We start from the raw sequence: 64,205 nt of genomic DNA, 5'->3' as shown, positions 1-64,205 counted from the left end.
GATTTCTCTCAATATCAGCTTTTTGCTGTGATTATGTTGTGTTTATTTTTATTATGCCCAAAAGTATTCCTGTATTGTTCCTATCTCTAAAGAAGCTAAAAACATACCGTACCTCTGCTCCATCTGACATGATTTCTATTCCCTGCTCTCCAGAGACAGAGATTTTGCCTTTGGGATAGTATTTTGATGTCTGTGTTCATACCTATTTGCTGTTATGTGTACAGCTGAATTCTCTGTGTTTTTTGGGGAGGGGGTTTTGTGTGAAACTGGTTTGTGTTTGCTGATTGTAATGGAGGATCATTGGCATCACCGTATTTGTCTGAGATTCACGATTGATGTCAACTCATGGGCAGCGAATCATAGCCAGAAGGTGCAATAAGCTCTGTAATTAGTGGTCGTGATTTGTCTCTGTGAGAATCTTAACCTAAATTAAAGCAATCAAAATATATTTGATGTCAAATTCAATAGAGTTCTTCATCAGTGGATGCCACGATCTGGTTATGTGTTGTGTATGACTTCGTTTTGCAGGATCCATTTCTTGAAAATATGGAATCTCTTTCTTAGGCTTGAGTAGTTTTCCTTCCTACTATCATGGTTGAAGTTACTATATGTTTTTAGTGTGTAAGTAATATTGATTTTTCCATTGATTTTTTGATGAATGTATTTGTTTTCTCTCTGTAAAACACTTTTTATTTTACTTGAACTTCTTTACATGTGTATTTTGTGAATAATACATGAGAGACTATTGAATAGGAGTCAGTATACATATTTCAGAATTAGATTTACAGATCCATGAGTTGATGATAGTGACTTATTTGTTTGAAATTTAAGTTCCATTCCCTCTTGTATCCGTCTGGTACCTTGTGTTCATCTTGTAATTTTAGCAAATTATAGAGCTAGTACCCTAAAGATGCAGATGTATCTTAAAGGGGGAGGTAGTGAGATTAGGTTTTCAGCGATCTGAATTTCAGACTTTACTCAAATTGCAGGGGTTCCCTGATCCGTCAGCTGTTGAGGAAAGGCCCCAATCGGATAGGAAAAGGAGGGAAATCATGCTGAATTTCTTAGGAACTTAAATGATGGGGAAAATAGGAAGAGAAACCTTGTATGAACCCTTCTCCCTCTAAGCCAGAAGCACGCGTTGCGTGTCTGTTATCCCACTGAATACAGGAGACACAGATTTCCAGCATTATCCCACTGAGTATTTCTCCATAGATCGAAGCCAACAGATGGGGCAGCTGGATAGAATTTGAGGTTGGAATGTGCATAAACCGTCAAATGCCTTGATATCTTCAATTACCATATGTATCTGATCAGTAATTTAAAGCCACGTCTAGTGTTTAGAGTTACGGAGCAGACACAAGAGACATTCAATTATGCAAAAATCTGGGTTTTTTCAGCTCTTGACATCCGCGCACGCTCAGTCATTAGACTAATGGCGATGTACTAATGCTACCAAGAAAACATATTTTTCTTGTGCTCTGACAATAAAAAGGAAAAAGGAAGAGTGTTATACTTTGCAGTTAATGGAAGAGACAGATCCCTGTCAAGAATATGATGACTACATTTCTATAATGAACATAATGATTGAAACTGTGAAGAAAACAATGTTCTTCCTATGAAGCAGGTTTTCTGCCCCCTCCCTGCCTTTAAGAAGCTGCCTTCCTCATGGTAGAAAATAAGTTTTACACAGTGACACAAGAAGAGTTACTTGTCCAAATGTTTTGCTCTTAGCTGCAAGCCCTAGGGCTTTCTTTTAACAGCTACGGATAAAAATCATGTTTTCTATGTCTTCCTCTTTTCTGCTTGTAAATATTAGAGCCTGCAAAATGGGCAGAAGAGGAGCAGCTCTTTTTTCTCCTTTTATTTCTGTCTTTACTCCCTGTGCCCCATTTTTGACAGGGACAGATTGATGAAGAAGCTACAGCAGATAAATATACATCCAGGTAAGGATCCTTCTTCTATGTAGTGGTACTAGCTGGTCCAGCATTATAAATGATGCTGCTTTTGACCGTAGCAGATATAGTGCCATTATAGAATGATGCTTTGCTGGTCTTTCAAATTCTTCTCTCTTAATTGAACTTGTCTCAAGTACGTGCTATTGCTTTCTGGAAAAATAACTTACACTGAAACTTAAAATGGCTTTTTGCTGTTTGCCTGACAGAACACTTAGTGTCTTTCTTTCTTTAAAACCATCTTTAGTTATTTCCTTTGCTGATGATACCTATAAAGTTAAGTGTTTGCTCACCATTGTTTTTCTGTTTGCATGCATTAGGGCTGCCTGGCTTTTAAGGACAGCGTAGTTCCTTCGGTAGAATTCTTCCAGCAAAACCCATAGTAATTGTCTTATCGTCAGGAAAGATAACAGGAAAGATTTAGAATCTACCCAACAAAGAGTAAAATAATTTTTGCACAATAACGCATTCTGTTGATGTAACTCAAAGAGAAATAATTCACTTAGCAGTAGGACTTACCAATAGTTTTTATCTGTTCCTGTCTGTTACCTGTTTCTAGCAAGCTTTATACATTACTTTTAATAAATATAACTGATTTCAGAGGTGAGGATTAATGTTGTTTTTATTTTGCTCAAACAAGGTTCGTATGTTTAAACAGAAGTTATGGCATAATGTGATATTGAATGTACTTTGGGCTCTGATCCTGCATATATGAGACAGAATATTTGACTGTGAGGTTTTGTCTTTATAAGGTACAATGAACATATGTCATAGCCTGGAATTAATAAAAAATAGAAATTAAGGAATGAGAAACAGTAATATGTAAGTCAAATTTCTAACCAAAAACTTTTAATGAGGGGTAAAAATTGTGCCAATATTTAATGCATGCTGGAAAGTTCATCTGGTTGAAACCTCAGAATAAAATATGAAGCAGGGCAGCTTTTGCTTTCATAGGTTTTTACATATATATTTCTGATTGAACAAAAAAAAACCTGTTTCCTTTTAATAAATGTAACTGATTTCAACAGAAAGAAAATAATTGATCAATACTTAGGTGTTTATTCTTTAGAAGTATCACCCTACACTTTTTCCTTTTTTTACAGTGTTTCACAATGAGATCACAAAATTCCCTTTATTACCATCAGAAGAGCAACAAAGCTCCTCCCTCCGTCCCTCCCCCAGCATCCCAGTACAAAAGAAAACTTACCGCATGGGCAGTAAGTTTAAACAGAATGGTGAAGGTGAGAAAAGGAAGACGTTTTGTCTCTGAAGATACAAGCCAGCCAAAATTAGCTTAAGAAATCCATGTGAAGTGTTTTTATTTTGAAGGGGATGTTGTAAGTATTTTGGTTTTGCTGAATATTTGTGTACTATGAAAAATCTCAATTGCTAATTCTATTAATTTAAATCTATGCATGTTTGATCAAACTAGTCAGTGATGTATGTGTACATTTGAGCATATATATAAAAATATGTGCACACATGTTTTTAAGCCTTAGATGTGGTTTTGGTTTAGGTACAGGTAGCATGTACATAAGAAATTGTGCCCTTAATGTAGAACTGCTATATTGCTGTGAACATGCAGCCCTTCCTTTAGTTTCCATGGGGCAATATAACATTTTACTAAATATTAATACATTTCTCATATTAATTGCTGACTACTTTTTGTCTTGTTGGTTTATTATATTGGCTTATGCCCAGTAGTCTTCAAATTGCCTTTAGTACTATCTAACCTGAGCTGTACTTTTCTTGAGATAGTGGAATTTCTTTACCTACACAAATCTGGAATGTTTTTCTCACAAAAATGCTGGTGAGTGGTTTTTTTTCAAGGTGTTTAAGCAGTACACAATCTAGCCTGTTGCATTCTTTTCTGGAGGTAATGAGGGAATAGATTTAATTGTATTATATTGCTATTGTGAATAGCTTTTTGTATTATACCTATTAAAACCTAACAAACAAACAAACAAACCCCATACTGGTTGATATTTATCCGAACACAAAGTTTTGGTTGGAGTGGGGTTGAGAGGTGAGTGGAAATTGGAGAGTGGACCAAGTGCTGGGTGGAAGAAATGTCCATGTAATTAGGAACAGCAGTAGTCCAATAAAATACCCAAGTTTGATTTTACAAGGGACTAAAATCTGTTAAATCACAGAATTGTTTAGGTTGGAAAAGAGCTTTAAAATCATCAGGTCCAACAGTTAACCCAGCACTGTCAAGTCCACCTCTAAACCATGTCCCTAAGTGCCACATCTACACATCTTTTAAATACCTCCAGGGATGGTGATTCCACCACTGCCCTGGGCAGTTAAATAGAATAAAAAGGTTATGAAACAGCAGAAGTATCTTCTCTTTATTCAAACTGATTAGGTGATTTTTCAAGATAATGTACAACACAGAAAAGAGAATTCCTAGGTTTTTTTATAAGGTGTTGCTGTGAGCTGCTTTCTCATTTTTTCTTATTCCAGATGAATAGTTGGAACAGTGCTTCATCAGCTACATATAAAATAGTCATTGGATTCCTTTCTAATAATCTTTTTTGTGGAATGTAAGTTATTACTTTTAATAATGGGCATTCACTACAGTATGCATGTTTAGTGCATCCATAGTGGTGATGAACTTGGCGGTGCTTATAATAATCAGATTTTTCAGATCAGTGTTTCCTGTTGTATATGGTGAACTGATTGAATGTAAAGTTTGACATCTGAAATAGCTAATGCAGACCATTGGTTTTGCTGACATCTGGTTCCGCTCTTTTGGGTCATCTTGGAAAGTGGCTCCAGAGTTTTAGAAGTCTCTGCTTAACAGCAAGGAAAATTTTTGGCAGCTATGGAATGATTCAACACAAAATTGATACATATATTTTAATGTCTAAATTCAGCTGTCTGTCTGTGATCTCTGTGTTTAAACTCCCAGTACAGTCAGTGGTGATTTAGTTCATCTTGTCCCTGGAGTTTTAGATGATTTTAAGGTGTCTGTCTCCCTTGGGTCATTTGAATATCTCTACAGCCTTGATTGTCTGTATTCACCACTAGATATATACTGATTGTAATGGGTGTTAGGATGTCTTGTTCACCTGCTGGACCGCGACGAAGATGTTTTATCTACAGACTGTATCCATCCATATCATCTTCATCTTTCTGTATAGCTGACTTATGTGTTAATACAAATTTGTATATATTTAAAATACTAAAAAGGCTACTGATTTTGCTGATACAGCTGAAAAGGCAACCTTGTTCCATTAACCAAATTGAATGTGATGTATGCCCTTAAGTGCGGTTAAGTACTTCTTCATGAACCACTTGGAAATATCTGGGTTTGGATGTTTTGTTATTATCATTGTCTGAACTCCGTATAAGATTTATTAACATTTGATTTTGCATTTAAAATGAGTTTTGACAAATACACAGTTTGGTCAAAACAAGCTTTTTGTAAATACTGTGGATAGGTACTGGAAAAGGAACAGGGCTCTGATTAGAGCATAATTTTATTAATCCCAGTCCTATGGTGGTGAATCTCCTGGTAAACATTGCTACGTTTTATCATTTTTGTATTTATTAATTTTAAGATACTTCTTGACCTATATTAAACAGATAGTTATTTGATTTTGTGCTTTCAAACAAGATCCTACCACAGGGACACATTTTTGTTCCTTGTTCCCATTTGAAGGAATCTACTAAACGCATACTAAAAACAGTGTATGAGAACAGTGTAGGGGAAAGGGACCTGGGGGTCCTGGGGACAGCAGGATGACCATGAGCCAGCACTGGGCCCTTGTGGCCAGGAAGGCCAATGGTACCTGGGGTGGATTAGAAGGGGGGTGGTTAGTAGATCAAAAGAGGTTCTCCTGCCCCCCTACTCTGCCTTGGTGAGATCACAGCTGGAATATTGTGTCCAGTTCTGGGCCCCTCAGTTCCAGAAGGACAGGGAACTGCTGGAGAGAGTCCAGTGCAGGGCAATGAAGATGCTGAAGGGAGTGGAGCATCTCCCATGTGAGGAAAGGCTGAGGGAGCTGGGGCTCTTGAGCTTGGAAAAGGGGAGACTGAGGGGTCACCTCATTAATGGTTGTAAATATGTAAAGGGTGATTGTCAGGAGGATGGAGCCAGGCTCTTCTCGGTGACAACCAATGATAGGACAAGGGGTAATGGGTTCAAACTGGAACACAGGAGGTTCCACTTATATATGAGAAGAAACTTCTTCGTAGTGAGGGTGGCAGAGCCTGGCCCAGGCTGCCCAGGGAGGTTGTGGAGTCTCCTTCTCTGCAGACATTCAAACCCGCCTGGACCCCTTCCTGTGGAACCTCAGCTGGGTGTTCCTGCTCCATGGGGGGATTGCACTGGATGAGCTTTCCAGGTCCCTTCCAACCCCTGACATTCTGTGATTCTGTGAAATAGTTTGCCCTTTATTTTTTCAGTTCCAGGTGTTCAAAAGAAGTATTTAGTGGGTGGCTCTTGACAAGGGAGCAGACAGAAATAATTTGAAACTCAGAATTGTTTCCAATACGTGCCAGAACTACATTGAAACACAAACAAGAACATTTTTCTGTTTATGTTCCGGTAGTTTTCCTGTCTTATACTTCGGAAACTCCTCCTCAAGAAAGCCCCTTACTGATTTTGATAGTATTTTACTGAGCAGTTTTGTTAGTTTAAAATCCCCTTATGGACCATAGAATATCTTGTGGTCAGTAGTTTGATTGCTGTTACCTTCCTGCAGATACAATAAAAGGAACTTCAGGGAGCTGAAATGAGTTTTGAAATTCACATAAATGGCACCAAGTCAAGGAGTTGCACAGAAGGATTGAATTTTTATTTTAATTGTGTAAATCTGTTAGCATCTTTAGTGATTAGTCATTACCCCAGCGAGCATTTTGTAATTTATATCTCTGAAATACTGTATAATTGGCAGTACTTTGTGCTTCTGGAGAAAATTGTCCTAAATGGTAGCTTTTATCTTAAGAAATTTTTATAGATAATTGTTCTAGAGTAGTCCCCATGTGTCCATTTCATTTAATGGCTTGATGTTCATCCTCTTCTAATACTTTGGAGATAATTTGTTCAGTAAATTTCATCAGTATATCTGGAATTCCTTGGGTTTTGACATAAAAATATGATGTCATTTTCACAGTACCTGAAGTCAGGCTTAAGTTACACTAACCTAAAACTGTAGCTGAATACACTGAACTCAGTTCATCTCAATATGAGAAATAGAAGAAATTTCCATTTCAATTTTTTAAAAATATATGAATTTGAAGGCATACTTTTGTATTTCTGATGCTGTAGAGAGTGATCTTTTAGTAACTGAAGGTCCCGCCGGTGGAATTTTATCTGTTACTGCTGGACCACTTTTTGCTATAGGACCAGAGGTATCAAAACCTATTGTAGGTTTTGCAAATCTCGATTTAATTTAAATTGAAATTTCTTACATATCATGTACTAGAAATTAAGAGTCTGGGATTCTAGCCTTGTATTTGCCTTCAGCATCATGCTTTAGGTTGTATTCAGTTAGGATTTCCCCACACTAACTCGTATTTACACACCCAAGGTTGTTCTCCCAGGTTCTAGAAGACGCCCCATTCAGTAGCGCTTAAGCTGACTTCTGAGAACACTTTTCCTGTAGCTTCCCCACCAGAATCCTTTAATAGGGAGACTTTTCCATCCAATGCAAAGACTGAAATTATTTCTAAGGGTAACACTTTACCTCGCTGTCTTGACCTAAAACTTCAGCTAGTTCAGCAGCATATGATGGGGTGGCTGAGTTCAGCTGAGCTTCAAGAATCTCAAGTAGTTGCTCTGTCTTTTCAAAAGTTTTTAGTCCTCTGTATTGCAAAGATTTTTCTGTAGTCACATCTTCTTAGCTTCTTATTTCCCAAACTAAGTCACAATCTGGTAATGCCTGGCAGCTAATGAAAGGCTAGAAAGTCTGTAGTTCCACATGAGCCCAAGTATATTTCTGGTACAGGTCTTCAGAAAAAATCCCCTCACGTTGTCTGTGAATGTTTGTCCAATTATGACTTCTAGTCACTGCTGTTGAAGGGGATGTGTAGGGTTTTTTTTGCTCTTGATCATTACCTTTGACAGATTCAACTTTATTTTTATTTTCAAATTCAGCTCCCAAATCCTTAATACTAAAACAATGTTTATATTTACTAAAACAATTTTCTTTGCGTCATTTATTGCAGTCAATGTAGTTGCCTAAAATCTTAGTCTCTGCTGTCCTTAAAAACACTTTGAAGATAGAATTAATCTTCTTAGAATTATTACAAATTAAAAAAAAAAAAAAAACCAAAAAAAAAAAACAACAAAAGAAAAAGAGTACGTTGATTTTCACTTTATCTTTTTGACTTTTCAATTGGAAACGGGTCTGTGTGGTTTTTCAAAGTAACAGTTCTTCAGTTATATACTTCCAATTTGTTGTCATGGTAAATTGTGACCTCTGAGTTGTGATCCCTGAGCACGTCTGAACTTGTAAAGTCCCAGAAAAGGAAAAAAAGAACAAAAAGAAATCCCCTAAACCAATATAAAATCATTGCACAATCATTCTGGCTCCAGGCAGTTGCATATTTTTTTTTTAAAGAAATATATCTATGCAGTTAAAGAAGAGAGCTGTAATTATTAGAGAGTATTGATCTCTAACATGGTCCACATGTGAGCTCACAAAACTAAAGTAGCATGGCTGGACTTTGAGCAATCAAAAATGTAGAGTATTTTATAGACTCGTTGGTGACCAAAGGTGTTTGTTACATAGGAGCAATTGGTTTTGACATGAGTCTCACATGGCAAGTCATCCTGGAATGGGTCAAAATCTTATTCATCTTTTGTGGATGAGAACTGCAGTCCTATAAATTGCTGTCATCTACAATTAATGTCGTAAATTCAAGCCAGACATCATCAGTAACCGAACACTTAAGAGTGATTTGCCTTACGCCACTTCAGTGCTTCTCATTACCTTGCCACCCTTCCCCTTTGTCAATGATTTAAAGTCAAGCAGAATAATTGAAAACAAATTATTGAAGGTACTCTGTTAATCTCCAGAAGAGTTGTGCTGTTGGTGAATATGTGAGAAGGCGAAGTTTCTTTGTGATATTAACCTTTTTCCAGGCTGGCACAGGAGGCAGAATTGACCCACATCTGTCGGTATGAATAAACAAGTTGATGACTTGGATCAAAATCCCAGTAGTTAATAGTGATTAAATTGGTTTCCTCTGATGTGTGGGAAAGAGTGGTTATTAAACAAACAGACATAACCAAGATCTCCAGGAATAGCAGACACTTTACTGCAGAGCCACAAAGCATTAATGAACCTGCAACATTCTAGGAGAGCCTCATCTTCCTATTGACATGCAGTTATGAGGAGGGTGATAACCAGATTGACTTGATTATTTAGTTTGTAGTTGTCCTTTATGGTGTCTTTAGGTTGTTTAAATTCTGCAAAACAGTGGGTATGGAGCATCGTGAGGGTTGATCAGTATAGAAATTGTTTATCTAATGGGTATTAGTTTTAAGTTGTATATTATTTCTGTTATTTTCTAATTGTCAATAGCTTTCTCTCTTGAGTTACTTCTAGCACTGGAAGCAAACATAAAGAAAGAGAAATGGATTCCTTTATTTGGCCATCAGAAACTCACAGCTTTCGACGTTTTACCCCTGAGTCCTTGGCAGCGATCAAGGAAAGAATTGCTGAGAAAAAAGAGCAGCAAGCCAAAGTTAACCAGGAGAATAAAGACAAAGGAGTTGAAGAAGGCAAACTTACTCCTCAGCTTGATCTGAAAACCTGCAAAAAACTGCCATCTCTGTATGGGGATGTTCCTGTGGAGCTCATTGGGGAACCCCTGGAAGATTTTGATCCATACTACAGTGATCACCAGGTTAAAACTTTCAAAAGCAATTTTTAAAAATTTAATTTTGTCCACTGAACTCTTAAGAGAGAGTAAAAGCTCTCTTCAGGGGATGCTGGGGTTTGATTGTTCTGTAGACAGATATTCAAACATTACTGATGTATTTTGGGGCAGGAGTGCTAAGGTGTGCTCCACAATATGTAATGTGAAGGTATTTTAAGTTCCAGTCAGCAATCAGAATTAATTATGAAAAAAGGATACATTTGATGCACTTCGATAGGAAAGATATTGCAGGATAACTGATGCCTTGTTTTCCAGAGCAGTTTCGATGATGTCTGAGGGACTGAACTCACTCTAGTTTAAACAGTACCTGTCAAAGAGTAGATGAGTGTACTGGAATTGCTCACTTACTACAGATGCTTTTGCTGAATTACAAATATTATCCAAATTAGGGGAGATATAGTTGAGATATTTCCAGTACTCCGTGTACCAAAACCATATACTTTCATTATAGCAATTCATTTTCTGTTATGTCTGATGGTTTTGTTCATGGTACCATATTTCTATTGCATATTTTCTGTGCTATTGCGAGGTGTTTTGTGTTGTTGCCTATAGGAGTGTGTAAAGTAGATGCTCTGGGAATCCATTCAAAATGAAACATCTATTATGTGATTGGAGACTTGACCCGAAGAGCAGAAGGTTCCATGCATGTTGCTGACTTTTCTGTATACCAGCAAGTCACTGGAATATAATAATTTAATTAGAGAACATGTTAAAAGCTTTGTTCTTCCAGAGATTTTTTATTTTTATTTTTTTCTCAAAGTATTTAAGTGTTATTCTTGATGAAGAGAAACTAAGGCTGATATATTTGAACAAATGTGGTTTAACTCGGCTGGCCGCTAAACAACACACGCAGCCATTTGCTTACCTTCCCCCCACAGTGTGAAAGGGCAGAGAATTGGAAAAAGTAGAACATATGGATTGAGATAAAGACAGCTTAATAAGTAAAGCAAAAGTGTCACACACAAGCAAACAAGGAATTCAGCCACCGCTTCCCATGGGCAGGCAGGTGCTCAGATGTCTCCAGAACAATCGGGCTCCATCACATATAACTGACTTGAGAAGACAAACGTCATCACTCCGAGCATCCCCCTCCTTCCTTCTTCTTCCTCCAGCTTTTTATATGCTGATCATGATGTCATATGGTGTGGAATATCCCCTTGGTCACTGGAGTCAGCTGTCCTAGCTCTGTCCCCTCCCAGCCTTTTGAGCACTCCCTGCCTTCTCATGGGCAGTGTGAGAAGCTGAAAAGTCTCTGACTGCTCAGCAACAACCAAAACATCAGTGTGTTATCAACATTATTTTCATACTAATTCCAAAATGGAACACTATACCAGCTACTATACCAGACCAATGGCATCCTGGGGTGGATTAGAAGAGGGCTGGTTAGTAGGTCAAAAGACGTTCTCCTGCCCCTCTACTCTGCCCTGGGGAGACCATACCTGGAATATTGTGTCCAGTTGTGGCCCCTCAGTTCCAGAAGGACAGGGAACTGCTGGAGAGAGTCCAGCGCAGCCACCGAGATGCTGAAGGGAGTGGAGCATCTCCCATGTGAGGAAAGGCTGAGGGAGCTGGGGCTCTGGAGCTGGAGAAGAGGAGACTGAGGGGTGACCTCATTAATGGTTGTAAATATGTAAAGCGTGAGTGTTACGAGGATGGAGCCAGGCTCTTCTCGGTGACAACCAATGATAGGACAAGGGGCAATGGGTACAAACTGGAACACAAGAGGTTCCACTTAAATCTGAGAAGAAACTTCTTCTCAGTGAGGGTGCCAGAGCCTGGCCCAGGCTGCCCAGGGAGGTTGTGGAGTCTCCTTCTCTGCAGACATTCAAACCCGCCTGGACACCTTCCTGTGGAACCTCAGCTGGGTGTTCCTGCTCCATGGGGGGATTGCACTGGATGAGCTTTTGAGGTCCCTTCCAATCCCTGACATTCTGGGATTCTGTGATACTAGGAAGAAAATTAACTCTGTCCCAGTCAAATCTAGGACATTTACATAAAAGATAGAGAACCGTGGTTTTGATTTAAGAGATTTCATTTTTACTTCATGTGGCAAAAGTCCTGAGCTGCATGGACCTTAAGGTGGCTTAGAGGGAATTTACAGTTTTACTTGATAATTTAGAGATATTTCAAAATCAACATTTTCACTTTGACTGGACAGGATTCTGGCAATCCTACACAATGTATATTTTGTAAAGAATATTTTGTAGCCTATAACACTACCCAAGAGTCAGATACTTTTGAGTGTGATTAACACCATTGTTGCAGTCCTAGAACAATATCCCTTAATTACTTTGACCAAGTGAACATGGTCACTTGCTTTTCAAATTCATTCCCATTACTACTTCTTCCTCACAAGCAATAATGAACTGGTGTCTTTCAAATCATAATATCATAAAATCACAGCTCCAATTAAGAATACAGGAAAGCTTTACTCTTGATTGCAGTTATATATAGTTCTAGATGCAGATATGAAAAGCTAAACTTTTAATTTTTGGGGGGAAATTTTCTTTCATTAAAATATTTCACATGCTATGATTATTTTATTTTTTTTATAGACTTTTATGGTGATAAATAAAAGGAGGACTATTTTCCGCTTTACTGCCACACCTGCCTTGTGTATATTTGGTCCTTTTAATCCAGTCAGAAAAGCAGCAATTAAAATTATCATCCATTCATATCCTTTTCTTGGCTTATCTTGCTTCAATTTTAAAAGGTACTGTGCCATTTTCTGTGGTTCAGTTCCTCTGTTCATATTAATGTAAATGTAAACTCACGTGGCCATGATAGAGATTTTTAGAACAGTTATATTGAATCTTGTTTCACAATAGCTGAGATATTTACATGGTGTTGGTACAAGTAAAAATGTCAAAAAGCTCGTATTTTAAGTCAGATTTGCAGATAGTTTTATGAAACAACTTTTAGAGGATACTGTTTGTTATTTTAGCCCTTTTCTGGAGGTTTTTCTGAATATCTACTGTGGTGACAAGCTTGAAAAAACAAGCAAACAAACCAAACAAAGCCACCACCAAGCAAACAAAACCACCACGAATCAATGACTCTCTAGCTATTAAAATATGAAGGATGTGATTTATGGCAATGCTTTGATGAAGGTGTCTGATGTTATCCTAAGAAAAGTATTTCATGCTCCCGTTTATAAAGTTCTGAAGAGCACCCGTTTTTCGTATTTTTGCAATGAGGTTTGAAGAATGGAAAAATGTGGAGGATTGCAGGTGCAAAACCACAGGCTGAGTAGTTTGTGCTCCTTCTGCAAAACATCTGTCTTCATTTGGAATGTATTGATTTGTAGAAATAGATCCTTTTATGAGAACTTATGGCTGATTTTGAATGTGTATTCCTGCTATTAGAAATCACTAAATTTGCTGTTCACTTTCAAATAAACCCTAAATGTAAGGACAATGTTTATTGTAAAGAAAACCTCCCTTTCATCAGGGGGCAATTGAGCTTTCATGAAAGGGTATTTTTTCTTATGTAGGTTTTCATCACCTGCCATATTAAATGGGAAGGTTTTTGGAACTCATGGCAGAGGAAAGGTGTCTCTTGTAAGAATGTATATATGGATTCCCAGTTTCAAATCACACTTGTTATTGATAATTAAGCTTTTTAATCTGGTTTTCCTAGATGTAAAACCCCTGATTATTACAGGGTTGTTGCCCATTTCTCTTTATTCCATGCTCCTGCTGGGAAGAAATTGAGGTTTCTGAAGTTTCAAATAACAGTAGACAGCGGAGGACTCAGATTTTTTCCAGTTGTTTATGTTCCTCATCTCTTCTGTTAAACAGATTATGTCCCACTAGTGTCCTCACTTCCAAATCTCTCTCCACATGCAGATAATTATTGTTATTTTGAAATTAGGATGTTTACCCAGCTGAGCAGAAGTTTGATCTGACATCAGTTTCTTCAGAAAACGCATGAGAAGTCCTGAGCATATTGAAAACCAAAGTAATTATTTGAATAGCTGTATGTGGTTTTGTGTGTAAATCAGAAACTTTTGTGAACATTGTTGTTTTATAATATAGCACTTTTTCCTTAACTTATTATTCACATTATTTGTTGGCTTCATTACATGTACTGTGGTGCTCAATTGTGTTTCCATGGCTGTAAATAAGCTTCCAGATGCACTCAACTGGGCTGAGTAAGTATCTCAGTTGCCATTTGTTCACTCTTTTTCTAAGGATAGTATCATGCCAGACCGAAAAATTTAAATAATGTGGTAATCTAATTATGGGGCTTGAAAATTCGCAGACAGACCTCTAAGGAAGACTCAGGATTATTATTATTATATCACACAGTCTTCTATAGAGCTTCAGTGCCTTTTCTTAGAGGCTTACACCATATGCCCTTTTCTCAACGTTGGCTAATTTTGCCATCTGATGTAACACAGAAAGCTGCCCCATTTTTCCTTTTGAAGATTAAGCGTTTTAGAGAGACTGTGCAGCAGGATTCTAACTGAATATCTCTCATTCTAAGGCAATAACCTGAATGTCTGTTATGGCCAACTCATGCAAAAAGGATAGATGGGTGAATATTCATTCAATTTTTTCTTGCTGTTTTCTGGGAACACCCGAGTTCAGTTGTTCACATTAGGGAACCGTCTATTTATAATGTCATGTTACCTTTTGTAATCTGTATCCAGCGTAACTTTAGTCGATGTTCTGAAATTAAATCTTGAAAATGTGTCTGGGGCCTCAGAGGTCCTATAATTTTAATTCCACTTATATTGGGGTAAGCATGGTGGTAATGATAGCTTAATTTTATGTAGCATTTCTTTTAGTGATAAAGTTTTTTTAGGATAAACATACAAAATGTGCAAACTTTACTGGTTAAAATAAATGTTTGCTGCTATTGTCCTCCAAAAATGTTGAGGCTTTGAAGTTTTCCAGCCTGCCTTAGATCATAAACACAGTCTTAAAGTCTTTTCGTAAGGGAATGTGAGCTATTCATGCAGAAATAGCATAATATGCTTAGGTGAACACTGGCGAATACAGATCCACAAGGAAATCTTACTGAAATTCAGGAAGGCATCACCTTATACCCATAACGTTTCTGAAAGTAATATAACCTGTCCTATTTTCCTTCACATTTTCTACCTTCATCTCCGTCCAGTGACTGAATCACAGAGAAGGTAGAAACATGCCTGAATCTCATTTATATTTTTATTTCTATAAATTTAATATACACTTTCCATCTCAGATATCTTTTTACTGCCATATACACTGGAGAAATATTGATAAAATTATTAGCAAGAGGACTTTTTTGGAATGAATTTACCTTTCTTCGAGATCCGTGGAACTGCCTGGATCTTTTCGTTATTGTCGTAACGTAAGTAAAACTCAGTTATTCTTTTACACTCAAGAGACAAACATGCAGATGAAATGCTCTTTGATATTGAAGTTCTTTAGAATGGTGGGCATCCTACCTGCTGAAGAGCAACTGTGGTTCAATCACCCTTTGCATATCTGCAAAGTGAAAAATAGTCCTAGACCTTAAAGCAAGACCTAAATGCAAAGCTCATCTTAAAACTGTTTGGTTATTCTCAATTTAGTACGTATTTAAATTTTGTTAAGAGGCGATTGCTTAGCCAACCAAAAGCAAGAATGTATTTTCTTAGTCGTACTCTGGATCAGATGAAACTCATTTGAGAAGGATCTGAAGTGAGTCATCAGGTGTTGAATGACATGGTGATAAATAGCAGATGAAATCCCAAGACTGAAAAGTGATGCTCAAGGAAAAACAGACCTAGCTTGACATAGGCAGTTATGGGCTCTGAAATAGCTTGCACTTGTTGGGAAGGTGATGCTGGAGTTAAAATAGACAATCATGTGAAAACAGCACTTCAGTTTGTAATCATGGTCAGAAAATGAGTTAGAAAATGAGGGCACTATGGATAAGAAATAAAGAAGCAGAACACGGATTTATTTCACTGTGCTACCTGTATTTTTCTTCAGGACTATATGTAGTTTCGCTCTTGACATCTCAAAAGATGACAGAATTAAAAACGATACAGACAAGATGTATATCTTTTATTCCACATAATAAAGAATCTAAACAAAGTAGAACTCTCATAAAAAATACAGAGCAGGAACACAGTTGAAGTCTGTGGCAGGGAGCCAAAAAATAATAAATGATTTATTTTTTTCTCCTACAATGAGAGCTAAGGGCACCAAATGAAGTGTCAGATGGCAGAATAAAAAAGAAGGGAGTAGTTTTTCATACTACATGTAGGCATATTCCCATAGGAGGCTGTGGATGCCAACATCTCACTTGCATTCAGAAGACATCTGGACAAAATCCTGGGTGAAAACACATTAAGGTTATTTTAAATACAAAGATACTGTATCTTGTTCAGAAAGGCCCTGAGCTATAAACTTGCTGGAAGAATTAAATCTCAGAAGCATCACTGCCTTGATTCTAAAATCCCCTGAAAGTGTCTGTCTTGGGTCATTCCTGAAGTCCAGATGAATCACTGCTGTGGTCAATATTAAATTCGTGTCAAAACCAACTTGCCAGGTGGACAAGAAATAAGGAAGTAAACAAGTCAGAATTTGCATCTTAAATATAGAATGTTAATCTGGAAAGCAAAATAGTCTTGCTTGCAGCTGTGAACAGATTCTCTCATGCCCAGACTCTGAGCTTTCAAACCAAATGTCTGTCATTTAGTATTTCTGAATAGTTTTCCTTAAGCTGCTTTTCTGCCACATCCACCTTTCTACAGAGTAGAGCGTATCATGCCTGTGATTTGAAGAAAATCCCCTTGAAGATCAACCAGCTGTTCTGGGGGCCACGTTTTCCTTTGGGGCAGTTTTACATCGCTGAACATGCTGAAATCTGCCGTCCTAAAGTCTAAGAGCTTTTGTACTCTTCATCTTGCTACATCTCTTTGGGTCTTAAACTCCACCGTCTTATGGGCTCTGTACCAAAGGCTACATCAGCTGTCATATCTCTGACTGTTTTGGCCTTGTTTGTAAATAATAGATTATGAATTCAGATGTCTTCGCACACCCGTATATGTATATGAACAAAGTATTCTTATGGCTAATCTATAAACCACTAAGGAGCTTACGTATTGTTAATCATCAGCAGCTATTAGTCCAACAGCTGTATGAACAATTGTATTTTATGGTCCTGCTTCCCTACCCATACTCTTAATTTGTGTTCAAGCAGATATAAGCACTTTGCAATTTAGTACCTTCTGGGTTTTTTGGGTCCTATCATGCAACAAATAAAAGTTTTTGGAAATAAACTCAATGGTTAAGTTATTACTTAAAGTATTTGAGAATTAGTTAATCTTACAGGTTAGATAAACCCCTAGCGTTCTGATGTATTGCTGAGAAAGTTATGCTTGAGTGGGAGGTTGCCCAGATCACCTCCAGAGATTCTTTTCCAACTGATGTTTCTCAGATTCTGTTATTGAGACTTTATTTTAAGCAATTCTGTTACTAGTTATGACCTTGTCATAAGATGAATCACAATTCATGTCCATTCTGACAGTCTTATAAAATCTGGGGTAACCTGTTAAATATAAAATGCCATGTAGAACATGCAACTCTTAAAATCCTAATTTTCTGAAATTTTCAGATTGTTGAAATGACTAAATCGAAACTAGTTTCAATACTCAAGTTCTCAGCTGACTGTTAAATAACAGATAGAAAGACAGCCATGTGGTACAGAATTAACATACTATAAACCGAGTTTTGCTCAGCTCCCTTCTCCTAAAGTATATATTGCATAGTTCTGAGATAGCTGCATCATGTACTTTCATGTGGTCTAAATCAGATTAGTCTCAGTGTGAGAAGGCATGGTTGTGACATTGAAGGTTTTATATTTATTTGACATTTTGATGAATAAGCACTTCAAAAGTTAAGCATCCAAATCCACACTAAGTAAAAACTTGCTATGTTTCTTTTCAAAGGTAGTATTCAAAGTCTCATTATTTTATATAGATATCTAGTATGGACTTGGATTCCTAACTTTAGACAAGTACCTTAGTACATATTTGACCTATCTGTTTTCTGTAAGTTACTCATTACTGTGTGCTCAATATACGCACGCTCTGAAAAGCTAGATCTTTGTCATTCAGGTATATGGTGGTTTAATTTTATAGGTATGTTACTATTTATGAAGGTCCGGGCAAGGTTGCAGCTCTTCGAACTTTCAGAGTACTGAGGACTTTGAAAGCTATTTCAGTAATACCAGGTAAGGAGCAACATATCTTCCCGATTTTCTCCCTGCTTCAGCAGTGTGCTATTTCTAATTTCTCTCCTGTTCTTGTCTTCAGTTTTCTGGTCACTTTTTGTGACGGTTAATGAGATCCCAAGGTGTGACTGTTTTGCAGTTTGTAGTAACTCTCTGCAGTATCCTAACATAATTTTTTTTTTAATCGTCTTTCCTCAAAATTATTTTGACACAGGCAAATTTGTATATTTTCTTCTTTTTCTATCCCATCACTAATGTTCAGTTTTACTTTGCCCCATGCCTTTTCCTTTTTACTTTTGTCTTTCCTGAGCAGCACAGCCTATTCAATATGTTGTCTTAACATGATGATGGCTATACCACAGTATTTCTGGTTTCAGATTGTACTTCATTAGCTTAATCTTCTATGGTTTATTTCCCAGAATGCAGACTTCACAATATTTCAGGGTTTCATTGATTTCTTTACTGACCACAGCTGCAGTATGGACTGAGCATAATACTATCATCAATAGTATTTTGTGTATGCTGTTTAGATATTGGATATTTTTGTAAGCTGCGCTGCTAATTAGGATACCAAAGTAAGAAATTCATACTCTAACTGCAAAAACTCATTTGAAAATCTATAAATGACTATATATCCCACTTTCATAATATATAGTAAATTTACAATTTCTATGTAATTACAAACATATCTTTGATTTTGCTATGGAATTTTAACAGCAATCAAACATAGCACATGTTTAATTTTTAATGTCAAAACCACTTGTCCATGCTTTCCCTGTCATATTCACCTTGGAGAACAGATGTTAAATGTAACTTTACCTTTTTCTTATGAAAGACGTCTGGAAAAATCCTGGGTATCACTCTCTGCCAATGTCATATTTCAAATTCATTTATTCTGCCAGAATATTGGTCTTCAGTTTATATATAACCCATTTTCACAGAATTGCAGAATGGTCGAGGTTGGAAAGGACCTCTGGAGATCATCTGGTCCAACCCCCTTCTCAAGCAGGGACACCTGGAGCTGGTTGCCCAGGACCATGTCCAGATGGCTTTTGAATATCTCTAAGGAGGGAGACTCCACAACCTCCCTGGGCAACCAGTGCCGGTGCTCAGTCACCCTCACAGTGAAATAGTGTTTCCTGATGTTCAGAGGGAACATCTTGTGTTTCAGTTTGTGCCCATGGCCTCTGGCTCCATCCTCTTTGCACCCTCCCTTCAGGTTTTTATATTTGTTCCTGAGGTCTCTCCTGAGCCTTTTGATGAACAGTTCCAGTTGTCTCAGCCTTTTCTCATTATAGAGGTGCTCCAGTCCCTTCATCATCTTTGTGGTCCTTTGCTGAACTCTCTCCACTATGTCCATGTCTCTGTTGTACTGGAGAACCCAAAACTGGACCCAGTACTCCATGTGTGGCCCCACCAGTGCTGAGTAGAGGGGAAGGATCACCTCCCTTGACCTGCTGGCTGTGGTCTATCTAATGCAGCCCAGGACACCATTCACCTTCTTTGTGGCAAGGGCACAGTGGTGGCTCATGTTCATCTTGGTGTCCACCAGAACCCCCAGGTCCTTTTCTGCCCAGCTGCTTTCCAGCTGGGTGGTCCCTAACACATATTTATTCCCTCCTCATTGTCATAAATATTTTGTTGCTTTTAAACTGCTGACATCTGTAAGGCATTATGTTCTAAGAGAGAATTCCCCGAGGTCAGCAGAAGCTATCCTTTATGGTAATATGTATTTGACACAATGTGAAGTGCTTGATTGATGTTAATCAAGCACAGAAATCTGTTAATATTCATTAGAGCTCCTAAGAGTTTGCTTAGATGCCACCTTAATTGAGAATTTTCACATTATAAAACTTGGTGTCAGAATGAAGTCAAAGCCAAGTAATTTATGACTCGGAAATCTAAGTAAAAATACTTTACTCATTCATATGCTTTATTTTACCTCATTTAATACTCTGAAGTCAAAAAAACATTTACACTGATTGTTTTTAAAATACTTGCAACTGTTGTATATTTCCTATGGGAAAGCTACTGCATTCCTCTTCTCATTTTGCATATTATTGAATCTTATTTTTCTAGGACTGAAAGTCATCGTAAATTCACTTATCGAATCCGTTAAGAAACTTACTGATGTATTGATTTTGACTGTTTTTTGCTTGAGTATATTTGCCCTAATAGGCCTCCAGCTTTTTATGGGCAATTTAACAGCCAAATGTGTCCTCAATAATACAACATACAATGAAACATTGTGTAAGGATGCCAAGATATATTTACCAAATGAGGAAGGTAAATTTTATTCTTTTCTCCCTTTACATGATCTGTGTATCTGCCTATGTACGTCTTGTTTTTTCACAGAGATGTTAAAATATAGTTGCATGTATTTTGCACACAAAAATAGGTCCTTCCATTTGCACACACAGCAATATGAACTCTCTGGGACAACAGAATCTGAGATTAGTGAATGTGGGATTTGGAACACGATCAGCAGTCTGTGGAACAGAAGAGACCGAGTTTTCTATAAGCATTTGCTTCTTTTCCAATGTACATTGCATGGGGATACGAATTTTAAGGGTACTTCACAGAGAGTGATTTTTTCCACTGCTTAAGCTATATTATCCAGAGGTTTTGCCTATTTGTTGCAGAGATTCTTTTACTGTTTGTTAAATACAATCTTACATTATAAGTTATGCAGGTTAGTTTGGTTTGTGTTTTATTGGTTTTATTGGTTTTTTTTGTTGTTTTTTGATTGTTGTTTGTTTAATTTGGCATGGGGACAGATCTGCCCCAAGTGCTCTTTGTTGGGACATGAGTCTTTCACAGAGATTTGGCCCACCAGACTGTTTTTTAAAGTGCAGTAACATATGGTTTAATGTCAAGAGTGCTGACATCTTCTGATTCAATGATTCCTTGTTCATTTTTTATTAGATATCTGCTACAGAATTAATAACTCTTCTGAAATATTGCTCTGTGGATTCAGTTCAAATCCTGAGTAAGTGAACCAAACAGTTTTAGTACTCTCTTTTTTTTTTTTTTCCTCCAGATGTACTGTAATTTTATTTTTGCCCTAAAGGAATGGTGGTGATTTTTCAGAAGGGTGCAATTTGTGTGTGTGGGTTGTTAAATTAAAACCCAGGTGTTTCTAGAGAACAAGTCTGATGAGGAGCAGCTGAGGGACCTGGGGGTTCAGCTGGAGAACAGGAGCTGAGGGGAGACCTTCTGATCTCTGAACTGCCTGAAAGGAGCTTGGAGCATGGAGGGGCTTGGTCTCTTCTCCCAGGTAACAAGTGATAGGACAATAGGAAATGGCCTCAAGTTGTACCAGGGGAGGTTCAGATTGGATATTAGGAAAAAATCCTTCCCAGAAAGGGTTTTCAGGCATTGGAACAGGCTGCCCAGGGCAGTAGTGGAGTCACCATCCCTGGAGAGGTTTAAAAGACATGTAGATGAGGTTCTTGAGACATGGTTTAGTGAAAGTATTTGGTTAATGGCTGGACTCAATGATCTTGAGGATCTCTTCCAACCAAAATGATTCTATGAGTCAAGGAATTATTTATTAATGAATTTATTAAATTATTTATTAATATGCATTTTTTTCCTGACCACTGGTAATGTAATAACCAATGGTAATGTAGAATGATATAAAGGAGGAGGGGAACAGGTTAGTAAAGAGTTTTGAGATATTAATGGACTTTCCTCTTCTTATCTTGGTGAATTATTTAAAAACAAACATATTTCCATTTTTTTTCCCCTCTATATGTATTTGTTTGCATGGATCCTACATTAGTGAAGCGTTTCTGTTTAGCCAGAAACTAGACACAACTAGAGTTTCTGTCTTGTTTCTTTGACCAGACAAATAGCTTTCTAGGATTGTCTGATATGACTCAGACCTTCTGGCAGAATTACATTGGTGAATAATAGAGCAGACTTTCAGATAAACTGAACAAATCTGGTTTTGGTGTTGGGTACTGGATGCTTCCAGGTACATTCTAATACTGCAAGTATGTATTGTTTAACGTTTCTGTTGTGGTTAGCACTGAGTGCCCAACAAACTACATATGCCAGAAGATTGGGAAGAATCCTGACTTTGGTTATACAAGTTTTGACCATTTTGGCTGGGCCTTCCTTTCTTTGTTCCGTCTGATGACACAGGATTGCTGGGAGCGTCTCTACAGACAAGTAGGTACTTTTATTACCTGCTAAGATGACATTAGACATGCATTTTAGACCTTTATGTCTGCTAGAAAAATCTACACCTGTTTTAACATCCCTGAGACCAAATTTCTTTTAAACTCAATGTAAATGTTAAGAAAGGAGCTTGAAGTGACTAAGCTGTAACAACTGCAAGTGATGGTGGATGGGAGCAATCCTGCTGTGAATGCCCAGAGTTTTGTTGGAGAAGACTCTTGTGTCAGTGATTAATAGTTAAATGATAATATGTAAATAATAATAGCAAAGGAACGAGTATATAGAAGATCCGGCTGGTAAGCTCAGTGCTGCCACAGGGGATGTGGGAACTTGTTCCGCACTTTGTTTCTCATCCATTTATGTCCTCACTCCCCAGCAAACCTTTTGTCTGAACATATACACGTACATTTCAGGCCATTTTTATTAACTAGCACTAAAAAAAATCGAAACCTTTATGTTTTGATTCCAAGAGTTGAGTTTAACTTTGAAATTCTGTTTTTTGACAAAAATGGTAGAAAAATTGCATGTAGAGAACTGTGGATCTGTTACATCTATGCAGTGCCTTTGCTAGAAGACAATTATTCTATGACTTGTTCTATAGCTTCCATATGGCCCATTTTAACTTTTTTCCAGCAAGCTTTATTGACTGATATATATATATATATATATATATATGTATTTTTTTAATGGATATGTGTTCCTGCCTTTTGGAGGTCATGTGTTTTTTAGTTTTGAATGTCTCAGAGCTTAATTCTGAGCCATCTCCTCTGCTGCCATTTGAAAACAAAACGTAAAAATAAGCAAACATTCTAAATATTTCCTCTGATTCACCAAATATAGCATCTTTCCTGATTGTTTAGATACCTGAGCTTTCATCATTGTTACTGAGTTTTATGAATTTATTTTGTAGTCACCTGTGTATCTCTTTACAACTGAAATTGTCTTCTTATAACTTAAACTATGATGATCGATCACTTCCCCGATTTGCTGGGGTATGTTTAATTTTAGGAATGGATTTTGTTAATTCTTCACTGAATTTTGATCACAGAGAAGTTTTTGAGAGCTGAAGTTCACGTACTTGTAGGCCAAGGAAACTCCTGACTAGAAGGATTTCTAGACCTTCTATACCGTTTAGACCAGAGGCAGATCCTACTGTTGTTGAAAGAAAACAATGCAATATGTTGACCTTTTTTATTATATAGGAAAATAAATTGTTTAAAGTTGGTTTGAAATTCTATTGTAAATGTTAGTTTGTTAAGAATTTATTGCAATCATTACCTTTTCCTCACAGACTATCCGGACATCTGGAAAGAACTACATTTTATTTTTTCTGGGAGTCATCTTTTTATGCTCATTTTATCTCTTCAATCTGATCTTGGCTGTAGTAACTATGGCATATGAAGAGCAAAACAGATCTACTCTTGCCGAAACAGAGGCAAAGGAAAAATTACTTCAGGATGCTCAACGAATTCTAGAGAATGAACAGGTTAGTATATTTAATACATAATATGTGGTTCTCTTTGTTTTCTTCTGTTTGTGAATTAGAGAAATAAGTTTTTACATTAATCATGCGCTTACAATGCCTTTTCATGCTTAATTTATCTTCGTAAAAACACATCTATGTATACATGTCTTTCAATATATATAAACATTTCTGTGATACAAACAGCATGAATCCAAGTTAAAACATTTCAAGTTTTAGAATTTGCACACCTGATGTTGTATAGGAGCAGCTTGCTGGCAACTATAAAGTTTTTATGGTATTGCATAAATGCCTGCACTCTGTTGTTTGCCCCGTTCTCGTACACTACCCCTCTTGCCACGTACAGAAATTCCTTTCTCTGGATATTCCATCTTGTTATTACTGCACACTCTGATGAAGGAAGTGTGAGTGGATACGTTTGCGAAGTTGTCATTTCTACAGCTTCCTGAAACTGAATGTTTTGATGCTGATAGGTTTCAGGACCAATTTAAAACACAAACTTTCCGAGAGCCATTGTGCTCAGCTATTTGGGGGATTTCATGCCTCTTTTGATGAATTGCGTCCAAAAGGTCTATGAGTTGACAAGAGCAGTAGTCGTCTTTGGCCAGGCTAATGCCATTAGTTCCATATTAATGCAGAAGAGACTGCAGGAGTTTCTTTGCTGTTGGAGAGCTGATACACACACATCACATTCCCACAGTGTTCCCTCTTGGCACAGCGTTGCCTTCATTCACTCGTTCCTTGGCCTGTAGGAGACCAGGAATCACCTGGTTGTTTTTACTTTATTCCTGAGAAGTAAAGCTCTGAGCTGAGGCAGCAAGATAGACTGAAAGTTATTGAAAGATGTATATTATCTTCTAACTTCTTATAAAAGATACCTCTGAGCAACCAGAAAAGTCAGATTTATAAGAGGATATACAAATATTCTCTGACAAGTATCCAATTTCAGCATTAAATGAAAGGCATCACCCGTTTACCAAATTCCTCCTCTACAGCTGTCAACAGGCCTGTAGTGTTTCTCTGTCTGAAATTCCAGCTTGCCAAGCTTTACTTAGGCTTTTCTTCTGTTTTTCTTTCAACAGGATTAGTAGTTAAGAAAAGTTTAACATTTTAGGACTGAGTTTGAGCCCTTAGTCTTCTGTTGTCTCTGGGTTCAAGGTCCTTCCCAAAGTAAGAAAGGAAAAGCAAAAGGATATGCTTTAGTATTCTGTAATTCAGATACAAGATACAATATCTAAAGTGCCAAGGACAAACTTTAATTGGAATAGCTGATAAATAAGCCTGCTTTATCTTTCAGTATCGTGAATAGGATTTTGTACTCCCATCTTTTAACAGTAGTTTAATATTTGAAAGGTAAGAATTATTAGTACAAAGCATTCAGATAGCATAATAATTAAGTTGTGTATGATCCTAGTCCATGTGCCATGTATTAACAGAGTGACTTTTTGCTGTTTCTTTTACAGATATTGGCTGCTAGAGAGAGTAATAAGGCCTTAAATGTCATATCTGAAATGTCAGTTACTGACTTGAAAAATTTAAAAGGAAAAGACATGAAGGAACAACCGATTTTACAACAAAGCTTAATTTTAGGTGATCGTGGCAAAGACGAGACTATATTTAATTCACAGCCTGATCGCAGCCACAAGAAGCTTGTAAGTATTCGATAATAATTCAGTGTGCCCCATAAAGATACATGTGTTGACCTGTCCATTCTTCAGTGCACTTCAGGAACTCTGAGTTTAGCTTTCTTTGACTTCTAATAAAAACATAGTAGCTCCATTTCTAGTTTTAGGTAGTTCAATATTAGTATAAATCTTGATAGGCTTGATAGGGCTGGGAAAACGGATAATTTCGATAAACCAAATAACTATTCTTAATATTAGTAAATATTTATTATTTATTAATAATCAATAATTATTAGTTAAACAGCCAATAGTTTATTCAAACTGATTATCAATGTTTTTTTGTATGTTCTTTTTATCAGTCACTGGTAAGACAACTATTTATTTTCCTTTGCTCCCCTGTTAATGATTCTATGCTTCTTATATAATGACATTATCATTATTATTCTTGTTAAATGTTTTCAGGAGGAAAAACTTATTGAAAAATATTACTGCTTTTGATTAAATGTCCTTCGCCTTCAAAGGCAAACACAAGATATTGTTTTATTGTTTTGTTTTACATTCCTTCAGTCTTCATTGCAATGTGTATTTAAAAAGGCATATTTATCTTATACTGGACATAATTTTTATATTGCCATTTCTTCATATTCTCTTGTTATATTATCTTCTGTTGTCTTTCTAACCAAAGAGGCAGATACTGCTCTCCTATGAGTTGTCAATGAATGCTATTGAAGATCCTTTTCGAAGACAAAGGTTAATGAGTGCAGCCACTGTTATTACAGATAATTTGCGTAAGTCATACTTTAGTGTTTCATCCTATGGTGATTTTGTAACTTGACCTAAGAGATCAAAATGTCACAAACAGTCAGCATTATTTTAAAAGTCACTAGGGGAAATTATGCTGCAATAAAATGTACATTTCAGTAATATAAATTTTCTCGCATCTCACATAACTTCAACTGTAAATGACAATTAGCAAGGGTAAATCACGCCTGACCAACTTGATTGCCTTGCACAATAAAATAATTGGGGTCTCTGGATGAGGGGAAAGCAATGTTTTCATTTACCTTGATTTAGCAAGGCTCTCAGCATAGCCTCCCGCAGTATTTTTCCATCCAAGTTAAGGTGTTAGGGTCTGCATGGCAGGACAAAAAAAATGGTTGGATGTTTGGACTTCAAGTATCTGGTTGAACAGGTTATGTTCTACCTGGAGGCAGGTATTAATAACAAGCAGAGCACCACAGGGTGTATCTTAGGACACATCTTGTTCTAAGTGACCTGGGGGAGGTGAGGGCTTGCTCCCAGCTTTTGCAGATGACACCAAATTGGAGGGGGAACCACTTGATGCACTGGAGGTAAAGGCTGCCATCTAGAGGGACTTAGGCTGGAGGAATGGGCTGACAGGAACGTTACGGAAGTTCTACCAGGATGAATGTAAATTTCTCTGTATTTGCGTGATACTCTTGCAACAATACAGGCTGAGAGCTGGCTGGGAAGCAGCTCTGCAGGAAAGGTCCTGTGGGTCCTTGTGGGGAGGTTGCTGAGAAAGGCCCAGCAACATGCCCTTGTGGCAGCAATGGCTAACAGTATCCTGGACTATATTAAAGGGCTCATAGCCAGGAGAAAAGTGATTATCACCCTTTATTAAGCACATGCTAGGCCATATAAAATGCTCAGTTTGCCCCCCAGCCTTCCCAGTATGTGAAATACATTGAGTTCAGTAGAGGGCCACCAAGTCAGGGGGTGGAACACTCGCCCAGTGCTGCCCTGGTTCAACCTGGAGAGAAGGTTTTAAGGAGAAGGTAGTATCGGCCTTCCAGTGTGTAGGAAGGCATTATCAAGAAGATGGAGCCAGACTCTTCATGATGGTGGGCAATGGGAAGATGAGACAACAGACATCAATTGAAAGAAGAGAGCTTCAAACTGAGCATAAGGAGAAGCTCTCACCAGGAGGACAGTCAGAGAGAGGAACAGGTCATTCAGTCTCTGAACTAATGGCCACCCTGCTTTGGAAAGGGGGTTGCACTAGACATCTCTTGGGGTCCCTTCCAACTTGACTTGTAACCCTGTCCTTAACTATGGACCCCAAGATATGAAAGACGCCCTTCTTCATTTTATCCTGGACTGTCTTTTCAACCCTTGCTGCAACTGTGAGTGCACAGATGCAGCTCCCAGAAAACACGTTGTCAGTTTTCCCAGAGGCAGTTGTTTCTCCTTAATGCAGATTCTTTATCATCCTTCAGTAGTGAAATAAACATATGAAAAAGTGGGTGATATTACCTGTTCCTGTAATGAAGAGATTTCTTAATGGTGACCTTTAAATAGCTTGTGATTAGTTTGTGTAGAATGAGTGGATGAGTGGAGCATCTCCCTTAAGAGGAAAGGTTGAGGGAGCTGGGTCTCTTTAGCTTGGAGAAGAGGAGACTGAGGCGTGACCTCATTAATATTTATAAATATGTAAAGGGTGAGTGTCAGGAGGATGGAGCCTTCTTGGTGACAACCAATGGTAGGACAAGGGGTAATGAGTACAAACTGGAACACAAAAGGTTCCGCTTAAATTTGAGAAGAAACTTCTTCATGGTGAGGGTGGCAGAGCCTGGCCCAGGCTGCCCAGGGAGGTTGTGGAGTCTCCTTCTCTGCAGACATTCAAACCCGCCTGGACACCTTCCTGTGGAACCTCAGCTGGGTGTTCCTGCTCCATGGGGGGATTGCACTGGATGAGCTTTCCAGGTCCCTTCCAATCCCTGACATTCTGTGATTTTTTTTTTCTGTGATGCCATTCTGCTCACAATATTGATTTTTCTTTTCAATCTTTTCTGTGACTGATTGTCTTTTTGTTCATAGTGTGAGATTCCGCATAAGATTATTCCTATGTCACGTTCCCTCTTTGTCATTTAGAACTGCAGGAATCAAAAATGAAATGCCCCACATTTTGGAAACGTTTTGCTCGAAAGTATCTCATTTGGAATTGTTGTCCATTCTGGAGAGCAGTCAAAGACAAGGTGAAATTGGTAATTTTGGATCCATTTGCTGATCTCTTAATCATGGTTTGCATTATTGTGAATACCTTCTTCATGGCTCTGGAGTACCCTGACATGCCAAAGAGTTACCGACGAATGATTTGTATAAGTGACAAGGTAAGTTAGGTCTATGTTAGAGTGAATATGGTGTTATAACCCCATATATGTTCTGGGACAGTCCCTTAAGGAGTCATACTTTTTCAGTGATTTCTTGCTGAATTTCTTTTTCCAGGTCTTCACCCTGATTTTTACAGCAGAAATGATCTTGAAAATCATCGCTCTAGATCCTTACAACTATTTTCAACAAAAATGGAATATTTTTGATAGCATAGTTGTTATGATTGGCCTAATAAGCTTTGAAGCAAATCTGTCATATTTCAGGCTGGTAATTATTTACTTATTCATTTTAAAATTACACGTTTTGTATAGATTTGTAAAAGATACAGTGAAATAGTCTCAAATTATTCTACTGATGAATCTGTTAAATCAGTTCTCTTTCTTAGTAAATAGTAAGGCAACATGAATGTTTAATTAGAGTGAATATTAAATTAATATTGAAGAATATGTTCAATATGTTTATTATACTGTGTCTATTGGATGCTACAGATCCTCTGGCACAGTGAGATTTGAGTTGGCAGAGGGTTCACTGGTTCCTCGTTAGGTCTGTGCAGTGGCACTACTCAACTACATTTCAGATCTTTCATTAAGAAAATATATTATCTAAGTGTTTTCATGAGCTTAGGGATAGCAAAGGTTCCTTCACAGCTTTTCCTTTTGAGCTGTGCAAAAAAAAACCCAGGTTTCCTCAAGACTCAAACTTCACCTTGAGGTCTCTGATTACATTTGATTTTGTCAAATATGCAGTCATTTCATAAGCCTCCTCCAAGGAAATATGAGCCACTCGATTATTATTACTATTATTATTGTTTTTGTTATCAATACTAATAGACTTATACATGCTTGTATCTAACTGAGCACAAACAATTTGAAAGTTTTGACAGTTTTGTGCTGTTGGTAACATTAACCATCTGAGCTTAAGCACAGCGCTTTTGGATCAGAACAATTAAAAACCTTTATTTGGGGGGAAAATGATGTTACTGACGTAAAGACAGCATGATAAATGCAGGGTCTGGTTTGTATGTGTGCGCTGCTACCTATGCAGTGTTCGCTACTCACGTTGTTCTCTTGTGTTTTACTTACAGCTCAGGATCTTCAAATTGGCAAAGTCCTGGCCAGCATTAAATACTCTTATGAAAATAATTCTAAACTCAGTTGGTGCTCTGGGTAACCTCACTCTGGTTTTGATTATCACTGTATTTATTTTTGCTGTAGTAGGAAAGCAGGTTTTGGGCAGTTATTATGAGGACTATTGGTGTAAGATAAGCACCAGTAAGAATTTACGCTGGCATATGAAGGATTTTTGCCATTCATTTCTGATTATATTCCGAATATTATGTGGAGAATGGATTGAAACCATGTGGGACTGTATGGAAGTGGCTGGAAAAGGGCTCTGTCTTCCCATTTTCTTGCTAGTCCTGCTGATAGGAAACCTGGTGGTGAGTTTCAAGCTATTTTTCAGTCCCTACTTAATGCATTCAATTACACTGGCATTTTGTTTTCCAAGGCAAACTTTATAATTTGAAGAGTGTTTGCACTATTCTCTTTTCTGGATGTTCTTTAATATGTGCTTGTCTTCTGTCTTTTTTTTTTCCACATTGCCCTGTCTTTCTCTTTCTCACACAAGAGGTAGCTGCTAAGCAAAATACATAAAATTATTCCTTTTACCCAGACTATAGAACTTTTGGTAATTTGGTGTCTGATTTCTTCATCTTTTGTGTTGCTAGGATCAAATAACCAAATTGTTCAGTGTTTTTAATGCTTACCAATTCATCCTTACATTATCAAAAGCTCACAGTATTGAGATTTTCTTATTTGTGTGACATATACAAGATCTAACATATATATATACTTGGAAGACAAAGTCTTTTACTTTTGCTTGATTTGTTGGCCTATACCAGATCCTTTTTGATGATGGTGTTATTAACAATTACCTTTGTCCACTGTTTTCCAACACATCCACCTCCTTGTACATTATGGACATCAGAGTATGTGAGAATATATTTGATATACCCAAATCCTCACTTCCTTTTTCTCTTGCTTGTTATTTTTTTTCCTAGAAGGAGCCATATCATGCTATATTAATATTCCAGTATAACAGTAAATAATTTCATTGCAGTGGTTGATGAAAGCAAGACTGAATTTTTTAAATTCTAAGGAGTGTTTTCTGAAATATTTTTCCTGTTAGTAGTAGTGTTTCCAACTTACTTTAACTATTTTAAGGTGCTCAACCTGTTCATTGCCTTGCTGCTGAGTTCATTCAGTACAGACTCCTCAGCGGGACAAGAAGATCCTGGACGAATGACTAAATGTCAGATTGCCATTGCACAGATTCACAAGGGCCTGCAGTCTGTGAAAGACAAAATTTGGGACCATTGTGGCAAAATAATGAAACGAAGCCTCAAAACAACAGCCAAAAAGAAGACTTTGGTGAAAGTTTCTACCAAAGACAGAGAGGAAAATAACTATGCCATGACAGATGTCAGAAAGGATGTAGACAACTGTTGGTTTGACAGCGGGTGTTACAATACTGAAGAGAATTACCCAGTAACAAGGAAATATGAAGAATTTTTAACCAATCGTATGACCTGTGCTCCTATTGCTATAGCAGAGACTTACACCGATGAAGGTGATGATGAACACACTGTATGCACAGAAATAGAATACAGAAAACAGGTAAGGAATATGAATATTTGAAAAATTATTGTAGCTTGCATCTGTAAATATAATCTGAAAGACTCAACAGTAAATAATATCCCTTCTGTCATTTCTGCCATTTTACTTTCTTTGTTCTTCTAGTACCTTCAAAGTGCGAGAACTACCAAATAGTCTTAGTTATTCAATAAGAGATGTTGAACATCCACTATTTCACCATTCTCCACGTTGACAGCCGTAATTCTGCTTCTGTCTGTTTTGTTTCCATTTCTTGCTGTCAATTGCTAAATGGAGTTTGGTCAAGACGTATTCTTTCTTCTTGTCTCCTTTACCTTACAGATGGCACCAGGAATTTGTGGAAGGCAGGCCTCTTGTGTTGCTTAAATGTTGCTTCTCAGTTGCATGAAATCCAAAGGGAGTGCAAAGAAAAAGCTTCACTTTAAAATAATAGTTTCTTAATATTTTAAAAATTGTTTTCCTGCTGCGGTGGAATCTCATATTGCTTGGAATTTTAGTGGCAAGGGCAGAGAGCTGAGTGAAGTCGCTGAACTCTTCTGCCTCTAACTAGAAATATGAGGCTGTTGGAGTCCAGCTGCAAAGTTTGCTATGAGCCAGTTCATCAGAACCTGGTGAACTGGATGCAGGAATCCATCAGTGGGCTAAATGGAGATCTTGAGAAATGATAACCTTCCCACAGTATAACCACAAGACCACATTATTTGCAACTGAGGAAGAAACCATTCTTTTATATGCCTTTGAGGGATACCATTTAGCTACCTGTAAAAACAGAAAACTATTAAATTTTGTGGATTCTTTAGATTGTGCAAAAGAATTTTGACTTTTAATAATGACTGTCAGGTAGAAAAATGTGGAAAACCGACTCTTTTGTATTATTTCATTCAGGGAGACAGATTAAGACGTAGAGACCAATGCCGGAGTTCAAGCGGCCTCAGTCAGATTTCCGGGGCTTCTGAAACTGTAAGTGTTTTTTTGGAAACATACCAAAAGAAAGATCAAAAAGAGCTAATTATAACTTTTAAGATCTTATGGAATACGCTAAAGATAAAAATTGTCACAGCAGTTCTCTCGTTCAGCACTGATGGGATAAACTGGCATTTTCTGAAGAGTAGCGAGTATCCTGTGAAGATGCTACATCTTTCTAGAAGTAACAATAGTTTTAAGCATTGAGGTTTGTCTCTCATAAACAGCCATGGCCAGCAGTGGAACTTAATATATTATTTTGTAAAAAAATAAGTGAACATAAATTAATCAAGAAACACACTCTCTTTATATGTCTGATACATACTCTTCATTTTTGTAGATAATTCTCTTTGCTGTCTTTGCCGGATGCAAAGATTTGTTCTCTAGAAATGGTTCCCAAAACAACCATACTTTTCTGATCTAGACACTTACACAGTACGGTTCCACAACAAAAAAAGGTGAAGAATCATGGCTTCCCTCCAATGACCCACAAAATTAAATGGAAGTTCAGCCACTTTCTGGATTACTACCTCCAAAAGTCCAACCACTTCGGCATTTTCTGGCTTTACATAAAGTTGCCAGAAGTTTTGTTTGTTATACATTAATTATGTTTATATAAAAAATTAACATTAAAAATAATAAAATGCTCATGAATTTAAATAACTATATTTTTTATGTGTTGAAGATTCCCTGGTGTCTTACCAACAGTGGCACTTCTCCCTTCTTCTGGCTTCTCATTCTTATCCCTCTCCTCATGCCTTCCTTTTCCATGACATGTAGAGCACTTACGCTTTATGGCTCATAGATTGCTTTATTCCTTTTTCTTTATATTTCTTTTCCTTATTGTCTTTAGTTTAAGTAAGTAAGTTACCTACCAATAGCTACAATTCTTTGGAATGCATAGACCATATGTACATGTCTTTCCTGCCAGGCCTTCCCATCTTCAAACCTTATGAGACATAGTTCATATCTCTGAAAATGAAAAGAGAATTGGATTGGCATGAAGAAAACAGAGATTTCTCTAAAGTTGTAGCATAATACAATATCTTCTAAGCATTTCCATTACTGCAAGTTCAATGTAGACAACTAGAAGAAACCGAGAAACTTATTAAATTAAAGCCATGGAAACAAAGAGCAGGAATTAGCTTTTTCTGTCCTATTATTTATAATTTTCTTTTGGTAGTTCAGCAACATTATGAATTTATACACTGCAGATTTTTTTGGGGAGGTAACCTTATTAATTAAAATTAAATAAATTCTCTTCTTTGCCCTTCTCCTGTGCAGAAATGTGATGTCGGTAGCTGTTCTGAAGCCAGCACTGTGGATCCAGTTATTCTTCTGGAGATGTTTCCCCAGCCTAAAAAGTCACACCTTCCAAAGGACTGTTTCGGAGAAAGTAAGAATGTTTAATGTATTCTGGTGACACCAAATGAACCAAATGATTCAAAGACATCTGTTTGGAACATTTCCGAATTGGCAGAAACTGTTTGTCTGAGACACTTGTTTATAAACATAAAAACTGAAATAAATATACCTAAAGTCCACATAGAACTGGAGCAGGATTGGAATGCCTGAGCACAGGTGTGAGATGCCCGAGAGTACACAAGATGACCATGTGAGCCTGTCAGAAATGTCACAAAAGCTGTAGAATATCCAAAGAGACATAAAATGGTTCTATATCCCTGTGTTTAGGTAGCAAAATGCCATCGTTGGTGAGTGACTCAGTCTTATATTAAGGCATCAGACTATAAGGATCTGTATATGAGCAAAAGTGCTCAATGAAGAAATGTGTTTCTGGTGCGAAACAGTGAACAGAGAATCTAGTTGTAATGTCTCTGTAGTGCAATCAAGTGAAATAATCAGTTAAAATAATAATTCCGTAGGGCTTCTAGACATAAAAGCTTCTCTGCTTTTTCCATGTATGAGTTGCTTTATTAAAAGAGATTTCAGCCTACAAATCTTTTCTTTAGATAATTTCAGCCACAGCATTACTCCATAGGTAAAACAGCACATTCTTTGTAACATCTGTAGAAGCTCATTTTAAAACATCTTACACTTTTTAGATTCCATGTCTCCACATTTTCTATGGAGCCAATATAATGTTCTTTCTCTTTTCAGGTTGTGTTGAATGTTTCCCGTGCTGTATAGTGGATACCACTGAGTTTCCAGGCAGAACTTGGTGGAAATTTAGAAAAACCTGCTACCGAATTGTAAAACACAGCTGGTTTGAAAATTTTATCATTTTTATGATAATTTTGAGCAGTGCAGCTCTGGTAATTATAATTTAATTTCTCAAGTTTTTAATTGATTGTTGTCAGTAAAGGAAAAGAATTATACTATTGTATTTAATTAAATTATTCTACTCTCACATTCCTTTCCCAAGGGAGAGAGGAGTGTAATAAACATAGCCCTTAGAAGTTATAAGGCTTTTCCCCACTTGGATAAGATATTTAAATATTTGGAATCATCGTCTTCTTCATTGTTCTTCATGAAACATAGTTCTTCACACGTTTGTATACTTAACTAGGAGGCTAAACCAGGGTCTGAAATTACTGACGAAAGCTTAAAAAAATAAAAGTACTTCTAAATTTGTAAAGCAGCCTGATTGCATAGTAAAACATCAGAATAATAAGCCAAACTGTGTATTTCTGTTCAATTTAAAAATAATTTTCCATAAAACTACTGAACTGTTTTAAAACTGATTTCTGAAATTCCAGGCCTTTGAAGATATTCACCTGAAAAACAGAAAAAATGTGAAAATGATCCTAGAGTATGCTGATATAATATTTACCTATATCTTTTTTATGGAGATGCTTCTGAAATGGGTAGCTTATGGTTTGCACAGTTATTTCACAAACGCCTGGTGTTGGGTTGACTTCATCATTGTATGTGTAAGTATTGTATTAAGCTTGTCTTGCATTTTAAGTTTTGATATTTTCTACACAGAGAACTACGTGTAAAATTTGGTTGTGAATAAACACAAGTGTAAATGACAGTTTACAAAAGGTGAAAAAATTGCAATCAAAAGAGACTCTAGAATAAATTTAGATGGAAATTGTAGGTAATAATCAGAAGTTGCTTAAAAAAGATTTATTGTGTATCACTGTCATGGAGGACCATGTTGGTCCTAAACACATTTTTGAGTGTAGAGAGTGCAATTAGTGATCAGAAATGAAACTAAAGTAGTTAAGATAAAAGAAAAATGTGAAGCTACTGGCAGTTCTGCCACTTAGAAACAGAAAAAAAGTAGAATTGCCTCCTTAAAGGAGAAGAAATTTAGACAGTAAAGAAGTTGAAAAATATTGTTGGAAAACTCATTTACTGGAGATTTAGAGATGCAGGAAAATATGTTTTGCTTTGCAACCAAAGAAATCCTTACAATCTTTTTTATAGTTATGAAGAGAAATGCTGAAATCATAGAATCACAGAATAGTTTGGGTTAGAAGGGACCTTCAAACTCATCTAGTCCAACCCTGGCCATGAGGAGGGACATTTCACCCAGATCGGGTTGCTCGGAGCCTCATCCAAGTCATCAGTAGTGAGATGGATGGGGTGCGCTGTTTGATATATACGTATTTATTCTGAATTAAGACAAAGTTAAATAATATAATATTACCATATAAGAATGAGATATTTTTGTCAACAATACACTGTGAAGAGACCAAAGTTAAATATTTAAAAACAGGGCATCTAAACTTCCAGTAACATCAAAGTATCCGTTTGGTGGCCTCTGAATGGTTAGCACTGAAAGCTGTGAAGTATTAGCAAATTTCAACAGAAAAGTATTATGACAATTTAAAAATACTAGGAAAGAGTGAAGGAAATTATATTACAATAACTTTGAATGTGTATTTTCTGCATTTGACTTACTGGTTGGAGATACTGTAGCATTAAGCCTGTGATTGTCTACTGACACAAATAAAATAAAGGTTTATATACCATTTAATAATCCCAGTTTCAATTGAATGAACACAGCTGTCATTTGCTTCCTGGGGACTAAATAATGTTTCTGAGGCCACATCAGTTTGTTCCTCTGGGGCTGCACTGAAATCTCTCAGGAGTCTTAGAGCATTGAGGCCTCTACGAGCTCTGTCAAGATTTGAAGGGATAAAGGTAAGGATATTGGGGGTGTGTGTGCATATTTTGTAATAACTGCATTTGAAATTTTTGTGAAAATTACAATTTGAATTTTATTTTGGGTCTTGATGGCATTAAGGTTGTTCACATTGCCTACTTACACCTTATGGTTGTTATTTTGAAATAATACCTAACACAATGACAGAATCCCAGAATGTCAGGGATTGGAAGGGACCTGGAAAGCTCATCCAGTGCAATCCCCCCATGGAGCAGGAACACCCAGCTGAGGTTCCACAGGAAGGTGTCCAGGCGGGTTTGAATGTCTGCAGAGAAGGAGACTCCACAACCTCCCTGGGCAGCCTGGGCCAGGCTCTGCCACCCTCACTGAGAAGAAGTTTCTTCTCAGATTTAAGTGGAACCTTTTGTGTTTATACCAGTTTATACCCATTGCCCCATGTCCTATCATTGGTTGTCACCGAGAAGAGCCTGGCTCCATCCTCCTGACACTCACCCTTTTTATATCTGTAAACATTAATGAAGTCACCCCTCAGCCTCCTCTCCTCCAGCTCCAGAGCCCCAGCTCCCTCAGCCTTTCCTCACACAGGAGATGCTCCACTCCCTTCATCATCTTTGTTGCCCTGCGCTGGACTCTCTCCAGCAGTTCCCTGTCCTTCTGGAACTGAGGGGCCCAGAACTGGACACAATATTCCAGGTGTGGTCTCCCCAGGGCAGAGTAGAGGGGCAGGAGAACCTATCTTGACCTACTGACCACCCCACTTCTAATCCACCCCAGGTACCATTGGCCTTCCTGGCCACAAGGGCCCAGTGCTGGCTCATGGTTACCCTGCTGTCCCCAGGACCCCCAGGTCCCTTTCCCCTACACTGGTCTCTAATAGGTCATTCCCCAACTTACACTGGAACCTGGGGTTGTTCCTGCCCAGATGCAAGACTCTACACTTGCCCTTGTTATACAGTTTCACAGAAATTTATAAATACAAATGAAAAAGGACATTTTATTATAATGTGCTGCCACAAGGAATTATTACCTTTTGTAATGTGAACCCTGGAACATATTTCCATGTTCAGTACAATTTGCAGAACAAGGATTTTTTTTACATGTACTTTTCTGAAAGTCATCCTTTGGTTTATCCTGGACGTGGAAAAATTCCTTACAGGGTATATGCCAAATTCTTCTGAAAAAAATTAAAAGGCTTGAAAAAACAGGAATAATTTTAATTACTTGTCAATAGAAAAGAAGCTATATATATCATTATTACAGAAAATAAACTGTAATGTGAGGAAGAAAAAAAGCTGTAGTTTATCAGTCTCCATCATGTAAGAAGTGTAGCAACCACGGTCTTTTCTTAATTTATTCTCATTGCCTGAGGTAAGAAGTTGGAACCTGGAAGAATAGAATCACTAATTCATTGCTTTAGTGGAAACTTCACGTTTTGTAAATTCTTTTCATAATCTCCATTCTTTAGGCTGATGCGCTTATATCAACTCAATTTGCCAGTTATTTAGATAAGGGCATGGGCCACATTTCACACTCTCCAGGGTGGATCTGAAAGACAACAATCCTTTAATTGGGTGGGATTTTCTTAGTAGGAGAGGGGAGTCTTCTAACTTGATTTTAAAAGCTGTTCTGAGCCAAGTATCTGGAATTTTTAAAGTCAGTAGGGAGAATTAAAAAAAAATTATAATGCAAATCATCTAACCTGTGTTAGGTCACAGAATGTGATGAGACACTAACTTGAGGCTCCAGGATGGATATGGAGCAAATCCTCCTGGAAGCCATGAAGGACAAGAAGGAATCAGTTAGAAACAGCCAGCATGAATTTAGGAAGGGCGATTTTTGCCTCTTCAAACTGATCATCTTCTATGTTGAGATGCCTGAGGGAGGGAAGAGCCATCTGTGGTCTCCAATAGAAATCTGGTTTGGATAGGTGAACTAGGCCAAAAATGGGCTGAACTGCCAGGTTCAATGTGTGGAGATCATCAGGATAATGTTCAACTGGCAGCTGGTTACTAGCGGCTCAGAGGTCAGTCCTAGGAGCAATACTGCTTAATCGCTTAATCAACAACTGTAAGAAAATTCAGAACTTGACTGGACGAGACACCAAGCAACTTGGTCTATGTTGGAACAGCTGATCTTCTGAGGTGTCTTCCAATATACTTCATTCTGTGTGTTTCTAGTATCCAAGGGCAGGATAAAAAGCTCAGAATTTTCTCATCATGATAGCAGGGAAACATTTCCAGAGAGATTTTTCACTATGCCTCACAAGAAAATGGAGGAAGATGGTGAAAAGAAATAGAAAATAGCCCTCAAATTCACTCTGGCAACAAGCGTGGTCCTGCCTGTCCACATCAATGTGCTGGATTCATGAATATGACATCTTATCACCACTTGTCAGGTCCCTTGATGTCACCAGCACAGACACCAAAAGCTGGAGTCCCCATTTTCACTGCTACCTTTTAGTGCTCATCATGGGTTTGCATTCACCTTGTCCTCAATGCAGCCTAAATGAAGGAAGCTGACCAAAACAGCTCGTTCTTCTGGAACCCAAACTTCTCCATCTACTGTGTGCAGTCAGTTGCCAGTGGTTATTTGGTTCATTTTGTTATGGAGAGCAAGCTGTTGTCCTCTTACAAAACCCCTCCGATATAAAATAGAGGCTTATTTACGACATTATAGCAGATGCAGATCATAAAACCCATTGCCCTATAACCGATTTTTAGATCCCATAGTTACTACAGACTCATAATCTTATTTTATGTATTTCTTTTACCCGAAGATAATTCTGGTTGCTGTCTGTTTTACTTCCCTCCTCAAAAAGGCAAGATAGATGCCACAAAATTACATGTTAAGACAAGCTTTAAGTTGGGCTGAAGGCGGCTTTAGATTTGTTAACTAGTAGTTTTCTATGGGTGAAAATATGCAAAAGATACAGAAGAATAAATAATAACTGTCTTTCTGGGAAGGTGTCCTAACGAATGGGAATAATTCATTCTTTTCATTCATTTCATTTATTTAAGGTTGTTGTGAATGCACTCTTGGGAGCTATCCCCTCAATCTTGAATGTTTTGCTCGTCTGTATTGTCTTCTGGCTCCTATTTAACATTGCAGGAGTACAATTATTTGGAAAAAAATTTTCAAAATGCATACTCGAAAAAGGAAATATCAGTTTCATTGATAACATCACGGATTGTTTTTTCTATAATGGAACATGGACAAATAGTGATGTAAACTTTGATAATGTTGGGATGGGATACTTGGCTCTTCTTCAAGTGGTAAGTTAAGCAAAAACATGCTCAGTTTTGTCTTCTTAAAGGAAATGTGTTGAGCAGTCCAGCCATGAGACACTTCTGTTTATCTCAATGAAATCTGGGATTTTTTAGCTCCAAAAGTATTTTTCTTATCTTTAAGCTGCTCAGTTCCTCCTAAAGAACACTTTAGCATATGCAACTGTGTGTGAAAATCCAGCATGGTGGTGCATGGCTTTTCAGTTTTGCTTTAATTTTGATTAACATACTAAACTTGAAACAATCCACATGTTATTTGATTTAAAGTTATTTTCTTTAGTGAAAGTTACTTCTGAGTGGATGAGGAAGAAAAAGCATGAGCCAGTTTATTTATATTTCTGTATTATAATATGTCATGAAGTATTGGGATGCTAATTTATTCATCTCCCTAACACCACAACAAAGGAGAGAAAGGCATTTTTAAAAGTTGTCGTTATCCACATCTCTTCTTCGAGATGAAATTCTTTGCCCTGTACCTTCCAAAGTGTTTTTATGATTCTGCAGAGTTGCTAAAAATTGCTGGAAAGAATCGTCTGTTGTTTTCTTAGAAATTTTTATCCTTTTAGGATAAATCTGCCAGTTAAGCTGAAACTTTTACAGCTTTGTCAAAAAGAAGAGAGTTTACAAAATTTCAATTTAAAAAGAGTTAACATTAAAACACATTTTACAGGATTCATTGCATTTTTTTTTTCCTTTTCAGGAAATATTTGTTTTACTCTTTTAATGAACTCCAGTGAATTACATTTCCAAGCAGATCTTAGGAAGTGATGAGCATTTTTTATAGGACATTGCTCAGTTTTCCACAACTCTTCTCACATTTATATTAGCTTTACTTTTTTATTATTACTCTTATTTATTCTAATTCTAGTGCCAATAACCTTAATAAACAATTTATTTCAGGCAACTTTTAAAGGTTGGATGGATATTATGTATGCAGCAGTGGATTCACGAGAGGTACGTCACGTTTTTTCCCTTTCCTTCTTTCCTTTTTTATCCATACAATTCATTTTTTAGATATGTTTGCAGTAACAAGTCAAAAATATAAGCAGATGAATCCTTCAAACTACGTAGTGAAATGATAATCCTTGGAGTACCAAATATCCGGAAATTAGGCAAAAGAAAACTGGTCAAAATGGAGTGACACCAAACAAAAAACTACTATGTCAAGAATGCAGAGGACAAGACATTGCAAATTTTGGACAAGTCTGTTTTGGGAACAGAGTTCTGAAGGTCTTGGAGGGACTGTGCCTCTGAAGCAAATTTCTTTCTTTTTTAAACGTGTACAGTAACATTAAAACAGCATGTATCTTTAGCAGTTATTTCTGGAGATTTTTTCCCGATATTTGAATTTCTTACTATTTCTTCCCCATTTCCATGTGTTGTTTCTCACCCTCTCACAAGCACGGTGTGTTTCAACTTTTCTATGTTTAATTTCCTTTGTATTTTACTTACTTATTCAAGCACTGCACTCTTGAATGCGGTGAAATAGCTGCTAATTAAAAAGATCATTCCTTGTATAGCTGATTGTAGTGAGCTGGACTTTTAAAACTATGTCTCTTCTGGGGTAACATGCAAGGGGATGGTTGTTCACCATTACATTTAGTCTGAGTTGTCTGTCTAATTTAGGCATTCACAGTGTTACTTCTGATTTGAACTGTTTATCTGTTACTTAATAATTTGCTAGAGCTGGATTTGGCTATTTATATTTGTTAGAAATTATCTTTATGAACCGTAACAAGAATGAACAAGACAGTTTGTTCTACTCGCACATCTAAAGAAAGGCTTTAATGGGTAGGAATAATTTATCCCTCCTAACAATAAAATTATTTGGTTTTATAAATTGGAAATGGTAGAGCTGTGATTATCTGATTTTTACTATTTTTTTTTTTTCTGATTTGATTTTTTTAACAGATGAATGAACAGCCAAAGTTTGAAGCCTTCTTAGCCATGTATACTTATTTTGTGATTTTCATTATTTTTGGATCTTTCTTCATGCTGAACCTTTTCATTGGAGTGGTTATCAGCAATTTTAACCAACAAAGGAAAAAGATAAGTGCTTCATGAGCTAATTCAGATTTTCTCATAATCCCAGCTTGATTAAATGAATGCTACTTTGACATCTAGATGTCTAACGTTTTCAGATAACTCTTTTACTGGAGAAACTTCAAATAACATTTACATACCACGTTTTGAAAACAGGAGTCCCCTTTTTCTCAAAGCTTTTAGTAATTTACCTGGAAATTCTATTTTCATGCCAGGTCCTTAGTTTGTTCTAAGTAGGAGGGCAAGGAGTTGATAGTTTTAGAAAAGATAAGCCAAAAAAAGTTATATAGATTTTGCTTCAGGAGAGTGGAATTCTTTTCTTCTGCTCTGAAGATTTGCTTTGGAGAACAGAATAGGACTTTTTGCTGAGAGTAAACACCTGACAAACGCGATAAGGAAAATCAAGAAACACTACTGTTCATGGGAGAAGTAACCCATGCGTTTCTGCTAAAGAAACTTCAAAATGCCTTGTTAGTCAGGACTTCTAATACTAGCGACATTTAGAAAATTCTGTCTTCAATGAAGTAACTCTACAGATTAATTTACTGGGGTTTTTAAAAATTTCTGCACTAAGATTCAAGCCATGGCCTCGAGAAAAGGTCGTCTAGAAATTTAAAGGCTTCTTAAAGTCCACGAAGCACTGACTGCTTCCAGTTTTTTCCTCATAGTTTTTAGATTCCCTGTTATTTTTATTCAGTAAGAAATGGGAGTAAAAATCTTAGAATAGTAAATTCAACAACCAAAGGAAGGCAACAGTCAGCCTTTCCTGGGTTAGTTCAGCTCCTTTGTGCCAAGCTTATTTGTTGAGTTCTCTCCTTGATTGATTTAGGGGATTAAAGTATCCATATCATCAGGGCAAACTGAGTCAATTAATCCACTTGGAGCTCTCGAAACAAATAAGCATCTTGCTCATTAAAAAAAAATGCCACAAAAGCAGACTCCAATAGGAGGTTTACAATTTCAACGTCCACATTTGGAAGACAGAATCTTTACAGGAGACATTTATTCTTTCCACAGGCTGAACTATACACCAAATATCAAAGAATTTCTGCTCTTGATAGAGATAGACAGCAATAAGGCCCACAAGAAATCCTTCTGCTCTCTGCATCTGAAGGCAGAAAGGATATGTAGGATGAGGAACAACAGTCCAACTTCACTATAATTATTTTCTTGTATGAATGACGAAGTCCCAGTTATAACAATCCCAACAGGCAGAAACAACACTGGTTAAGCATCTTAGAAGTCTGAACACTCACTAGAAGTTGATGTGGACATACCAATTTTTTTCAGTACATGCTATAAGTGGGCATTTTTTTCTTTTTCATTTCTTTGCTGCTGCTTTCGGATTTTTGCCAAGATTCCATACAGTGAAGTTAAACTGAATTTTCCGAAGCCTTGCCAGAATTATTCGAACTGCAGATGCCCTACTGAACATTGTTATATATTTGTTTTACAAAATGCTAATCAGTCAGTGTTTTTATGAAAAGTGGCTTCCCCTGAATACTTGTTTCAAAATAATTGCTAGATAATACTGGAGGCGTAGGTGGTAATAAGATGAGTACCAGAAATATTTTATCAGGAACCCCCTGCAGAATGTAGTCCCAAAGTGCTTATTCATAATCCTCCATTTACTTGCTAGCCCTTCAATATACTTCTGTTCCTACCTTTCCCAAAAATATAAGTGGAAAGTATATTACTTGTTGATGAGTCTTATGTTGTTTTAAAGATATGAAATAGATTTTTAAAATTTCAGAAAGTCTCTCACATTTAAGGAAGCAGACTCAGGAACGCTGCCTAGACTAGACTTCCACGATCAAATTCTGATCAGCTTTTTGCAGTACATCTTTTCAAAGAACAAGGAGGAAAGGAGAAATGCTGAAGACGCGTTTTGTCTCTGTGCTCTCTTAGATCCCGCTCACGACAGCTGTAACATACTTCCTTCACATAAACTTGTTGGTGTTTATCTGGTTGACAGCTTATACTTCGGCTGAACAACAGTATCTTTTCTCTTTACTTAGGTGGAAAAGATCTATTTCTGACTGAGGAACAGAAAAAGTACTATAATGCTCTAAAAAAACTGGGATCCAAGAAACCTCAAAAACCCATCCCAAGACCATTGGTGAGACCATCTTAAGTATAATATGATGGAAGATATAAAGATAATGACCATATTTAAACTCAGTAGCCAGTCATATGATAATAAACTTCCACGTTAAAGCCCATTACCTCCCTCATTCAATATAGTATTTGCATTTCACTCTCTTTTTCTTAATTCCATCTAATGCAATCTTTTTTTGGTGGGCATTAACTTAAGGGAATTTACACAGTATTTATCACTTATTCAAATATACAACCTATTTCTGAAGGTTCATTGAGTATTTGCTATTCATAACATGGTTACTTAAGCTGCATGATATTGCTTCTGCAACTAACTGGATTATTGCAGGTGAGAATGAATAGTGAGTAGTACGTGTCCCACGGCTATTTACTTTATAATAATCTCATGCTTTATTTCTTATAATTCTTAGATTTCATTCCAGTCCTGGCTTCATGTAGCAACTATTTAGAGTTTTTCTTGGTTAGGACATTTTAATTAGAATCACTTATCCTAAAGTGTCTGCTCCAATAAGCACTTCTATTGAAAGAGCAACCGCAACGTACTCTGAATGTTTTCCTGCTGTGTAATGAAATGTGGTTGCATGATACCTGAAAATACTTACCCAAGTATTGAATGTTTGCTTTGAAGGTCTGAAGGAATCACCAAAAAATGCTTCTAGTAGCTTATTGTTAAATCCATATTCTCTTTAATTTTCTTTCTATGCACAAATTACTGATTAATATTTTAATGTAGCCTTAGTCTTAGAAGTAACATTAAGCAGTTCTTCTCGTTTTCTCCACAGAACATGTTCCAGGGATTACTCTTTGACATAGTATCGCACAAAGCCTTTGACGTTACTGTTGTGACATTAATCTGTCTAAATATGGTCGTTATGATGGCAGAAAGTAACCAGAATGGCACCAAGGATGTTCTTAATAAAATCAACTTTTTTTTTGTGGCGGTATTTACTGGGGAATGTGTCATAAAAATACTGGCCTTAAGACATTACTTCTTCACCAGTGGCTGGAACTTATTTGATTTAGCTGTCGTGGTCCTTTCACTAGTTAGTAAGTATAAATCATTATTACATCAGGCACTATAACTTACCAATACTAAGCCAAATTTCAGTGTGAAGTAACTACTTACATATATCTGATACACAAATTCCAGATCCATTGTACTTTTTCAAGGTATATGCTAAGTGATTACTGTTAAAAGAATATATTTTTGGTTTACCTTATATTTTTGCAAAACACCAAAAGGTAAATGGGTAGTTTTCATAGTTTTCGTTTTTTTAAAGTATGAATTTTTTGAAGTAATTAGCAGAACAGAAATTTAATGCAGTAACATATTTTCTAAGTTATTGTACATAAACTGTTGTCATAATGTTTTTATGCTTTCAACTTACATGTAATCACATTAAATATTGTTTTCACATTCATGTATTCACACATACATTCGTATATTCACACATGCATTCATATGAAAAATGGGAAGGATTTATTTCATTTTCCAGGGCTTTCTTTTAAGAAGGCAAATCGCAAGGGCTGATTCAGAGAGCTCAGGAAAATTTAATTGCTCAGCACCATTCTAAATGTGGGCTGCTATTTCTGACTGAAAAGTCTTATTAAAACTGGCTTGGTTTTGTTTTGCTTTTTGAGTAAGACTAGATGCTTATTGTTTCCTCTACAAAGGGTCTTATTAGATTTAGTTTCTCGTACAATTTATTTGGTCTGTCCTTCCTACTCAGGCTCAGGTTTTATCATAGAATAAAGGGAAAACCCCCTACCTTCCAACACAGGAGCTGATTGGATTTAATAGGAATTTTTAAAGTACTTGAGTAATGCATAATTCCATCCCCTGAATTAGAGAAATCTGGGGGAATGCAGTTTCCAAACTATACGTAATTGTGATATCTCTTTAATATTTAAAGGTATTCCAATTTGTCTTTCTTTTCCTAGGCTCTTTTGTAAGCAATTGAAGTATTGATGATAATGTTTTTGTTGAAAATGGTGTAATATGATCAACGTTACATTCAACATCTGAAGCACAGAATATATTAATAGCAAAATTGACATAAATAGGGAATTTCATTGATATGGCTTGATGATATTTTATTTTCTTCTCCATTTCAAAGGTATTGGACTTTCTGAAGCCTTTCAAACTTCGTTCTCTCCTACAATTTTGAGAATATTTCGTTTGGCACGAATTGGCCGAATCCTGAGATTAATTCGAAAAGCTAGAGGAATTAGAACTCTTCTTTTTGCGTTACTGATGTCTCTTCCTGCACTGTTCAACATCGGTCTTCTGCTTTTTCTGGTTATGTTCATTTTTGCCATTGTGGGCATGACAAACTTTGCCTGTGTTGCCTGGGAAGGTGGGATTGATAACCTTTTTAACTTTCAAACCTTTGATAGCAGCATGCTTTGTCTCTTCCAAATTACAACATCAGCTGGCTGGGATGGTCTTCTGGTGCCTCTGTTAAGAAGTTCTAATTCATGTGCTCCCAACTTAAATATAACAAGCGAGGAGAGAAATACTTGCACAAACAAGGCAGTTGGTATTTTATTTTTTGTAAGCTATGTCATTATGTCATTTCTCATTGTCGTGAATATGTACATAGCTGTCATTTTAGAGAACTTCAGCGTTGCCACTGAAGAGAGCACAGATCCACTTTGTGAGGATGACTTTGATATGTTTTATGAGACCTGGGGAAATTTTGATCCTCAGGCAACACAGTTTATTGAATATTCTGCTCTTTCAGACTTCGCAGATGCTCTGGCAGAACCCTTGCACATTCCAAAGCCCAATAAAATTCAGCTCATATCCATGGACCTCCCTATAGTCAGTGGAGATAAGATCCACTGCTTGGATATCTTGCTTGCTTTCACTAAAAGGGTCTTGGGAGAATCTGGAGATACGAGTGGTCTTGAGTTACACATGGAAGAAAAATTTATGGCTGCCAATCCATCTAAAGTTTCATACAAGCCGATTACCACTACCCTTAAAAGAAAACAAGAAGAGGTATCTGCTCTTGTTATCCAGAGGGCCTTCAGGAGGTATTTGATGCAGCGTTCTTTTAAAAATAAATCATTCTTATACCGCCATAACCATTGTAACAGTGCTGTCTTTGAAGAAGAAATACATGAGAGGGAAAGGCTTATTTCATCGATGCTTAATGAAAACAATGGTAGGAAGCTTGATAAATCACTGACTATATCTTCCATATCTCTCCCTTTATTTTATGATGGTATTGCTAAAACAGATAGTGATAGTGTGGACACATAAGCTTGCCCCGGGCTGCAGCATTTTTGATTAAAGCAATACCAGTTATTTTGAGATAGAGAAACTATTTTGATCCCAAATCATAATACTCTCTATATATAATAATGGTGACCCTTTTAGACCCTTTTGTGACTCTTCAATTTTGCAAATGCTTCTTAAAATAATTAAGATTTTAACAACTATGTCATGAATATTGGAGGAAAATCAAACTTTAGATTTATTTTTTTCTCTCATCTACTGGAGTATTTAGGTTTTAGACCTGGGGATTTTTTGTTTCTTTGTTTTGCATTGCTTCATATTTCTGTGTTTACAGAATAAATCTGTAAAAGATCAGTTTAAACTGTAATATGATTTATAAGCAAATAGACTGTGGAACAATGTACATCTTTTTAAAGTTAGAGCCTGGTTTCAAAAACTGGTTATTGTAGCAAAATTAAATAGTTACTAGATTTTCTGTAAAAGAGCTCACTTAAGACACTTGAGTATAATCAGCCATTAATTTCTATGTTTTCTTGGAACTATTTTCTTCCTAGTGCCTTTGGATGGATTTGTTTATGCTCGAGAATTTTTGAGATGTCTTTACACTTGGATTTAATGTATCTTCCTTGGGTTTCTGTGCTTGAAAGTTGTATTTAATTTGTTCATTATATCATTCAGTGTATGAAAATTGTGATAATAATAGTTACCAAAATCAAAGGGTGCTATGTAAGAGGTATGGTTTCCAGAAAATCTTACGACTTCCTGTATATAAAATTTCATCATTATACTTCATTCAAATATCATAGTAAGAAAAGGAGCTTATGGTATATCTTATGAGCCAACATTTATTAGAGTTAGAGGAAGTATTTATTTCATTGCTTCTGAAAAAAAAACAAACCAAAAAACATGTATGAACAATGTGTATTGATATTACTTTTACTAGGTTTGGGCAGTTTAAGTTGGTCAGGTGAAGTTTCACGGTGGCCTCAGAACTACCAATGAAACAGGAATTTTTTAGATTCTTCAATAAAGAGTTCAAATGCTTAATGCCTTTTTGTTTGTTTTGTCTGAGTGATCTTCAGTTTCAGTTTAATAAAAGGAATAATCCGTTATTAGAGGGGTAGAGCCACAGTAATATAGTTTTCCAAAAATAGCTAACTATTGGCACAAGAAAACTCAAAATGTCTTTACAGGGAATGAGAGAAGATTTAGCATTTTCATGCCAAGAATAGCAGGAACAATAAGGTAATTTTTCAGTTTTTACAGTTACTTCCCTGTGCGGGACTACGGTGGGTCTGTGCATTCCCTGATGGAAGGCATGGGAACAGAAATTAGCCTTGAAGATATTAAGGGCTACCCATGAGAAAGATGGGAGTAAAGGAGTATCCGGAGATATTAAGGATGTACCCATGAGAGAGAAGGGAGTAAAAGAGTAACATTGATGATAGCAAAAAGAGCCAATGAGATGTTACTGCTGTAACTTGTAACCAATAGTGAAGAGACACATGAATTGGTAAAACTGTATAAAAATGCACTTGTGGCAATAAATGACAAGTACTACTTTCATCCTGGAAGAACTTGGTCTATGTCGTTTGTCTGCCTAAACCATGACACTTCCCTTGCTAAATACTATTACAATATGACAGATATAGCCAAAGCTAAGCCATTTGTAGGACAAACAAAGGCGCATGAAAGCTGAGAGTTAGAGTCCAGATACAGGGTGTTTCGAATTAGCTTTATTACTTCCACAACCAGCTTCTGTTCAGAAAAAAGTTGACAAAGAAGGATAACTCAGAGATGTACAATTGGTGTCTGCAGCGCCGGGCAGGAACTCAGAGAGACTTGTTGGGTTTGTTTGCTTGAGACCTTCTCCTGTCCAGCCTGGGTGGATTTCGTGCCTATGGTGCACAGCGGTGCTTTTGAGGTGAAACTCTCTATTCTGTTCGCTGTGAGCTGAAATGGGCCGAGAGATTTTGCTCGTTGATCAGATGCCATTAGATGGCAGCATTTACTGTGTTTTAGAATATGACCAGTAAGTGAAATAGATGTCGAACTTGTACACATCAGCCTGGGGGTATTAAATTAATTGTAAATAAATTCTTTTTTTTTCCAGGTTCTCAATCTAGCCACAGTTTTCAACAGGTGCTTGTTCACTGACTGTTCTGGTTTATACATACACCAAAGTGACAGACCTTATTGATTGTGGAACATAAAAATATGTTCTCCTTCGTGCCTGTAGCTTCCAGAGGGGTTGTTACAAGTATAACTCTATAGGAATGTAGCAGAAAATGTTAGGAAAGAGGTAAGAGTGTTTTGTTCTTGCACATTGGAAAAGAAAAGAAAGACTGGAAAAACCATATGAGAAAATGATAAACACTAATAAAATTAAAAAAATAATAAAATAAAAAAAATAAAAATCTTAAACACTAATAATATGTAACAAAATTCCAGGGTATTTTTAAATTAATCTGATCTTTACAACTTGAAACGATGTCATTTGACTGCAACAGCAGGTCCTGTGCTGTGATCCAGAACTAGAAATACTTCAAAGGTGAACACTTTATTCCCATTGTAGCGGCAGTAATTTTGGACAAAATTTTGGACAAAATCACACCTGCCATGGACACATTAGTGATTATTTTGCCCCAGAAACATACAAAAGAATCTGAGTTCACCACAGTGCAAATTTAAAAGTCTGACCAATTTTTTAGTATTGCTTAAGCATTAAAGCAGACTTAGCAGACTATTGGAGGGTTGAAAGGAGAATGATGATACCGGGTTGTTGCAGCTTCTTCATGCAAGGATAGCCTAAAAGCCAATTCAGCTGCTGAGGCAACGTGGAGTGTCTTAAGAAGACTGCATATGGTGGTGAGTTAATAGCAGTGAACAGGTGGGAGTTTTTGATAATTCTGGTATCTGGAACTGTGAATTCCTCCAGATAAAACTGCCTGAACATGTGTGAACTTCACGAGAAGTGGTCAGGAATGCTAGACACACAGTCATGGAATCACAGAATGTCCTGAGTTGGAAAGACCCACAGGGATCATTGAGTCCAACTCCTGTCCCTGCACAGGACAACCCCACAGGTCACACCGTGTGTCTGAGGACGTTGTCCAGTCTCTTCTTGAACACTGTCAGGCTTGGGGCTGTGACACCTCCCTGGGGAGCCTGTTCCAGTGTCCAGCACCCTCTGGGTGAAGAACCTTTTCCTCATGTCCAACCTAAACCTCCCCTGGCACATCTTCCTGCCATTCCCCTGGGTTCTGTCGTTGGTCACTAAAGAGGAGTTGGAGCCACCATGAGCTCTCCCCTCAGTCTCCTCTTCTCCAGGCTGAACAAACCAAGTGACTTTAGCCGCTCCCCATACGGCTTCCCCTCCAAACTCTGCACTAACACAAATTCATAGTTATTAATATTTTTAGTAGCATTATAAAAAAGTCATCACCCAGGTTACACTTCCTCAACAACAAGAATAATACAGAAACATAACAGGAAAGTAAAAATAGGCTATCAGTAATCCCATTAGCCAATTCACTTATCACAGTATCTCATCACAGATGCAAGACAAAGATAAGAAGAGGCCAGAGATTGTGATAACTAACCAGATAGCAGCGTAATGATCTTTCCCCTTTGGTATCCCTAGGTGTCATCAATTTCTAGCAAGATGAGAGATTAGAAGAACAAGAAATGGTACAACTAAAAGGTCAGATTGATTGTTTGGTAGCAGCTGGTACAAAAGAAACCTTGAACAGTAAAGAGTAGTTCAGGAAAAGAGAATGGAAATGGATGGGGAGAAGAGATGAACTTTAAATGAGAAAGGACTATCTGGTATGTTGAACACACACTTCAGGAATCATTGGCAATCACATATTGCCTGCTAAATCTAGGAAGGCTGAAGAGAGCATCCATTATGCTTTCCCTGGCCACTTAACAAACAGAAGATTTTAGTTCCAGAATTGAAAACTATAACATAAAAAGAGACTCCACCAGTATCACAGTATCACAGTATCACAGTATGTTTGGGATTGGAAGGGACCTCAAAAGATCATCTAGTCCAATCCCCCTGCTGAAGCAGTATATTAGAGGTCTCTATCCCTAACAAATATATAAGCAGTTCCCAGCAAATTGCTTGATTCGATCTACGCTGGAAGGCAAAATGTCCAGTATTTCTGATACTTTGAACAGAAGGAAAATTGCGACTTCCTCCTCAGTCTGGCACATACTGTCCCAGTTTGTCTCAGGTTCTACTAATTCCACCACAGCCTTCCAGTGCTCCACTACCATGGCAGTCATAAATGATTAAGAATCAAATTCCATGTCTATTGCAAATTAATGCAACTGAAGTATTGTCCAGTTTTGGGTTCCTCAAAAGTAAAAACATATTAGAGGAAGTCCAGTGTAGGGCCATCGAGATATTGGAGCACATGACTTCCTAGGAAAAGCTGAAAGATTAATTTGTTCAGTCTTAAGAAGAAAAGTTGAAAGTGTGGATCTTACTTTTGGGTTCAACTACTCAATGAGTGACTGTAGAGGTATGAGACCCAAACTCAGATGTACACAGTGATATAGATAAGAGTCAACAGGCACAAGTTTCAAGAAGGAAATTATGATTAGACATTAGGAAAAAAATCCACAGTGAGGGTGGATAAACTTTGGAACAAATCACCAAGTGGTGTTGTGGCATCTTTGTCCTTTGACAAATTCAGAACTTGATTGGACAAGACACTGATCAGCCTGATCTAGCTCCAAACTTGGGTCTACCTTTGAAGGTAAATCTGCCTTGAGTTGAGTTAGTTGAACTTCAGAGGTCACTTCCAATCTAAATTACTCTATGGTTCTATGACAGTAGCCACACATTTTTCAAACAGAAAAGTTATGGCTAAACAGGACTTATCCACATTAATCAACAGCCACAGAATCACACAGGATCCCAGAATGTCAGGGGTTGGAAGGGACCTGGAAAGCTCATCCAGTGCAATCCCCAACACCGGAGCAGGAACACCCAGACGAAGTTCCACAGGAAGGTGTCCAGGCGGGTTTGAATGTCTGCAGAGAAGGAGACTCCACAACCTCCCTGGGCAGCCTGGGCCAGGCTCTGCCACCCTCACTGAGAAGAAGTTTCTTCTCAAATTTAGATGGAACCTTTTGTGTTCCAGTTTGAACCCATTATCCCTTGTCCTATCATTGGTTGCATTTGTATTATCTGGGAGTCTGGGTCCATAACAATCAGTATTATTTCAGATATGCAGTTCTAGACTCTCTGTACAAATTAGTGCAAATTAACAAGAGATTTCCTATCTGTCCGCCCCTGGGAATCAAACGATGAGTCCTCTGTAACTTCTACAACATCATGTTGGATTTCCTTCTGAAAGTTTCTCCAGTACCCCCGTCCATTATAAATATTTGGATAAAGATATTCAGTAGTTTCAGAGCTGAATGTGGTGGCACAAGTTTCGGCTCTTTGCCATGCCAATTCCACAGAAACGATGTGAAGGCATCAACCCAGTAAGTGGTTTTATCGATTTATAGAGACTTTTGAAAGAGCAATAGAGATGTTTTGGCAACCCCTCAGGAAAATATAGCTGTTTGGGCAAATCTGTTGCAGTTATCTGCTTTGTGGCTCCATGAGCCTAAGGTAAGACAGGCCAAGATGATTTTTGATAATAGTAATTACCTTAATGCAGAGTTGCTACGCCTCTGGGCAGATTGAAGGCAATGCAGTTTCCTCTTCTCTCCAGGTTCCAGGGAACACGGGCTTACGCAGGAGCACTTTAAAGTTAGAGATTCATAGGTTAGATTAAGACAACAGCCACCCTACCTTGCTGCCCAAACATTGGGTAGAATTTATGCCCAAAGGTAAATTACAGTAGTCACAAGAAATATCAACACTTATGTAAATTTTATATATGTATACCCTTCTTGAGTTGAATTGAGTATAACTGGGGAGAGTATTTTAATAGTGGTCCTACTATGCTACCACTCTTAGCAGGCTCTGCAGAATTTATCAGCAAAGATTTCATGCCACTACTTCAATTATCTATGGCTGGAGTAACAGCACAGACATAATGAGGTAAATAGAAAGTTGTCCTTTTGTTTGCTGCAGCTACAGGCAAAGCTTCTAACTGCTGCAGCAGAAATCCATGTGTGTGTAAAAAGAGAGATTCTATGATATCTGCACACAGAAATTCACCAAAATACTTCCAGCTGCTGCTTCCTCTGCCCTGCTGAGCAACATCTGTAGAAAATTTCTCCCCCTTTTCAATGAAACAACGGTAAGTATTAATCCAAATAGCAGCAACAAGACACACCACAGCACCTTTGGAGAACAGCATTTTGTTCCTCCCTCCACTTATGTAGTGCCCATCACTCATTGCTCAGGCTCTCTGACATCCCATTCAATTTAAAACTTGTGCTTATGTCCATTATGTCCACCCTGCTTAACTTCAGATTCATTCTATACATTTTCCGTCTGTCAGCTGTATGAAAGATAGAACATCCAGTGGCTGTGAGAATATTGAATACACTGAGTAATGGTTAAGGTATCCGACTTTTGCCTGAGTAGTGGGGTAATCTTTTAACAAATAGCCACTAATCCAGATGACAAACACCCCAAAAATCCAGGTAGGAAAGAGTATTAATATAGAAGTATGGATGAAACCAGTGGAAGCTGAACTTCCTTGTACACCTGGGAATCCACCAATAAAATACAAATTCATAAGAAAAAGTAGAGTTCTACTGCTCACGTGACTAGTTGGTATTTATTTGAGAATACTATATCTAAAAGTATGTTTGCACTATGAGTTCTGGTCAGTTTGCAGCCTGGAGTTTCAGCCTGAAACATGCTTAAACTGCTATTCTACTTCAGCTGAATACCATCTCAAATAAAACAGGTTTTTTTACATTAAAATCTATCTTAGTGTTCTTTTGTTTCATTATGTTATATTGTTTCATTATATGCAGGGTGACATGCATGAATATACCTGACTGCCTAAAAAGAATCTTGTTGCTTCTTGAACTGGTATTGCCCAATCAGTGTTATACATCTACTCAATTTTCAGGTCAGGGCAAAGGCATTTTCTTCCTGTACAATTGCCCAATAAAGCCCTATAGCAGTGGAGATGGGCAAGGGTGATGTACCCCAGAAGCTCAGGGAATAATGTAGGGTATGACTGACCACAGCTGTTGCAAAAGTGCTAAATTTATCTCAACACAAAGGGTACTGGAAGGTGGCTTTTTATTTTAGATAAACAGCTGTAAGCATTTGAGTGCATCAGCTGGTGTTACAAATGTTTCTCACTGAGTTCATTAAAAGGGAATGTCTCCCTGATTTGGTGGATGTAATATTGGGGGAAAAGAGTATAAAAACTGAATAGCTAACAAAGAATTTCAAAGAGAGCAATGAGGTAGAGCTGCTTCAACACACATACTTGTTCCTGGTGATGCCCAACATCATGATGGTGAGCATGTAATAGTGAGGGTATTGGAAATCGTGTGGGGTTTGTGATTGAACCATGTACTGTAATTGCTCTGTTTTGTGAAGTGCAACCTTATATTTGTGTTGTGATTTCAGCATATTATGTGTCACTCTGCTATATCAAAAATCCCACATAACATCAAATACCTTCAAAGAAGTAAACTTGATATTAAACATTGCACTTTCCATGTATGGGATATCTGAAATAATCTGGTCAGAGAGTACTGGACTCTGCCATCCAGGAATGGCTGTTCTTCTTTCTGCAGTTACCCAGAGTCAAGAATATCTATTTAGAGAGAGGTTTTTGCATTTGTTAAAGACATGACAATGGCAAACATACATATATATATGATTTTAGAACATATTCACTCTTCTTAATAGTTTTAGAGGCAGTGGCAACAGCCATCTTCATTTAAGGTTATAAATATTGTGTATTTGTCCATGTATATAGGAATAGGTATTTTAATTGCAGTGCAATTAAATTAACTTCATAGTACACCATGAATAATATATAAGAGGTAAAGTGAATTCTGTCTCCATATTTCCTGTTTTGATGATGCTGATTAGTGGATTTGAATACTACGTCTAGCTGTAGTGAAGGAGAAAACAATGGCCTTGATTGGCAAAGATTCATTTCCAAGTGTCACGTTGTTGTCCCACTCATGTTATGAGAGTACACACTGTCCAATAAGCCACTTCTCATCAGAAAATGCAATGGTTCAAATTTGGCTTTGTGGCCACTGCTTGAACAGTGCCCATATTTCATAGTTTTGAGTGATCAGGAGCACTGTAAATGTTTGGAGTAATAAGCCATTTCCCCTCAAGACCCTTCCTGGCTTTCTGAGGGTGATTAGGTAAACCTGTTTATTTTCATCCTTCTCTTCCATCTCTCCTGTGAGGCTTTTGTCATATTCCATCTTTCTACCATAATGAAGAGCATAAATATATTTCCTGGGTTTATAACACTGCTGGCTTTTGTTGGTGCCAGTCCTACTAAGCGCAAAGTTGAATTTCCTATTCCTTTTTCACAGTAGAGAGAAGTCTCTGGCTGACCTCAGACACTAGGAAAAGAAGTAAATCCCCCGAAATCTTATAAAAAGGCCTGCTCTTCCCAGACACTTCAAAATTGCATAATATGTTGTACATAATATAAGAAATGAATAATAAACAAAGACTATACTACGGTTGCCCAGTGTTGTAAGTGTAGAGTGGAAGCATCCTTGCGTGTTCCCATAAATCCCAATACTTTAAAGATTTTTGGATGTAATCGAATCTAGCTATTAACACTATCCCTTTAGCTTTTTCTTGAATTTTAAGCCAAAGAGATTTTATGGGCCAAACATCTCACAAATAAAAGATACAAAGCCTTTTTTTATGTGTGAAAAATGTCAGATTTTGCTACCTTAAAAAGTAATCTCTACTTGATACACCAGTTCCTGTATTAGGAATTGATGATTCTATTTCCAAAGAAAAAGATCCTTTTTGTCCAAAGCCAACCTCCCTCACTGAAAAAAAACCCAGAAATTGAACCCCATTTCAGTAACTGAATAAGATGCTGTATGAAACTTGTAGATAAATACAAACAATTCCTTTTCCGTCTCACTTTTTCTCTTCCCACGTTTTTTCCTTTTCAACTTCGATTTATTTATATTTTATGTTTTGTAAGAAACTGTATGATAAAAATGTTATGGTTAAGATATGAGATTTAAATCCACCCCAAAATACCTTGTGCTGTATGTGTTTTATGTCTGGTACCTAGAAAAAAAATATATTCTTGTAAGTAAATAAGAATGAAAGTGCTTATAAAATAGCATAAAAGTGTGGCCCCAGTTACAGGATATTTTATTTACCCAGGGAGAGGAGAGAAAATAAATAAAAACAAACCCACCAAAACCAAACAAATTTATGTGTTTATATGTGCAAATATGCTTGTGCATTTCTCATATCTTACAAGTGCTAACTGTAGTAAACAAATTGATTTTCTGTTTTGGAGGATAATGAAGCTTGTGTGTTGCAAGAAATATTAGGATGAGTAACCCAGGTGAGACTGTTGTTAGTTCAGATTATTACTTCCTCTGGCCTTTGTATTATTTTGACACAGAAATACTTGTGTCTGACAGAGCGCAGATGCTTAGGACATGGGACATTGTAATAGCAGAATCCCAGAATGTCAGGGATTGGAAGGGACCTGGAAAGCTCATCCAGTGCAATCCCCCCCCGGAGCAGGAACACCCAGCTGAGGTTCCACAGGAAGGTGTCCAGGCGGGTTTGAATGTCTGCAGAGAAGGAGACTCCACAACCTCCCTGGGCAGCCTGGGCCAGGCTCTGGCACCCTCACCATGAAGAAGTTTCTTCTCATATTTAAATGGAACCTCCTGTGTTTCAGTTTGAACCCATTACCCCTTGTCCTACCATTGGTTGTCACCGAGAAGAGCCTGGCTCCATCCTTGTGACACTTACCATTTACATATTTATGAACATTACTGAGGTCACCCCTCAGTCTCCTCTTCTCCAAGCTCCAGAGCCCCAGCTCCCTCAGCCTTTCCTCACACGGGAGATGCTCCACTCCCTTCATCGTCTTTGTTGCCCTGTGCTGGACTCTCTCCAGCAGTTCCCTGTCCTTCTGGAACTGAGGGGCCCACAACTGGACACAATATTCCAGATGCAGTCTCACCAGGGCAGAGTAGAGGGGCAGGAGAACCTCTCTGACCTACTGACCACCCCCCTTCTAATCCACCCCAGGTACCATTGGCCTTCCTGGGCACAAGGGCCCAATGCTGGCTCATGGTCACGCTGCTGTCCCCAGGACCCTCAGGTCCCTTTCCCCTACACTGCTCTCTAATAGGTCATTCCCCAACTTATACTGGAACCTGAGGTTGTTCCTGCCCAGATACAAGGCTCTACACTTGTCCTTGTTATATTTCATTAAATTTTTCCCCACTCAACTCTGCAGCCTGTCCAGGTCTTGTTGGATGGCAGCGATTCCTTTGACCTTACAACCATGTGCTCCTATTTCCACAAATTCAAAGCTCTAGTTGTAGTTTTAAAAGACAAGGGTGAGATGAATTATGACAGAAATCCTAGATTTTTTTCCATTCTGCTTGTTGCATTTAATACACTTTTAAAACATGTCTTCTGAGAGACGATTTCAGGCATTTCTCTTAGCATCGTCCAATTATGCATTGGCTGCAGTTCACTGTATCTATCAAAGTGTCACAGATGCTTTCATGTAGGCAATATATTGCCTTTTCAGACCCAAGAGAGGGGAAAAATCAAGCACCCCAGCGTCTTCTCCTTAAGTAGGTGTTGAGCAAATTAGCCCTGTTACAATTCAGCATGCATTAGTCCATTAAAGAGCTGGAGGAAGATTCCTTTGTGTAAATGGTTTCACTGTACATTTGTATTAGTCATTTCCTGTTGTTCTTTAAAGAAAGTTCTTGATACCTGATATTTAAAAGATCTTAATTTCCACACGAGCATAATAAAAAAGTAATTTAATGAAAGAAAACATTCCCATATATTTAAAAAGGTAATTAATGATTTTTAATATAATCAAATTAAATTACTTTTTGGCTCAAAGAACATAACAATTTCTCAATTTGCGGATACCCAGATAGTCATCCTATGTTTAACGTGCATCCTTGTGTCCAAAACCTCTCTTCCTTCCCCAAATCATTTCTGCTGCTGTTTCCAGATTTATTGGTAGACTATGCTAAAGAGCAGCTTTTTGGGCACTTAATCAGAGGACTTGGTTGTCCATCGCGCTCAATTCAAATCAGCAGGATTAGGGTACTTCAACTGCCTTGAGATAACAGGTTGAAAAACCTCATGGTGATGAACTGGTGCCTCGGCTGTGAAGTTTGCCTCTTCTCACACTCCTGTTACAGAAGAAGCTTAAAGATCAACTGAAAACAAAGAAAAACTGGGAAAAAAAATACTGTATGCTCAGTTCCCTTCAACCACAGATTACAAGATCCAGTGAGACATTAATTAGACAGAAAACCACAAAATAAGAGGTGGAGATGGTGAAGAAAGACTTCACAGAACTACGTTACCAAAATTACAAAGGAAAATGTGAAAATGCCCGCAGGAAACTGATGAAGATGGTAGGCAGTGACAAACCCCTCTGTGCAGAGCTGGTATAACCCAGGGATGGGTCATCTTAGATCTGCTTTTACAACTATTCAGCAGACAGAAGAGCATCTCATTTTCAAAACAGTATTTGACACTTTTGCTTCCTTTTTTTTTTTTTTTTTTCAGCTATTCCAATCTGATGAATAATAGAGTCTCTAAATCACCACCCTCTGCCAAACAGATGCTTTAGTCAATCATCTTATTATGTATTAAATAGCTCATCTGCTTGCACTCTGTGTTTAGGTCCTTAAAACTGGCTGCTCCTGAAGGCCACAGTTTATCCTCACCAGCCTGCATCTTCATTCCAGGATTCAGTATCTTCAACTAACTAAAGTTGGCTCTGATTTACATCAGATGATCAGGTTTTTGTGTTTTGCCTCTTCATAAAAAAAATAGAAATTAATGGATTAAAAACCATTTCTCAAAGAGTAACTATCCAGTGTGTGATAGAGCCAGGGAAATCTCTAGATGTGCTTAATGCTGCTTGATGAAATAGTATTAGGAATATTAATTTTCTAACTTGATTGACTTCACTACCCTAATTCTCCTAGTATTATTTTGATAGACCACTGAGGAGAGAGAAAAGCACAATCCATAGTTTTCCATTTGAGTAGATGATAAGCAAATTTTCCTGATTGAAATGTGCATTGGACCATTTAGAAAGCTGAAGATTACTGTATGTAACAGAATGATTTTAATACATACTTACAAAGAAAGCAATTTCCTGTTACTCTGTAATACCAATTATCCATTCAAAAGAGTCTGAATTTTACATCGCCATGATATTTTCTTTTTTTTATAATTTCATTCTCTGATAAAAGGAAATGAGATTCCTTTATACTAGGTCTTTATTTTGACAAAGATGCCAATTAACTACTTTATACCATTTAGACTTCACTATTATGTGGATCAGAAAATGGCTTCAGCTATTCTTTTAAAAATACAGCAGCAACGTAATATATTAGAAAAGCTATTCTAATCTCTATGGAGTAAGAAGCCTTCATAAATCACTAAAAGCTCTCTGCAGCATCATTTCCTTAGTTTCAGACTGGGCTAGAAATCCCATGTATGTCAATATTCATCCCATAAACAACAACTTACAAGGGTTTCCCCTCTTGACCAGAAGATCAGAGTCTCCATTGTATTCTAACAGTGTTATTACAAAAAAGAACCCAAACACAAAAAACACTGAAAAGGTCCCAGTTTTGTAAAGTCACAGGAACGTTGTACAAATCAACATAATACCTGAGCTGACAAGCAGTTATGCGTTTTGGAGGTCAGTTTCATACCATAGTTTCATTGACAGAATAAAGTCAACAGCACATCACAAAAAAGTGGAAATTTTATGCTATAAATCTCATCATGGTGATTTCTTTAGAGGAAAGAGAAAGCATAAGATGGTTGATATGGTCCTTAATTTATCTGTTTGAAACTGTATCTGTTAAGCAATTCTAAATTAACTGAAAATGTTATACTGAAATAGTACATACACAGAAGTGCAAAATTAATTTCTCCAAGTCTGTGCTGGTTGGCATTAGAAATCACAGTACTTGCAATCAAAAAGCCATCATTTATTATTCTACTCACAAGTACGCTGCTCTGAGTATATAAACTTTCTTTTGATTAATGACTATATAATTCTGCATTGAATATCTGAAATCTGTCACAGTATTTTAACACAAAATATTGTTAGCAACAGTGAAAATAAGATATCACAAGACTGACAGTTTTCCCTTCCCAGATGAAGAATTTTACACATTAGAAATTCACACTTTCTATTTGGTTTTCATCTCCTTTTCCCATGTTGTGCAGTTAAAATGGTTCTGATCGATGCTTCTTTAAGAAATTAAAACCAGGGATAGGTTACAAAATGAAAACCCACGTGGTATCCTTTAAAAAATTATGACAGTGAAATGTGAAAGGAATTTACACTTATGATTCACAAATGATGTCTGACTTCTCAAAAAGGACTAGAAATTAGTCTTTACTAAATCCGGTGATGTTGTGAGATTCCAGAAGTATATGCAAAAGTGATTGTACTTGTGCACCTCATCTGCTTTCTCCCAATTAAAACTGCCATTCTGTTTGCTATTGTCTCCCTGTTACTATAGCAATGAAATCTATGTAAAAGCTGGATAGATACTGACTGATTGCTGCACCTGATATATAATTTTTCACAATCTACCTTCCATTCATTATTTCTTAAATAGCTGCTAAATAGCACAATTTATCATAACAGGTAGGTAGGTACACACATACCAATTACAGCATCACTAGGAAATATACTGGAATAAGTTAGTGGTTATTTCTAAGAGAACTAAGAAATGAAATTATTTTGTACTATTTTTACATAACCATTCCCTACCCCAAAGTTATTGCTACACTGTGGAGGGTGAAACCGGAAGGCAATTTGAATCTCACTTAAGCTGACTGTTCAGCTCTAGTGTAGATTAAACTACTTTGTATTTAATGAATAGTAATTTTTTAATAGCAAACATACGTCGCATGAATGTTTCACTTGTTTTTAAGTATGATTTTTTCTTAAGTTCAAATACCCATTAACATCAAATATTTGCCCACTTACATTAAGCCATTTCTGTATCATCTGAAAATGCAGCTATTTCTCAGCTTTTTAAATACCTCTCTACATTTTCCCTCTAAACGCCTAGATTTTTAATAGGCTATTTCCATATGTCTTCTTTACAAATGGGGAATACTTTTTGGCTCTTCTTTATGCAGCAAGGTTGAGATTTTGTTACAGCAGCATTTATGTGTCTACTTCAAATTTCTTTTAGCTGGGGGTTTATTTCCCTTCAGCTGCTCCCATTGCCTTGAATTTGCTGAGGCTGGAGGCTCTTCACTTTTCTTACTGATGGAGGAGAGCGGACTCAAACAGCCTTGCTGCAAGTACAATGGGCAAAATGAGGATTTAATTTTGGACAGGGAAGGAAAAGTCACTGCCAAAGGTGCCTCATCTTTCCCTGCCCAGCAGGAATCTCTGTTTCCTCCTCTCATATTTAAAAGGAGGTGGGACACATCTAAATTCTTGTTTATAGTCATGGGAGAGTTCACCACTACAATCAACAGAACCTAAACAGCTGCTTATCTCACCTTCATCTAAACGTGCGTTTCGTTCAGCTGCTGTGATTTGATATTTCTCCCTTTTTCATGCATTTGCTGCCCTTTGCAGGCCACGCAGGGAACTGTGCCCCAAAAACCATGTTGCAGCACAGATCACAGAAGCACAGAATGTCAGGGACTGGAAGGGAAAGCTCACCCAGTGCAATCCCCCCGCCGGAGCAGGAACACCCAGCTGAGGTTCCACAGGAAGGTGTCCAGGCGGGTTTGAATGCCTCCAGAGAAGGAGACTCGGAGCGAAACACCTGCTTTCTCAAGCCATCATTGGGGTAAAACTGTTTGAATGCTCGAACTGATTTAGTGATCTCTTTGCCATGAGTAATCAATGGAATTGAATAAGTCAGTACACACAAGGAATATGCAATGAATGCAACCTGCAACAAAAGTGCCTTTTGAAAACACCCTGGGATATCTTTAACTACTGAGAGCTAAGCTTATCTCTGGTTTAGTCTTGGCCAGAGCTGACAAGTAACTTAAGTCATCTCAAGGTTAGCACAATGACCTGGGGAAGTCTTGAGATAAACATGAGATACCATTCTTGCTTTCTTCATCCATAAATGACAATAATTCCTTTCTGCCTCTGCAGGTTACCTTTACCCCAAAGCAGAAGAGAATAGCTAAAAGGCAAGAAGCCAAGACTAGCTGCTGTTTCAAGTCTGCTTTTCATCTCTAACTTTGGGTGAAATGCAAGTAAATCAGCACTGGAGATGGTTACAAAAGATATCTACATAGCTCATATTAGAGACACAATGGCATTCTTAAAAATGCTTAGAAGCTTAAGTCACATTGATTGCAATGTCATTCAGACACTGGAAATCCTATTGGGCATCCAAATGTTTCTTTGGAGGGCATAAATATCTTTTACAATGTACCCTTTTATTTGTCTATTCCTTCCACATGAATGCAAGGTGCAGATATTTACAGAAAGAAGTTCACCCATCTTTATGGATACCTAAGCTAAACTTCAAACAGCTCAAACTTTCTAAAATTACTGTCCGTTTTAAAGCTATGTAAGACCTATGACAAACAGATAGCTCTCAGGTAATGAACTAATAATTGAATTTGTGTAATGAAGGCTGAGATTCATGTGGTTGATCTGAACATGCTGCTTTCTGTATGTGATGTTACTTCAAAGTGTGATAGTGTTGACAATTGTGATGCCAGATGGATTAATAAGTCTTTTATTTGTTTTAAAATGCCATGATATTTCATAATTTTGTTTGTGGACAGTCTTCCTGATCATTACAAAGGTGCTTCTTCCCAAGAAATTAAACCTTCTCTACAGTGCCCCGTTCAAAGCATCCAAAACATATTTAAAATTCCTACAGCAACAATCTCATTAAATGTAGAGCCTAATGAACCAAAGCTTTTACCAAAAGACAAAAATGTTCCAACAATACATCAAAGCCAGAGACATGGTGTACCATCAAGACTGCTTTCCCTTGTTTCTCAGAGTCCTATGTACTTCGAAAGCAGGTACCTTTGCAACCAACCCAAATTCAACAGAAAACAGCACTTGTCTCAGTATATTGCAAGACTACTTTCCTTGGAAGTTTCACTTACACTTCAGTGAAAGCTGCCAAGGACAAAATACAGATCAGATAAAAAATTGTTTTGTTGAACCTGATTGTATTTAGTATGTGGAAGGATCCAGAACACAGATCTTCTGGGTGAAAACAGTGCCCACATTTTTACTGCATTCTCATTCTGCAGAGGTACCTTCTTGAGCTCCAGACAGGGGACATTTGGATTTCCTTCCTTTGATTCATCCCATTTTATAAACTGAAACTAATCTATCAGCCTTAACTTCCCTCTTTAGTATCTGATGATATTTTTTTTTTCCTTATGCAGCCAATGCTTAATGCAAAGAAGTCTTCCTTCTGCTTTAAAGTTCAGCTGCCTGGGTAATTCAGAAACAGAACACTCAGGATCCTTTGGATTAGAGTAATTATAAGCAACATCACACTGATTGCCCCTAAACAAAACCACCTGGAGAAATGAGTATGCTGCCAGAGAAATGCAGGTTCTCCTGCAGGATCCTCTGAAACTGCACGAGTCCCTCCTTGGAGTGGAGGACTTGGATTTTCCCTCCCTGTTTTTGAAGCATGAGAAAATTGAGTTTTACAGACAGAAGTTTACTGTGCCATTTAGCTTCAGGGCCAGAGCATGAGTCCTGTCCTGTTCCTCTCGTAGTGCAGATGTAGCTGCCAGGATGAAGTCTCACTCGCATCCCATCCAATGGTGGCTTTGGCCGTGGAGGGGTTTCAGGAGTGAGTGAACTCTTCCAGGTTCCTCAACTACTCCTCGTGTATATTATCATATAGATCAACCATATATATGCACTAGTATTTTATTTATATTTATTTATATATACACTTATGGTTTTATATATATTTATATATTTTTTATACATATGTGCATATACACACAGAAGTTATCAGTTTTCCTGCCTCCTACCCAGTCTTTCAATATAATGAATAGATTCTGCAATATGCATTTTCTGAATTCACTGAAGGAGAGAACTGAGACTGAAATATTCAAATAAA

The 64,205-nt window shown here is 37.4% G+C and overlaps 1 pseudogene; it reads left to right on the top strand.

Annotated features, from left to right (window-relative positions):
- Positions 1-9,515: 9,515 nt before the first annotated feature.
- LOC136097572 (sodium channel protein type 5 subunit alpha-like) lies at positions 9,516-47,820 on the top strand (annotated as a pseudogene).
- Positions 47,821-64,205: the final 16,385 nt, after the last annotated feature.

This window comes from Patagioenas fasciata, chromosome 2, assembly GCF_037038585.1.
Source record: "Patagioenas fasciata isolate bPatFas1 chromosome 2, bPatFas1.hap1, whole genome shotgun sequence".
Lineage (NCBI taxonomy): Eukaryota > Metazoa > Chordata > Aves > Columbiformes > Columbidae > Patagioenas > Patagioenas fasciata.
Note: the sequence above shows the minus strand (reverse complement) of the source record. Positions and strands in the feature narration are given on the sequence as shown.